This window comes from Arvicanthis niloticus, chromosome 6 (assembly GCF_011762505.2).
Source record: "Arvicanthis niloticus isolate mArvNil1 chromosome 6, mArvNil1.pat.X, whole genome shotgun sequence".
NCBI lineage: Eukaryota > Metazoa > Chordata > Mammalia > Rodentia > Muridae > Arvicanthis > Arvicanthis niloticus.
This window is the reverse complement of record NC_047663.1, coordinates 38,323,028-38,392,640: the sequence shown is the minus strand read 5'-3', so window position 1 is coordinate 38,392,640 and position 69,613 is coordinate 38,323,028. Positions and strand designations below refer to the sequence as shown.

Below are 69,613 nucleotides of genomic sequence, written 5' to 3'. Positions count from 1 at the left end.
CTTATCCACAAGCCTTTGCTAGCAGGTGTGAACATTGCATCCTTCCTCTCGGGTTCACAACCCCCCTTCCCCGACTCGGTCACTAACTTTGGTGTACCACTTCCCCCTCCAGCAATGCACCCCACTTCTCCCCTGCATCTCCCTCCTTTCTCTTCCGTGATGTCACTGTTGGAGGAAGACAAGTCTGTCAGGAACTCCTCACTTTCGGCCAACTTCAGTTTCTTTCTTGATGCCATGACATCATCTTTACTCATGAAATTCCGTTTTCCTTCCTACAACCCCAACCCATGTCTTAGGCCCCAGAGTCCCCTATAAAGAGGGGTTCCCAACTCAGACCAGCACAGCACTCAGCTAGCTTCTGAAGCTTCTGGGCCCTGCAGTCCCAGCTCTGTGCAATCCTCTCCCCCAGCAACACCATGAAGTTCTGCGTGTCTGCCCTCTCTCTCCTCCTGCTCGTGGCTGCCTTCTGTGCTCCAGTGCTCTCAGCACCAAGTAAGTCAACTCTTGAAGCTGCTTCCAGCCCCTACTGGGTCCAGTCTTCCAGCTGGGGTCAGCCCAATAGTGGGGAACCAAAGGGAGCTTCGAAGATTCCCAAGTCTGTTGCTAAATATGGAGTCTACTAGACAGTCATTAATCCTTAAGCTCCTTGAGAATTAACAGCCAATAGAGGGAAAATGGTGGGCTGTAAGTCAGATATTGAATTAGGTTTGTCTCGGTTTAAACTTGTTTGCCTTTATGCCTTGATTTCCTCACCTTTAATATGAACCAATTGAGAAGTGTTCTGAGTTTTGATCTAGTTTCAATCTTCTAGATATTTTCCCCTCTTCTTCTTTGAGAACTATGTTGTTAGAGTAGAAGTTTCATTCTGGGTGGATGACCATGGATTCAAGGGACCATGTTTTGGGTTCTAGTCACCCATAGGAATGCTCAGTGAAGATCTATAATGAGCAGTACCTGGCACAATTTGGACCTTACTCTTACTTTTCCTTCCAGTGGGCTCTGACCCTCCAACTTCCTGCTGTTTCTCTTATACCTCCCGGAAGCTTCATCGAGCCTTTGTGACAGATTACTACGAGACTAGCAGCCTTTGCTCCAAGCCAGCTGTGGTGTAAGTACACACTGGGATGAGGGCAAGACTCAAAAAGGGCCAGGTTCAGGTGACAATGACAGGGGTCAGTTCTAAGGGTTGAATCTCTGCCAAAGAACAGTGAGGTCATGAGGTTCTGGTAGTTGCTGGATGGTCAGTAAAGTGTGGAGCAGGGGATGGTATTTGGGGAGGAAGTTGCCACACACTATGAAACTAGAAACAGAAGATGATGCATACTATTTAGATAGATTGCTTAAACTGTGTTAGAAAAGCATGTAGAAAGGTCACTTTAAAAATTGGGAGACATATTCATATTGATTATCAAACCCATTGTTTTCTAATAAAGGGAACCCATGAGGCTGCAGCTATACCTATGGGTCAGAGTTACAGGAAGTCTAATGTAGGGTCATCCAGGAAGGATGCTCTACCATGGCTACTCATACAAGCAGTGGTCAAGCAGAAGAAGATTCCCAAGTCTGCTATAAAATAGAGTCTATCAGACAGTCATTAGTCCTTAAGCTCCTGTTTCCTTAAGAATTAACAGCCAATAGAGGGAAATGGTGGGCTGGAAGTCAGATAATGAGTCAACTTTCTCTCTGGTATAAACTTGTCTCTATGCCTTGATTTCAAGGGCATAGACATATGCCTTGAGGCGAAGGACAATGGCAGATGTCCTCTAAGGTCCCATGGGGTTCTCATCTGTCCTCTCTTCCTTCTACAGATTCCTGACCATAAAAGGCAGGCAAGTCTGCGCTGACCCCAGCGAACCCTGGGTCAATGAGTACGTGAATGACCTGGAGTTGAACTGAGCAGCTTCAGACGGACAGGAGGAGCCACTTCAGGAAAGGCCCCTCCGTCCTGACACCTCTCACTGAGATCTACCTTGCTCCTGACGTTCAGACTTCCTGTCCCTCTTCTTAATTTAAATCTTTGTGTAGATTTTGTTGTTTTGTGTGGTATTATTTCTATTATTTATGTTTCATTAAAGGACATATGTCTCCCATGGAGATGGTCCACCATTGCTGTTTCTCTGCTATTGTGGATATATGACTGTGCAATTGATTTCATGCATTTTCATAATAAATCTTTCTTTAAGATATAGTTGTGATTTTTACCTTGATTCTGATTTGGGTTGAAACTGCCTGGTGCTATTAGGTGTAAGCCCCAGTTTTCAAAGACAACGAGACAGAGTAAACGCTGGGACCTTAACAAGAGCTCTTGGCTTGTGCTCTCAAAAATTCTGCCAATATTTCTAATGAGAACTTTATTTTATTTTTATTAATCATTTTATTCATTTACATATCAAATGATATCCCCCTTCCCGGTAACTTCTCCACAAACCCCCCATCCCATCCCTCCTCTTTCCCCTCCCTTTGTCTCTATGAGGGTGCTCATGTATCCACTCACCCACTCCCGCCTCACCACTCTAGCATCCCCCTATGCTGGGGCATTAAACCTCCACAGGATCAAGGGCCTCCCCTCCCACTGATGCCAGATAAGGCCATCTTCTGCTACATATGTAGCTGGAGCTATAGATCCCTCCAAGTATACTCTTCAGGCCTTCACAGGTACCAGGCAATATATATATATATACACACACACACACATATATACAAGCAAACACAAATTTTTTTCTATTAAAAAAAACGTAGTTCTAGAAGCTGGAAATGGTAAGGAAATGGTTTCTCCTCCAGAGCCCCTAAAGGAAAGTAGCCTGGTGAAACTAATTTTGGACCTTTGACCCCCAGAAGTTTAAGGAACTCAGTCTTTTGTTTCAAGACACCAGACTTATCATGATTTGTTATAGCAGCAATAGAAAATTGGTACAATTGATAGTTGAAGAGTCACTGACAGTGGTCTCTACAGGTGCAGAAGAGAATGGAACATTCTAAAAAGTAAGTCAAACATCCCTAAAGGGTACCCCAAAGTGAGGTGAATGTACTTCAGAGAGGTAGACTCAGAGAGGGTATCTCAAGACAAGGCTCTGTTTCAACAGTTGAAGATGAGGGCGGTCTTTCCCGAAGGCACCTGACCCTCAGAAATTACAGCTCTTCTTAAGATTCCTGTGGCATCTGGGAGTCTTAAATTCTTAGGTGGAGAAGAATCAATCCATCATCTCATTTATCAGATGAGGCCTAGAGTAAACAGGCCCTGTTTGTGTCTGCATTGTTGCTGAGAGAGCAAGGTTAGGGCTGGAATCAGGATCTCCTCCTTCATAATTAGTTCTTGTCCCATTAAGGCCCTGCCCTGGACAATCTGGAGGTAGTTAGTTCCACAGAGGTGGGACCACTTCACTGAGGAACAACAAAGGACTTCATGGAGCCTTCCCTGTGAGAATCCACCTGCTGCATCATGTAAAACTCAGGGATCTCCCTTCTCTTGGCTTGTGACCTCCTTTTTTAGTCTATTATGAGAAAACGTATCTACTTGCTTAGCTTTGCACATGGACTTTCTCTAGGTTACTGGTCTTACGGGAGGCAGAGCAAGGGAAGTTTCCTATGACTTCTAGAGTAACATTTGAGTGCCAGCCAGGATACTCTCCTCCCTCAGAGCCTCCCTCCCACATTCTCTTTCCAGTAAGCATAGGGGTGCAGGTATCCCTATGGTTTCATATGGCATGGAATCCTCTGGGTATTATTGTCCAGGGATAAAATATCTGGGTCATACAGTAGTACTATTTTTATCTTTTCAAAGAAATCTCAAACTGGTTTTTGCTAATCTATATTAATTTGCAACTTCACCAACGATGAATAAAGGTACCTTTCTTTCCACATTCTTTCTTGCCTGTGTGTGTGTGTGTGTGCATTCACACACACACATGTGCACATCCACCCATATATATATCTTGCCACTTTATTGTGGTTTTTGGGTCCAGGAGTTTTCTAGTCGACTCAGTACAATTGCGAATAGGATGGTTTGACCTCTTCCTCTCTTACTGTTATCTTTTTAAAGTATTTTTCTTGCCTAATTTTTGTAGCTAAGACTTAAGAGATATATTGAGTAAGAGCAAGGAGAGCTGACATCCTTGTCATATTCCTGATTTTAGAGAAAATGCTCTCAGTCTGTCTCTTCCTAATATAAAGTTGTCTATAGGCTTGTTGTATATAGCCTTATTCTTTTTTTTAGATTTTTTTATTCAATTTATGTATATGAGTACACTGTAGCTGTCTTCAGACACACTAGAAGAGGGCATCTGATCCCATTACAGATGGTTGTGAGCCACCATGTGGTTGCTGGGAATTGAACTCAGGACCTCTGGAAGAGCAGTCAGTGCTCTTAACCACTGAGCCATCTCTCCAGCCCAGCCTTATTCTTTTGAGGTATGTTTGATCTATTCCTAAAGTCTCTGGAACTTTTATCATGAAGGCATGTTGAACTCTGCCAAATGACTTTGAAATAATTATGTCCTTGGCTTTACTTATATGTCCATCAAAGATGTTGGTTTGCAGAGTTGTTTGTTTGTTTGTTTGTTTTTGTAATATCTTGACCTGGTTTTGGTATCAGGATGATATTGGCTTCATAGAATGAATTTGATAGTTTTCCTTAACTTATATATACCTAGTGGGAAAATTAAGAGGAATTTGTCTGAGTCCTTCTGTTAAAGTTGGCTAAAATTCAGCAGTACATCTGTGTGGTCCTAGGGCCTTTCTTTGAGTGGAGTCTTTTAAGAACAGCTCCAATCTCAATGCTTATAAAGGGTCTGTTTAAGTTATGTATATCTCTTTTTTTGGTAAAATTAGTGTTTTATTTTATTTACACTAGTCCAGCCTACTAGTCAAATATAAACATCTCTTTACAGATATTAACAGAAGTTTCTCTTGACAGAACTCCAGATATGGAGGAAATCCAAGCACCTTCATAGGTGAAATCTTTTAATCTTTTATTTTGTTGAGTTGCTGTCTTACTATTTAAACATAGTCTTGAACTGATTGTATATCTGAGCTACCCTCAAACTGGTGATCTGTCTCATACTTGAGAGTAGCCACCATTATTTGAATGAATCTTTATACTTTGTATATACTTTTAAATCTCACCCAAATGACACACAGTGTACATGTGCACCAAGACCCAAGCTTCTAAAACAGAGACTAGCATGTGTTGGTGTGGGTAAGGGTGGATGAGTATACGGGCAAGAAGAGGGTAGAGTTCACGTCTCCAAAGCCCATAGTTAACGCTACAAAAGACAAGTTCAGAACTAAAACAAATACACCAACACACAGTTGTAAATAGAGCTCAGTGCTTGAGTTGGTGCCCAGTTCAAAGTCCTAGGTTAACTCTCTGGCACCAAAAGAATAAGAATAAAAACAATATGCCGGGTGGTGGCGGTGGTATGCCACCTTTAGTCCCAGCATTCAGGAGGCAAAGGTAGGCTGATCTGAGGCCAGCCTGATCTACAGAGACAGTAGTTCCAGGACAACCAGAGCTACAGAGAAAACCTGCCTTGATTTAAAAAACAAAAAAACAAAACAAAACAAAAAACGGAAAAAACCAAATAATTAAAAAAAACAATATAAAAATCTTTGGAAAATCTTTAATCCCGTCACTCAAGAGGAAAAGGTAGGCAGATCTCTGAGTTTGAGGCCGACCTGGTCTACTGAGGTAGTAGTTCCAGGACAACCAGATCTACACAGAGAGACCTAGTCTTGATAAACAACAACAACAACAACAACAACAACAAATAATAATAATAATAATAATAATAATAATAATAATAATAATAATAAACAATCTTTGGAAGAAGAAAAAAAAAAAACCTGGCCCTGCCCTAACTTTAAGCCCAGTTGTTGTGTAAGCCTCGTATTTCTCCTGGTGGATTCTCAGAGTAGTTCAGGAATAATTCCAAGGCTTGTGAGGTGCTAAAATGTGCATGACTTTCCCTAGTGGCTTCCAAATTTGCCTCCAAATCACTGGCGGAGAAGTTTTGCTGCAACTGCACATAAGGCTGCAGAGAGTCCTCCCCAAAGTTATGGAGGGGAGCAGCATTCCAAGTCTGGCTGCCCCAAGACTGAGTAGTCCAGACCTGGCTGCTCCAAGTTGGGTTGGTCCAGGTCTGGCTGCTCCAAGTTGGGTTGGTCCAGGTCTGGCTGCTCCAAGTTGGGTTGGTCCAGGTCTGGCTGCTCCAAGTTGGGTTGGTCTAGGTCTGGCTGCTCCAAGTTGGGTTGGTCCAAGTCTGGCTGCCCCACATTGGAAGGCTTCCAGATGTGTTCACCAGATAGCCCTGGGGATAGCTGCAATGGATGCTGGGATACTCCACTGGTGCTGAGCCCTTCTGAGTCAGACCGTAGCTAGTCTTCAACCATTGGTTATTCTGCCAACGCTTGCACTTCATCCTTTGGTTTTGAAACCAGGTCTTAACCTGCTTATAGCTAAGGTTCAGAATAGCAGAGAGTTCTTGCACCTGCTGAAGGCTGAGGTATTTCTGCCTCTGAAACCTGTCCTTGAGTGCACACAACTGGGCCTGAGAGAACACAGTCCGCATCTCCTGCTTCCTTGGGAGGACTTTGTTCTCTTCCTTCTTCTCAGGGCCCTCATCAGCCTCAGGACTAGACAGCTTTAGTTCGGGATTGCTAGAAGAGTCAGGGCTGTCTTGAAGAGGTAGGTCCACACAGAAAGGGCGAGGAGAAGCAGTCTCTTCTCGGAGCATCTTAGTAGCAGACATTTGTAAGCAAGAATAGTTTTCCTCAGGATGAAGAACCGCAGGTACTGGTTCCAAGGAGTCCCCAGAACTGGATGCTTCCCCAGAACTCGGCAGACTGTAGAGACCAGAAAGACTTACACTCATGTCAGTGTGATGGTGAGGGACTTTTAAAAAAGGTTTTTAGGAACAAAAAAAAAAGTTAAGACGTTAAAACTCAGTGTCTAGAGGGAGAAAGATCTTAGAAATAAGAGTTAAATCAACAAGCCAGAATGAAGTGAGCCCGTCTTCCCGAAAAAGAGCAGGACGCCAAATCAGCCTCTCTCAAGTTATGTATATCTTCAGGGCTTAACTTTGGTACATGATATGAATTTAGAAATTCTCCTATTTCTTCTGGCTGGGCAATCCAGCTTTTCCTTAGTATAAATTTTCATAGTCATTTCTAATGATGTTTTAAATTTCGCATGGGTCAGTTACAATGATACTCCTTTGATCTCTAATTTTGTTAATTTGTATCTCTCTCTCTCTCTCTCTCTCTCTCTCTCTCTGACAATTTAGCTAAGGGTTTGTCAATTTTATTAACTTCTTCAAAGAACCAACTTGTTATTTAATTGGTGTTGTGTATTGATTTTTTAGATCTCTATTTCATTAACGTCTCCCTTAATTTTTACTATTTCTTGCTGTCTACTGTGGTTTGGACTAATTGCTTAATGTTTTTCAACATTAAGATGTATTGAGATGCATCATTAAGGTGTTTCTTTGAAACTCTCATATGTTTTAATATGCACATCATACTATAACTGTCCACTTAAGGCTACCTTGACTGCATCTCAAGGGTTCTGAGAGAATATGATTTCATTTTTATTTGTCTCTAGAAAATTTTCATTTCTTCTCTAATGTCTTAAATTACTCACTGTTCCATTTAAAATGTATTATTTAGTCTTCACATATTTTTATGGTTTCTGTAGTTTCTTTTAGTGTTGATTTCTAATTTTATTGCATTGTGGTCTAATAGGAGACAAAGATTTATCTCAATTTTTCTTATTGTTAAGACTTAACTTCTTTCTTGTGATATAATTGATGTTAGAAAAGGTTCCATGTGCTACTAAGAAAAATTGTATTCCATCTCTGTTAAGTGAATATATATATATATATATATATATATATATATATATTCCATATATATATTCCATATATATTCCAGTTCACTCCTAGAGTATTTTAGCTCAGGAGTTTCTTTGTTTTAGCTTAGACTACCTTTCTAAGAATGAAATACTAAAGTATCCACCATTATTGTGTCAGGACTTATGTGCCCCATTCATGTCTTCTACTGTATGTTTTATGAAATTCAAGGCCCCAATATTTGCTGCATAGAATTTACAGATGTTATATTGTTGGGAGCTGACTTTAGTAGAAAGCGGCTAGATCAACTTTGCAGCCATCTGGAACCATATACCCTGATGAAAGACTTGGTTGTCAAAAGCCTATAACAGCTGAAGCACACTCTGATAAATATATTGTTTATCCCACATAGCTTGTTTTTGCTGTTTAGTGACCTCAGCTGTATGGTGCACGTGGTAAAATGTTTTCACCTGTGTTCTCCTACTTGTGTATATAAATACCTCAGAATTCCCTTCAATAAGGGAGACATGAGAAAATAGAAGAGACTGAATCACACCCTGTCTTGTCTCCATTCTTCGAGTCTCTTGCCCCAAGAGCCACACTCTCTCTTGACCAGAGCACTTAGCACCAAAGTGTTGAGGCAGAGTGTGGGGCTCAACATTAGTGGCGCCCGAACAGGGACTCCAGTAAGCGGGATACAGTGGAAGACACCCTGCGCTGGAGAACCAGTGGACTGACAGAGTCTCAATGTTAGAGCTCCAGTAAGCGGGATACAGTGGAAGACACCCTGCGCTGGAGAACCAGTCGACTGACGGAGCTGGCTGAATTCCGAAGTGAAACAAAGGTGATTGCATAGTAACAAAAACGGGGCAAGAAATAAGTAAATAGAAACAGATGAAAAAGGATTTAAAGATGCAAGGAGTAAATTGCAGGCTGCTCTGAGTCAAGAGAGCCAAACAGATAGATAAAGGTTATAGTAACAAAAACGGGGCAAGAAATAAGTGAGTAAAAACAGATGAAAAAGGCTTTAAAGACGTGAGGAATAAATAGAAGGCTGCTCTAAACAGAGAGCTAAGCAGAATGATAATGTTAATTGATTTAACTTTCAAAATGGGTGTGATTCTGAGTTGTATAATATTTTTCTGGATAAAAACTCAATGTAAAGGTTTTTCTGGTTACTGGCTTAAGGAAAGGCTAATTTGGAAAAAAAGGTTTTTCTGTGAGTTTTCTGATGAGGTCATTAAGGTAGTAGTTATGTCTTCCAGAATTATATGGATCAGACATGACAGAGGTAGGCCTCCAGAACACTAGATTTCAGAGAATCAAAATAATTATCTTGATACTAAACCTTGTTTTGAGATTTGTATATTGCAGAATACACAGCTTTGGAGAATGAATCCTACCACCTGCATGTTCACTGATGCCCTGGACTTCCAGCTGGATGCAGTTAAGACAGACTTCAGATGCTTATCAATTTACCCTTCCCCTCATTCCTCTTCTAAAAGTCAATGCCCATGTTCAGCTTGAAGAAGTTAATGAGGAGTCGGCACCCCAATTCCCTGGACTTGGGGACTGAGGTGGTTAATATTAGGCTGTCTTTATCTGTATAATTGTTACTAAGCTGATGCAAAATTCAAGGATTTCATTGGTATAAATTTGAGGGTACAAGGCTTAGACCTTTCACTTCTCCAACAGGGGAAGTTGTGTGTTGCCTTAAAGAGTGTTGCTTTTATATCAACGGTTTAGATATTAAGTCTCTTGTCTTTCGGGTTCATGCTGTTCAAACTGATGGCTTTGGTACGGCAACAGATAACAAATTAAACCCATACAGGTCCGCTATTACAGGCTGGAAGTAGGGGACTCTGAAACCTCTGTCATCAAGACTGATGAGGATTAACCCCTAACTTGCGTGCTAAGCCAGTTAGCCAATGACGGGTAAGAGAGCATATCGAGACCCTTGCCCCTAAAATAAGGGAGGCCTCATCATCTTAAGTGAGGCTGGGGTCCTTTGTTCCAACCTAGGACAGGCACGGTTTCCATAAGTTTTCCCAGCCTTCCCTTTTGAAAAAAATTTAAAAAGGGGAACCTGTTGGGAGCTGACTTTAGTAGAAAGCGGCTAGATCAACTTTGCAGCCATCTGGAACCATATACCCTGATGAAAGACTTGGTTGTCAAAAGCCTATAACAGCTGAAGCACACTCTGATAAATATATTGTTTATCCCACATAGCTTGTTTTGCTGTTTAGTGACCTCAGCTGTATGGTGCACGTGGTAAAATGTTTTCACCTGTGTTCTCCTACTTGTGTATATAAATACCTCAGAATTCCCTTCAATAAGGGAGACATGAGAAAATAGAAGAGACTGAATCACACCCTGTCTTGTCTCCATTCTTCGCGTCTCTTGCCCCAAGAGCCCCACACTCTCTCTTGACCAGAGCACTTAGCCCCAAAAGCGTTGAGGCAAAGCGTTGAGGCTGAGTGTGAGCCTCAACATAATATCTTCTTGATGAATTATTCTTTTAACTAATGTGGAGTGTCCTCTTTAAAAAATATCTTTTAATTAGTTTGATGTTTACTTTGATAAAAGTAAACTGCTTTTTTTTGTTTTTCATTTGCTTGATAGTTGGTTTTCCATCCTTTGATAGTAAATTTTGGTATGATTTTTTTTATAAGTGTGTTTCATGGAGATCACATAGAATTGTATCTTTTTAGTGTTAAGTTAAGGTCATTGTGATTCAGGTTTGTATATGCTTGGCCTAGGGAGTGGCACTTTTAGGAGGTGTGGGCCCTCTTGTAGTATGTGTGTCACTGTGGGCGTGAGCTTAAAATCGGCACCCTATCTGCCTGGAAGTGAGTCTTCTCTTAGAGGCCTGCAGAGCTCTCAGCTCTTCCTGAACCATGCCTGCTTGGATGCTGCCAAGTTCTTGCCTTGATGATAATTGACTGAACCTCTGAACCTGTAGACCAGTCCCAATTAAATGTTGTCCTTATAAGAGTTGCCTTGGTCATGGTGTCTGTTCACAGCAGTAAAACCCTAAGATAGTCAATTACTACTAATTACAGAACAGGATTTTTTGTTTCCTATAGATATATTAGATGATGTTTTGTTTTGCTGGCTTATTGCTATTTCTTTTCCTTCTCCTGTGTTAATTTTGAGGGTTAGCTAAGTTACTGTGTTGGGCATGGTTGTTTCTTTCCAGAATCTAGTATGTTTATCTGTAGTTCTGATGAAGTGTTCATTTTCATGTGTTTGCATAAAGAAGGCTGTCTTTCACCTTTCTCCCTGTAAAGCAGCTCACCAAGAACTTTCTGCAGTGCTGGGGTGGTTGTCATGAATTGCCTTCCTTTGTATTTGTCTCAAAACATCTTTATTTATTCATAGATATTGAAAGAGAGCTTGGGAAACCATTGGTAATAATAGACATTATATGAAACCCAACAGAATTTAAATATATCCAACAAAAAGTAAGTGTTCCTCCTAGCTCCATTCCCCCATACTTCTCATTCCCTTCTGGAGAGTGACAGCTGTCACTCTTAGGAGTGCATTCAGACATTTGTCAGCCTTCAGAAAATGTCAGGAACCAGGACAACATAAGCAACAAGAAACGAGCACTCACCCAGGCCTTGGCTTTGCTTCCTTGAATTTATCCTGAAGAGCAGGAGGCTTCACACAAGCCTCTATGACAAAATTTAATTCACGCATAAGTTTTGAGAATGTCACCCTTTCTTCTCTTTATTTAGTTCCCTAAATAGGAGTTGTTAGAAACAACTTTGGTAAACTTTACAAGACTGGGCTGCTTCATGAGATGCTTGTGCATTCTCTACTCACCAACAATGATAAATAAAAGCTAACATTATTCTTTCCATAAATGAACCCAGCTCTCCAATCTCCATTTCTTCAGGTGGCAAAAAATTTCCTCTCACTGACAAAATAAACATAATATCTTCCTGGCATTTTTCTCCCATTGAGAACAATCTGATGCCCTACTTTCTTCCCTGCCTTCTCTGATGCTTCCCACACATACTTTGCCTCTGCTGGCATCTGATTAGGTTCATCTTAGCCAGTGGGAATTAGCCCTGATGCTGTGCCAAGTATTTCACAATGTTCTCCTAGGTCATGTTGGAGCTCTGTCCCTCTTGTCCCACTCAAAGCCCTTTTGAACAAGCATGGTCCCAGCTATGACAGGAGGTACAAGGAAAGGGTTAAACAAACCACCATCCACCAGTGATAATAAATAATAAGCAAGGGCTATAATAAGAGTGAGATAGAAGGCTCTTATAAGCTACCCAACAAACAACTGACACTTCAGAAGGTGTTGAGAACAGGCTGTGATCTATCCTAAATTCTTCATAGTGTGTAAGACAATTGGTTTTTCAAATTGGCACAACAACCTCCTAGATTGCAGCATTTGATTCGATTTTTGAGAACGAAGAATAACTGTGAGCTTGGGTAGACACGTGAATGGTGGCATCTGTCTGACACCACCCATACCACATTGGCAAACAAATGATTCATTCTTAGGAGTAGGAAGTGGAGCACTCTGTACATTTATTTGGGTGAAATAAGGTTATAGAAGGGGAACATGGAAGTACATTGTATCAGAAAAGCCAGGCTGGAAGCCTACTGGACACATGAGGCCGAGGAAATGGCATAATTCATCACTTGGAGCCTATAAAAGGCATTGTGAAGGCCCCATAACTAACTTTTGTCTTACGTCTTGGTATATGTGTCAAGGATCAACAGGACAAAAATGGATGACTTTCCCAGGAGTTCCAGTTTGGTCCCTATGATATCCATCTTCTATGGATAAAGGCAACTCTACCGTCATCTGTATCTCATCTTGTTCACCCATCTGGACCTGCCATTTCTCTCTCCTCCAGTTCCTTCATCCAGGTCTGGTCCAGCTCTTTGCTTCTGCAGCTAAACTCAACACTACAGCTTTGCTTTTAAGCCGGTGACATGGAGTGGTCTCATCAATCTGATTTGTTATCTCATCAATCTAGATTCTTTTTACCTTTCTCGGTTTCTCTGCTTCTCAGGACTTGTGAAACCTCTTAAATCCTTTGACAGCCAGAACGTATTACAGCCATTTCTGTAACACATGTATATATGTACATATGTGTGTATAGAAAGAGAGATGTATTTACAGTGTGTTGTGTAATATGTAATCTGAGAGTTCATATTAGTAATTTAGTTGAGAATAAAAACCCTGTATGCTTGGCTAGGGTTCCCAGGGAAAGCAGAACTGTTTAGCCACTTGCTTTCATTACACCTGCCATGTCTTAAGCAAAGTGGCGATAGTACAATTCTGGAATCCCAGAGCTGGGGAGGCAGAGGTAAGTGGAGCAACTGAGTTTGAAGTCTGTCAGATCTACAGAGCAACATCCAGGACAGCCAGAGCTACACAGAGAAGCCCTGTGTAGGAAAAATAACACAACACAGCTATATGTTGTGAATATAGGGTTATGGCATAAATTATGACATTAAACAACAACTACAAATGAATTTGCCTGTTTCTGACATAACATTCACACATTAGAAGGGGAAAGTTCCCGACACCCAAGAATGTCTCCTCAATCAGAAGGAAGAACCGGACACACATGGAACAAAGCATGTGACCAAACAAAACCCTTCAAACCCTGAGAAGGACCCTGAAGAAAGAAGAGACACTGCAAATCCAGATACACGGTGTCTGGAGCATTCCTATTGCTCTTGGACTGTGCAGCTACAGCTTTGTCTCTGGCAGCCTACTGTAAGGACAGCAAAAGAGGCAGGGTCACTGCTTGGGGACAAAGAACATTGCATCTTGGACACTGCATGTTCTCCTAGGGCTCCCATCCCTCCACTGCTTACATATGCAGCCTTCTCTATAAAGATCTGACGTATAGAAAAACATCGGTCAAAGACAACCAACCACCATCATGGAGCCTGCCTCTTGACTTTCAACTGACCCGAGTCAGTTTGAAGTCTGAGCATCCATCTCTTCCAGGAGTGACTTCATTTCCTACCTCTGCACACAAGAGTGGCCCAGATTCCACAGTGTTTAGGATTCTCATCTGTAGAGCTCCAAAGGACACAATTACCATTTCTGCCAGAATCATGTTACATCTTTATGTAACTGGATGTCCAAGAAACCCAGATGGTCCCCAACAATCCACAGTAGGCTTCTCTGCTTCAGCTCTCACTCTGCTTGTGCTAGAATGGAGATTCAAAGGTCACTATAACAGACTACAGAAACAGGCTGCCTGTCAGCATGCACACTGCACCCATTTCTAGCAGTTTCTAAGAGTGGTGACTAGTTTTGCCAGGGTGGAGATCAACTAGAAGGACACCTAAATCCCAGCAGACAAGGAAGGCAGGATCAAATGGTAGGAGAAATATGGGCCCCTGTTTGAGAAGGGAATTGATAGTGGGATAGCTGTGGTGTTTGGGTGAGGGACACTACAAGAAGTTCACATCAGATCAGCAATGAGATAACCAAAAGAGAGTGAGGGCTGAACTAGAGGTTTCTAAGCAGAGGAAATGTCACAATCAAATCTGTATTTTAGACAGCTGACAGCTCTGTGGAAGATGAATTCGGTTTTTATAAGCATGACTGATGTCCAGCCCCAGAAGATTTCTTCTGAATCTATAGAGCCCATGCTTGGCTCCTCCATAGCCCTAGAATTGCATCTTTAGAGAATGAAGATCTATAATGTAGTAACAGCTTCCTATTGTGTTTGTGCCCCAAATAAACTATCCTTAGTATTACTTTTTGTTCAGGACTCTTTTTTGTGCATCATATTGACTCTTCTAAGTAGCAAGCTATCCCTTTAGAGTCCCTTGAACACTGAGCCCTCAGGATGCCAGCAGATGGAGGATAAGGTCTTCCCAATAATTCATCTCCTTCTGTCACATCTGTATTATAGACAAGGCCAGGGACATGAGGACATTTTCTATGGTCACTCTGTGAACATAAGTCTAGTCAAACAAATGAAATGAACTGGGCATGTTGCACTGAGCAGGCAGGCTAGAGCTGCATTTACAGGGTGGTGACACAGAAGGAACAGGAAGGACTCAACAATTCCCCATTCTAAGGCCATACATGCTGCAGCACTGGATATCTAACTCAAGAAGTACAACATGACCTTTGGGATATGGGGTCTCCTTAGTATAGTCAAAAACTGGGGAGCTGGCTCAGTAGCTAATAGGACATAATGCTCTTCCAGAGGTACCCAAGCTCACTGTCCAGTATCTGCACCAAGTGGCTCAGAACTTCCTACAATTCTAGCTCTAGAGGGATCTGACACCTCTGACCTCCTCAAATTCCTGCATTTGGTGTACATATACCCTCCTAAAATGATGCACATAACTTAAATTAATTTTAATATCTCTAAAAAGCACAGATTAGAAGTACAAATTCCCCTCTATGTAGGGAGTTAGAACCTAAGTGAAATACCTCTAGGAATGTGGGGATCATTCCAGTCCTTCAAGGTGAACTGTGTTATCTGGAAGGGGCTTCAGCCTTCATCTGGTCATAACTGGATGGGGTACAAGCATGTCCTGGTTTGATTGCTGGTTCTCTCAGTATTGCTGGGGATTATGGAGGATGCTGCAAAGGCTCGGTGATAAAAAGGCAAACCCGTACTGTTCAGGGGAGAATCTCATGGGGAAACATATAGACTCTATTATCTTTTCTAAGTCCCTAAACTTGATGTGATAAAGTTAAGTGTGTCATGTCTGTCTGTATCACAGTACTGCTCCTGAGCCTCTTATGGCTTACCTTGTTACTTGATGGCCCATGTCTCCTTTTCTATGTGGTACTGTCGTCTGTCTATCTTCTTGTTCACCCATCTGGACCTGCCATCCATCTGTCCTCCAGTCCCTTCATCCAGGCCTGATCCTGCTTTTCGCTTCTACAGTTAAACTCAACTCTACACCTTTGCTTTTAAGCTAGTGACATGAAGTGGCCTCACTTGCAGCTACCACAGTTTCTTCAGCTTCTCCCCCTATACTCTGGTTCATTATCTCATCAATCTAGATTCTTCTTACATTTCTCTGTTTCTCTGCTTCTCAGGACTCTGAAAGCTCTTGAATGCTGCTGTGGCCAACTAAGCCTTACAACCCTTTCTGTAAGGTGTGTGTGTGTGTGTGTGTGTGTGTGTGTGTGTGTGTGTACACACACACACACATATATATATATACATATACACATATACACACATATATACATATATGTATATATATGTGTGCATGTGTTCATGTGTGTGTGTAGATAAAGTATTTAGTATATGTTGTATAACATGTAATCTGAAAATTATTATTAGCAAGTAAGTTTAGAATAAAAGAACCAGTGTTTACTTATCCAAAGATACCACTGAAATTCAAAACATCTGGCCAATTCTTTCCATTAAAACTGGTATGTCTTAAGGCAATGGTTAATGGCACATGCCTTTAATCCTTGAGCTGGGAAGACACACATAAGAAAATCGCTGAGTGGTCTACAGAGCAAGTTCCAAGACAGCCAGTGTTGCAGGGAGAATCCTGGTTACAACAACCAAAAACAGTAAAAAATAAATAAACAAATAAATAAACAAACAGATAAATAAATTCAAATAAGCAAACTTACAAAAAACCTAACTGCTGTATGTTGAGAATTTATGGTTATCCCATAAATTATGTCATTATAAACAGATTCAAATGAATTTGCCTCTGTTTTTGACATAGCAGGCACACAACGGAGAAGGAAAGTGACAGAAACCTAGGAATGTCTGCTCATTTTGAAGGAAAGACTGAAACACATGCACCAACACATGTGATCCAACCCCTCAAACCCTGAGAAAGAACCCTACAGAGAGAAGACACTGCCAAGCAAGCCACATAATGTCTGGGCCATTCCCACTGTTCTTGGACTGTCTTGCTCAAGTCTGTCTCTGAGATTCTATAGTAGGGATAGCAAAAGAGGTAGCCTCTGCTCAGGTACAAGGGACACTGCATGCTCTTCTAGGGCTCCCATTTCTCCACTGCTAACACATGCAATCTTCTGTATGAAGACCTGACTTTCAGAAGAGTATTGGTCAAAAACAACCAACCATCACAGTGGAGCCTGACTCTTTATTCTTACCTGACACTAGCAAATTTGATGTTTTTGAGTATTCATCTCTTTCAGGATGGGTTTCATTACTTTTTCTGCAAGTAAGGGAAGCCCCAGATTCCACACCTATTTAGGAACCTCATCTATAGAGCTGGAGAAGACAAAGTCTCAATCTCTCCCAGAAGCATGTCACATTCTTATGCAACTGGATGTCCAGGAATCCACAGATGGGCCCTGACACTCCTCACTGGGTGTGTCAGCTTCAGCTCTCACTCTGGGACACTGTGCTACACAGAAATAAATATTTCTCTTGCTCATCATTAACACAAGGGCCAAGCTGTGGTGTAACGAATAACACAGTGGTGAATTGTATTCTTGCCTCTTTCATTGTTATCATTTGGATCTAACAAAGGACAATTAGAGATAAGTCAGGTATGAAAGAGAAAATGGAGCCAGTGGTTGGCAGACATTTGTGGAAAGCTCTTGTTTTTATAGAATTCTTATTGGTTCTCTACTCCCGCCCCCATACTTCTAGCTTTACTGAGAGTATAAATTGCTTTGTGAGTTCAGCCCAGCCAGAGGCAACATGAAGACAGCCACAATCTTGGTTCTTGGTGGCTTTAATTGCCATGAAGATGAATATTGCCTGTGTTTTGTCTGATCCCAAAAGTAAGTGTGTTAAGGGCATCTAAGCTGAAAACACAGAGGGCTCAAAGCCCACTAGGACCTGGGGATGAGCTACCACAGAGGAAATCTATCTGCCAAGTTGTGGGATCAAACTCATTCCTTTGGCCTATGAAGTGATTACTCTGCATTTCTTTTCTTTCTAGAGACAGAGACAGAGACAGAGAGAGAGAGAGAGAGAGAGAGAGAGAGAGAGAGAGAGAGAGATCTGAACTTATGGGACCACTTGGTCAGAGATTAACCATGGGTCTGGTGAGATGAGGGAGGGAGGTCTGGCTATCATTATAGATTTTTCTGGCATCTTTTAAGTTGCAAAAAGGGACTATGGTTGTAGACGTTTCTTTCTCTTGAGACTATATAGGTTGTAGGGAGAGAGAATGATCTCCTAAGGGCCAGCATCAATAGCTGGGCTTAAGATCAAAACTGGAGCTGGTGAATCTGAAGGAAGAGCCCTGGGGTGCAAAGGGGGATATAGAGTAGGCTGGATTCCTGCAGGTGATGAGTTTTCAGACTTCTAGCATCCATCCTCAACCTTGTCTTTGTGACATCTTCAGGTTCCATAAACAACGTTGTATATTTCAGCATTCGAAAAACCATGAGCTTGTCCTGAGCCTCTCTCAGATGTTGGATATTGTCTTAAATTATGCTCAGAAGATGAATTATGCCCCAGGACAATGAAGTGCTGCCCCAATGGCTGTGGTTACAAATGCACAACTCCTATTTTTTAAGTGAGTATAGTCTTGTGTTTTACTTTTTTATTGTCGTGATAGGACACAATGCCCTAGGAAACTTATAGAAGAAAGTTTATTGGGGGATTGCACTTTGAGAGAGTGAGTCCATGACCATCATGGTGGGGTGCATAGCAGCAGGGAGGTAGGCATGACACTGGAGCATTGCCTGCAAGCTTACATCTTGAGAAGCAATCTTGAGGCAGCAACAGAGTGAGATATCTGGGAATGGTATGGGCCCTTGAGACTTCCAAGGCTGTCCCCAGCAATACAGTTCCATCAACAAGGCCATAGTTTCTAATTCTTTCCCTTAAAGTTCCAAAAACTGTGAATGAAATATTCAAACGTATAAGCCTATGGGAGCCAATGTATGTCCAAGGAAGTGAACCAGTTTCTGTGTGACTTTCTTTGGACAGTCCCATGTTACTTTGTCCACTACCTGCACACAAGAGTCCTTTCCACGACAAAGGAGCTGCAAGTGAAAGGCAAGACACTGAGTTACATGTTCGGTGTACTCTATTCTGCAGACAATCCCAGAGTGGCAAGAAGGACACAAGCCATCTCCACCTACATTGGCATTACCATAAACTGGCATATCATCCTCTTCTCCTCTTCAACCAGAGGTTTGCCCTCTCAGGAAAACATCTGTTCCTGGGAGGGAGAAGACAATGTAGTTATTGGGATCATTTATTTATTGACTATCGTATAGTCGGGTTGGCATGTGCTAGAATGGAGATTCAAAGGTCAATGTAAATAGACTGCAGAAAAATCCAGTATGTTAGCGTGACCTCAGCACCAGTTCACAGTCATTTCTAGCCATGGTGACTAGCTTTGCCTAGGATGATTTCAGAGTGAAGATCAACTAGGAAAAGCTTAAGGTAGGACACACAAAGTCTAGCTGACAAGGGAGGCAGGATCAATGGTGGGAGAAATGTGGGCCCTGCCTGGGTGTTGGGGAATTCATTGTTCCAGATAAATGTGCTATCTGGGTGGGGGCTCTACAACAAGCCCACAGCCAGTCAGCAATAAACTGCCAAGCACAGGGTGAGGGATGAACACCTACATGTTTTTTAAGCAGAGGAAATATCTTGATCAAATTTGTATTGTAGACAGCTGACAGCCCTGTGGAAGGATTCGGTCCTCATAAACATGACTGATGTCCAGCCACAGAAGATTTCTTCTGAATCCACAGAGCCCATGCTTGGCTCCTCCCTAGCCCTAGAATGGCAAACTTGGAAGAGGAAGATCTATCCTGTGGTAACAACATCCTAATATGTCCGTGTCCAAAAAATAGATCCTTAGTATTCTTTTCATATAGTTCTTATTCTCACACCGTATTGACTTCTGATTAACAGAGCCATTCCTGCAGCCTCCCATGAACACTGAGCCCTCAGGATCCCTGCAATCCCAGGACAAGGTCCTCCTAGGTACTTCCTCTCCCTCTGCCTTGTTCAGATGTAGAAACAAGGCAGAGAACATAAGAATATTTTCTGGGAGAATTCTTGAACATAAGTCTACTTAAGCACCAAATGAACTGAGCAGGTCTCATAGAGAATCCTACCAAAGCTACATTTATTTACTGGGCTATGGTACAGGAGGGGAAAGAAAAGCTCAGAAATTCCCTTTTCTAAAGCAATCTAACATCCTATAGCAATGGATATCAAGCTTCTGAGGCACAAGCATGACCTTTGTTGTGGCCTTCCTAGCAGGCCCTTCCCAACCTTGAGAAGGCTAAGCAGACCTTGAACATTTGCCACGACAGGTCTTATCAACCTGGGCAGAGACATCTGCCTTGGCTGCAGTTACAGGTTTCCATGGAAACTTAGCTGTTTTGGCTGACACACTGACCTTGCTCTACAACATACTCAAGCCGAATCAGAGGATGGGTTTTGTGGTTTTTCCCTTTATATACTCTGTGCTTATTATTAAACTTGGAGTCTTGATCAGAACCTTGTCTTGGCTTCATTCTTCTCTTGCCCCCCCCACCTTTTTTCATTTCCAGTCCCCTTTTAGGTAAACTCAGTTTGTCCATGGCCACTGGACAGCTATACTTTGGTGTATAAGTTCTTCTTAGCATGGGTTAAGAGGTTGAGGAGCTGGCTCAGTGGTAAATAGCACATACTATTCTCTTCCAGAGAACCTGAGCTCTGTTCCAAAAGTCAACATAAGGTGACTTAGAACTTCCAATTACTCCAGGTCCAGGTGGGATCTAACAGCTCTGACCTCCTCAGAAATCTGCATTCAGTGCAAGTGTACCAACACACCTCACCACACATGAACATAATTTAACACATCAGTTTATGTCTACATTGGGATTTATAACTGAACCAAAATACCGTCAGGAGTTTGGGACCCATTCCTATCATTCAAGTTCACCAACTTCAAAGTGCTTTTCTTCTTCCCATGGATTCCTGAATGAGGTGTAAGCCATGTCCAGGCTTATTCGGTGCCTATCTCCAAATTGTTGTGATTCATGGAGGATGCTGCAAGGGCTCAGTGAATAACGGGCAAACCATTCTGTTCAGAGGAGAATCTCACCAGCAAACAATGAGCCTTCATTATCTTTCCTACGTCCCTCAATTTCATCTGCAAAGTTAGGTGTCCAAGGTCTGTCTCTATCACAGCTCTGCTCCTGATCCTCTCATGGCTTACCTTGGTACTTGATGACCTATGTCTCCTTCTTTGTGGTTCCCTCATCTGCCTTTCTTCTTGTTCACTCATCTGGACCTCCAGTTCCTTCATCCAGGCCTGGTTCTGCTCTTTGCTTATGTAGTTAAACTCATCTCTACAGCTCTGCTTTCAAGCTGGTGACATGAAGTGGCCTCACTTGCAGCCACCACAGTTTCTGCAGCTTCTCCACTACACCCTGGTTCATTATCTCATCAATCTAGATTCTACTTACAATTCTTTGTTTCTCTGTTTCTCAGGACTCTGAAACTACTTGAACTCTGCTGTGGCCAGTGAACCATTCATAGTCCTTTCTCTAACACATGTGTATATGTTCATATGTAAATATAGATAGATGTGTTTATTGTGTGTTGTGTGGTATGTTATCTGAGTTAATATTAGGGATTAAAGTTAGAACAAATGAACTTGTGTTTGCCTCAGCCAAGGTTACCAAAGAGAACAAAACTGTATGGCCCCTTTCTTCCCTCACAACTGCTGTATCTTAAGCCAAGTAGTGGTGGTGAGCTCCTTAATTCCAGCGGTAGGGAGGGAGAGGCAGGTGCATCTCTGAGTTTCACGCCATCCTGGTCTACAGAGCAAATTCCGAAACAGCCAGGGCTACATAGAAAAAAAACCCACTCACAAAAATAAAAAACAAACAGCAAAAAAACACAAAATGAACAAACTAACTTTAAAAAACCACTGCTATATATTGGGATTTAGTAGGTATTACATAAATTATGACTTTACAAAAATACAAATCAATTTGCTCATGTTTCTGACAAGGCAGGCACACAACAAAGGAAGAATGTTACACACAACAAGGAATGTCTCCACAATCTGAAGGAAGGACTGGCAACACGTGGAGCAAAGGATGGGATGAAACAAAGCCCTTAAACTCTGAGAAGAAACCCTACAAAGAGAAGACTCTGCAGAGCCAGCCACATGATGTCTGGGCCATTCCCACAGCTCTTGGACTGTCCAGCTACAGTCTTGTCTCTGAGAGTCTATCGCCTAGATAGCAGAAGAGACAGGCTCTCTGCTCAGGGACAGAAGACACTGCATGCTCTCCTAGGGCTCCCATCCCTCCACTGCTCACATATGCAGCCTTCTGTATAAAGACCTGACTTACAGAAAAGCATTGGTGAAAGACAACCAACCATCATCATGGAACCTGCCTCTTGACTTTTAACTAACCCTAGTCAGTTTGAAGTCTCTGAGTATCCAGCTCTTCCAGGAATGACTTTATTGCCTAAATCTACAGGTAAGAGGGGCCCAGATTCCTCACTGTTTAGAAATTTTATCTATACAGGTCAAAGACAGAAGCCCCATCTGTCCAAGAAGCATGCCACATCCTTGTGTTATTGCATGTTCAGGAAGCCACAGATGGGCCTGACAAACCTCAGTGGGTGTTTCTGCTTTAGTGCTCACTCAGAGACACTGAGCTACACAGAAGTAAGTACTCCCCTTGCTCATAATTCATGCAACGGCCAAGATGTGGTGTAACAGGTAACACAGTACTGAAATGTGTTTGTGACTCTTATGTAGTTATCATTTGCACATGCCAAAGAAGTATTAGTGAGAAGTTATGAATCAGAAAAAGAGGCCAGGTGATGGGCAGGACCTTTCTGGAAAGTTATTGTTTTCGTATATTTCACCATTGACTGCAGCCACCCACACCCATACTTCTAGCTTTACTGAGGCTATAAATTATTTTGTGAGTTCAGCGCAGTCAGAGCCAACATGAAGACAGCTACAGTCTTGCTTCTGGTGGCTTTGATTGATACAAACATGAATATTGCTCTGTCTTCTCCCAAAAGTTAGAGTGTTAAGGGGACCAAAGCTGAAATCAGAGAGGTCTCAAACCCCACTACGACGCTGGGCTAAGAACCAGAGAGTAAAGCCATGTGGCAAATGCTTGGATCAAACTCATTCCCTTTGGACTATAGGAGTGATCACTATACCTATCTTGTATGCTTAAGAGTGGAGAGAGAGAGAGAGGAGAGGCAGGGGAGAGGAAGAGAAGGGAGGGGAAATACAGGGAGAGAGGGAGTGTTCCATGTGACAGAAGCTGTGATATATATCAGGACAGCTATCTTGGTTTGTAGATGTGCCTTAAATATGGGATGCAAAGGAGCACTTGCTCCCAAATGGAGCATGGGTCTGTTGAGATGAGAGAAGTGTGGCTGTCATTAGAGATTCCATGGCATTTTCTGAGGTGTAAAGACAGGCTGTGATGGTGGAGGAAGTTTCCTTCTACTGAGACTGTATAGGTTGTGGAGAAGGAGAACACTCTCCCAAGGGCCAGAATCAATACTTGGGCTTAAGTCAAGACTGGAGCTGGTGAGGCTGGGGGAAGAGCCCTGGGGTGTAAAGGAGGATGTAGAGCAGGCTGGTCTCCTGCAGGAGATGAGCCTTCAGATCTCTAGCATCAATTCCCAACCTTGTTTTCTGTCTGCCTCAGGCTCTATAACCACCATTGTGTATTTCAGAATTAGAAAAACCTGGAGCTTGTCCCAAGACTTCCCCAATAGGAGTTAGCATTTGTGTTGATAAATGCTCAGGAGATCAATCGTGTCCTGGCAAATTGAAGTGCTGTCCCAGTAACTGTGGTCATATCTGCATACCTCCTGTTTTTAAAGTGAGTATATTCCTGTGTTTTACCTTTCTATTGTTGTAATAGGACACCATGACAAAGGCAACTTACAGAAGAAAGTTTTTTGGGGGCTTACAAGTTCGGAGAGTGAGTCCATGTTCCTGGTGGTGGGGAACATGGCAGCAGGCAGGTACACATGGCACCGGAGCATTGCATGCAGGCTTACAACTTGAGTAGCAATCCTGAGACAGCAGGGAGTGAGTTAACTGGGAAGGATACTGGCCTCTGAAACCTCTTAGCCTGTCCCCTGTGATACAAGTCCTCCAACACATCCATACCTCCCAACATATTTAACAAAGTTCCAAAAACTGTGAACTGATTATTCAACTAGATAAGGCTAGAAGGGCCATTATCATCCATACTACAACACCCTGTCAAGGTATGTCCAAGGGACTGAGTCAGTTTCCAGGGGACTTTCCTTGGACAGTCCTATGTTCTTTGTCCACTGACTGCACACAAGTGGCTGGATGTGTGCAAGAGAAAGGATATGGAAGAAAACGAAAGAAGGACACCAGGTTACATGATCTGTGTCCTCTACACTGCAAAGACAGGTCCACCATGACTAACATGACACAAGCCATCACAACTTAGATCCACATGATTGTAAACTGAAATATCTCACTCTTCTTGCCCTCAGCCAAGGAGGTTTGACTCTCTCAGGACAAGTGCTCCTGGGAGGGAGAAGACAGTGAAGTTAATGGGAACATTCATTTACTGAACACCTTAAAGTCAGGCAGGCATGTGTTACAATGGAGATACAAAAGTCAATGTAACTAGACTGTAGAAACAGTCTGTGTGTCAGCATGAGCTCTGCATCAGTTTCTAGTATGTTCTAACAGCAGTGACTATCTTTGCCTGGGAAGATATCAGAGTAGATACCATCTGGGAGTAGCTTAAGTTAGGAAGCACAAAGCCAACCAGACAAGGGAGTATGGATCAGACGTAGGAGATTTGTACACACTCCTTGGGAGTTGGGGAATTGCTTCTTCCAGATAGCAGTGGTGTCTGGGTGGGGAACTGGACAATAAGCCCATATTCAATCAGCAATGAGCTGCCAAGCAGAGACTAAGGGTTGAACAACATGGGGTTTCTAAGATGAGGAAATGTCATGACCAAATCTGTATTGCAGATGACTTAGAGCTATGTGGAAGATGGATTCGATCTTCATAAGCATGACTGATGTCCAGCCCCAGAAGATTTTTTTTTCTGAATTCACAGAGCCCATGTTTGGCTACTTCCTTGTCCTAGAATAGCATCCTTAGAAGACAAAGATATATAATATGGTGACCATGTACTAGTGTATTTGTGTCAAAATATACTATACTCAGAATCTTTTTGGTTGTTTACTTCTTAAGTCTCGCATCCCATTACTATTCTGATCTGCAGAGCCATTCCGGCAGCCTCCTATGTACAGTGAGTTCTCAGCATCCCAGTAGTCCCAGGACGAAGTCTTCCTACATAATTTCTCTCCTTGTGCCACATTTATAACTAGAGACAAGGCAAGAGACATAAATATATTTTCTGAGGACAGTCCTGAACATAAGTCCAGACAAGCAAGCAAAATGACCTGAGTATGCTTGTCTCATATGACAGGTCTCCTGGAGCTGCATTTATTTAGTGGATGATGATGGAGAAGCAGGTATGGTTCAGGAGTTCCCCATTGTAAAGCAATACAACATCCTGCAGCAGTGGATGTCAAAGCCCTGAGACACAAGCGTGATCTTTGGGGAATGGGTTCTTAGCATGATTTAAGAGACTGAGGAGCTCACTCAGTGGTTAATAGCACATGCTGCTCTTCCAGAGAACCTCAGCAGAGATGCCAGTATCCACTTGAGATGGCTCAGAACTTCCAATTGCTCCAGGTCCAGGTGGGATCTAACAGTTCTGACCTCCTCAGAATCCTGCATTCAGTGCAGGTATAACAACCCACCTCACCACACATGAACATAATCTGAAAGAATGTGAAACATTTAAGAGGCATACATTAGAAACTCCAACTTCTGTCTATATTGAGAGTGAGAACTCAACTGAAAGAGCTCCAGGAATTTGGGGCCCATTCTTGTCCTCTAAGGTCAGCGCTGACATCTGTACATTGCTTTTTTCTTCCCTGGTCTTCCTGGATGAGGTGTAAGCCATGTCCAGGTTTGATGACTGCTTCTTTCCAAATTTTTGGCTTTGATGGAGGATGCTGCAGAGGATCAGTGAAGAAAAGGCAAACCCTTTCTGTTTACAGGAAAATGGCAGCAGAAAACATTTAGTGTCACTTCTAACTTCTAACATGAAGGGTGGGATCTCCTCCCACCACTTTATGTGCCAATATAAGGTGTCCCATGTCTGTCTGTTACACAGCACTGCTCCTGTCCCTCTCTTGGCTTATCTTACTATGTCATGACCTATGTCTCCTTCTATGTAGTTCCCATGTCTGTCTTTCTTCTTCTTCACCCATCTGAACCTGCCATCCATCTGTCCTCCAGTTCCTTCATCCAGGCCTGGTTCTGCTCTTACCTCTGTAGTTAAACTCATCTCTACAACTCTGCTTTCAAGCTGGTGACATGAAGTGGCCTCACTTGCAGCCACCACAGTTTGTACAGCTTCTCCCCTACACCCTGGTTCATTATCTCATCAATCTAGATTCTTCTTACATTTCTCTGTTTCTCTGCTTCTCGGGATTTCTGAAAGTTCTTGAATTCTGTTGTGGGCAGTTGGGCTTTCGAGTCCTTTTTGTAACACACAGACATGTGCACACAGGTGGCTATAGATAGATGTATTTATTTTCTGTTGTATAATATATAATCTGAGAGTTAGTATTAGTGATTAAATTAAATGAATCAACCTGTGTTTGCCTTGTTCAGAGTTGCCAATGAAAGCAGAATTGTCTGACCAGTTGAATCCATTTCAACTGCTGGGTCTGAGCAAAGTGGTGGTGTGCTCCTTTAGGTCCAGTAGTGGGGAGGAAGACACAGGTGGATGTCTGGGTTTGAGGATTACCTTGTCTATAGCACAAACTCCAGAATAATCAGGACTGAATGGAAAAAACCCTCTCACAGTATATAAATGAACTAATAAACAAATACATAAATAAATAATCCAAAAAACAAAAGAAACATAAAATCCACTGCAATATATTATGATTTAATAAAAATTTCGTCAATTATGACCTTAAAATTGCACATGATTTGCTGTTTCTGACACGGCACACACAAAACAAAGAAGGAAAGTTATAGGCACCCAGGAATGTATCCTAAATCTGAAGGAAGGACTGGAAACACATGGAGCAAAGTGTGAGACCATACAAACCCTGAAAAGAACCATACAGGGAGGTGGGAGAAGATAACTGCAAAGCAAGCCACACTACATCTGGGCCATTCCCAAAGCTCTTGGACAATCCAGCTATAGTTCTTTCTTTATTTTTCTCTCTTCTCCTCTCTTCTCTCTTCTCTCTTCTTCTCTCTTCTCTCTTCTCTCTTCTCTCCTCTCTCCTCTCTCCTCTCTCCTCTCTCTTCTCTCCTCTCTCCTCTCTCCTCTCTCCTCTCTCCTCTCTCCTCTCTCTCTCTCCTCTCTCTCTCTCTCTCTCTCTCTCTCTCTCTCTCTCTCCAGAATTAGGTATAGCAAAAAAGGCAGGCTCTCTGCTCAGGGACAAGGGTCTCTGCATGTTCTCCTAGGGCTCCCACCCCTCCACTGCTCACATATGCAGCCTTCTGTATGAAGACCTGACTTACAGAAAAGCATTGGCCAAAGACAACCACCCATCATCATGGAGCCTGCCTTTTGACTATAACTAGAAGTGCTGCAACATTGAACATGCTCACATGTGTATACCTCCTGAGTCCACATGACTTTAAAGTTAGTATACTCTTTGTTTTGCTTTTCTATTGTTTTGATAAAACCATGACCAAGGGAGCTAACAGAAGAAACAGTATATTAAAGCCGTACAGGTTCAGTGAGTGAGTCCTTGACCATCATGGTGGGAAGTATGGCAGCAGAACATTGGGGTTACCTCTCAATAGCCCTCTACTATGTAAAAACAATCTCACAGTGAATATAAGGAACACAAGTCAACATGACTTAGGGTCATAGGATCATAGCCTGGAACATCTCACTCTCCTTTCTCCTCAGCCAAAGATGTTTGACTCTCTCAGGAAAACATGTGTGCCTGGGAGGGTGAAGACAATGACATTAAAGGAAACATTCATTGATTGAATGCCTTATATGTCGGGCAGGCATGTGCTCAAAAGGAGATTCAAAAGTCAATGTAAATAAACTGCAGAAACATACTGTGTGTTAGTGTAAGCTCTGCACCAGTTTCTAACAATGGTGACTAGCTTTACCTGGGAAGAATTTACGGTGAACTTCAACTAGGAGAAGCTGAAGTTAGGATACAGAAAGCCTAGCAGACAAGTAAGGCAAGATCAGCAATGAGCTAACCCACAGAGTGAGGGCTGAACAACTAGAGGTTTATAAGCAGAGGAACTCTCATGATCAAATCTGTATTTCAGATGGCTAACAATCCTATGGAAGGTGAATCTGGTCTTCATAAGCATAACTGGTCACATTTCTTCTGAATCCACAGAGTCCATGTGTGGCTACTGCCTACACCTAGAATTGAACTTAATGGATGGGCTACAAGCCATGTTCAGATTTGATAGTGGCTTCTTTCTGAATTATTGGGGTTTTTTGGATGATCGCTGTAAAGGCTCACTGAAGAAAATGCAAACCCTTCCTGTATAGAAGAGAATCTTACCAGCAAACAGTGAGCCTCCACTATCTTTATCAAATCCCTCAACTTAGGTGCAAAGTTAGGTGTCCGAAGCCTGTTTCTATCACGGCTCTTCTCCTGTACCTCTATGGCTTACCTTGTTACTAGAACTGTATCTCCTTCTATGTAGTTTCCAGGTCTACCTTGCTTCTTGTTCACCCTTCTAGACCCGAGCTCCTTAATTCCATCAGTGGGGCGGGAGAGGCAGGACATTTCTGTGTTTGAGGCCTGTAACTATATTTTTTTCAAAACCTCTTTTTAATGATTGTTCTTAAATTCTTTGACCTCCCTTTTATTCCACTGCCCACCAGAGGTAGTGGGGAAAAAAGGATACCAAAAAAGTGGACCTGTTTAGAAAGGGTTCTTTGAAGAAACTCTCATCTGTATTGTTTGGAAATTGGCAGTTTAGCTCACAGCTTAGCAGTGGCAGCTGGATCCACTGGCAAACAGTTTATGGATACACCAGCAGTCCAATTAAGTATAGTTGAGCTAGCCACAGAGGTGACAAGACCAAGCAGAGACAGGCAGGCCTCAGACTCAGATCGAATCAGCAGGAGAGACCTGGAGGGACACCAGGAGCCATTCTCAGCTGTGCTCTCTCAAGGAAGCAAAGATCAGCAAAGACTCAAGACACACAAGCATTACACACCTAGCTCTATAAGCAAGCCAAACTTCACTCCTGTCTGCCGATAAGTCCTATTTATACTCTTCAAACATTATGTGTCCTCCAGGTGTCTTGCCTAAGCATGTTCTTGGATCTGCACATGTGTCTGTCTCAGATGACACCACTTTGCCAATCAGGCCAAGTCTGAAGAATCAGCAAAAATGCTGAGGCACATGACCAGAAGGTTTTTTTTTAGGACATTTCTCTCTATGAAGTACCAACAAATACATCTCAACTATAAAAATGTAATGTGGACCAAATCATGAACATTGTAAGCAAAGAATCCTTCATCACACATCCTTTCCCATGCTTGCTTTAGCATAATATCTTTCTCCTGTGTCTGCTTCAGGTAATGCTTCTTCATGAGTCTATCTGAATCTTTCACCTCTGTCCACATTAAGTATAGTTGGGTTAGCCACAGAGGTGACAAGACCAAGCAGAGACAGGCAGGCCTCAGCCTCAGATCAAATCAGCAGGAGAGCTGATTTTTGCCCCAGACAAATATCATTCAACACAACTGACTCTCCAAAGAACTCTTAAGTTTCCACTTCAGAGCCCTCCCCATGCCACCTGTGTACATAACAATTTCCAGGATATCCAGGGCTACTCAAAGAATCCCTGTCCAAAAAACAAAACAAAACAAAAAACTCAAGCAAGCAAACAAACAAACAAAAAAAACCAGGGCAATATGTTGTGATTTTATAGCTATTCAAAAAATTATGACATAATAAAGAAAAACAAGTTAATTTGCAGGTGTTTCTGACACAGTATGCACATACACACAGGGGGAAAGTAAGAGACACCCAGGAATGTATCCTCCATCTGATGAAAGGACTAGAAACACATGGAACAAACCAAGTGAACAAATAAACACCCTTAAACTCTGAGAAGGTACACTACAGAGAGAAGACAATCCAAAGTCAGCCACACTATGTCTGAGACATTCCCAAAACATTTGGACAGCTCTGTCTCTGACAGTCTATCATCTGGATAGCAAAACAGGCAGGGTATCTGATCAGGGACAAGGGACACTGCGTGTTCTCCTAGGGCTCCCATCCCTCCACTGCTCACATATGCAGCCTTGTATATGAAGACCTGACTTACAGAAAAGCATTGGTCAAAGACAACCCACCATCCTCATGGAACCTGCCTACACAGTTTCAAACCTAGCCAGTTGGAAGTCATTGAGTATCTATTTTTTTTAACAAGGGTGACTTTATACCTACATCTGCAGGTAGCAGGTACCCAGATTCCACAGTGTTTCTGAATCTCATCTGTGGAGCTCTAAAGACACAAGCCCCATCTCTTCCAGAAGAATGCTACATCATTATGTAGCTGGACATCAAGGAAGCCCCAGATGGGCCCTGACACTCCTCACTCAGCATCTCTGCTCCAGCCCTCACTTTGAGATGCTGAGCTACACAAATAAATATTTCCTTTCCTCATCATTTATGCAAGGCCAAAGATGTTGTGTAACATCTTTGGTGTAACAACAAGATGTGGTGTAACAAGTCACACAGTACTGAAATGTGTTAGTGACTCCTTCGTAGTTATCATTTGCATCTACCAAAGAACGATTAAAGATAAATTATGAATCAGAGAAAAAGAGCCAGGTGATGGGCAGGCCCTTTCTGGAAAGCTCTTGTTTTCATACATATCCCCATTGACTGCTTCCTCCCACACCCATACTTCTAACTTTACTGAGGCTATAAATTATTTTGTGTGTTCGGTCGATCAAGAGCCAACATGAAGACAGTCACAGTCTTGTTTCTGGTGGCGTTGATTACTGTGGAAATGAACATTTCCTGTGCTCTCTCTTCAACCAAAAGTAAGTGTGTTAAGGGCACCCAAGCTACGAAGAGATGAGACTCTACAAAGCTCACTAAAAACTAGAGATGTACTATTTAGATGGAAAGCCATGTGACATATGCTTGGATCAAACTCACTCTCTTTGTCCTATGAGAGTGATGACTCTTCAGTCCTTATCTTTATTAGAGTCAGAGGCTGGAGCATAGTCTGAGAGAAGCTGACATAGAGATCAGGGCAGATAAACTAGTCTGTAGATGTGCCTTGCATTTGGGACCTGTGGGAGCACTTGCTCAGAGATCAAACATGAATGTTGGGATAAGACAGGTGTGGCTGTCATTAGAGATTCCATGGCATCGTCTGTGGAGTAAAAATGGGCCATGATGGTGAAAGTTTCCTTCTACTGAGTCTACATAGTCTGTGGAGGGGGAGGACATTCACCCAAGGGATAGAGTCAACAGTTGGGCTTAAGGCAAGACTGGAGCTGGTGAGGCTGGGGGAAGAGCCCTGGGGTGTAAAGGAGGATGTAGAGCAGGCTGGTCTCCTGCAGGAGATGAGCCTTCAGATCTCTAGCATCAATTCCCAACCTTGCTTTCTGTCTGCCTCAGGCTCTATAACCACCATTGTGTATTTCAGAATTAGAAAAACCTGGAGCTTGTCCCAAGACTTCCCCAGGAAGTATTGGCATTTGTGTTGAACAATGCTCAGGAGATGAAACATGCCCTGGCAAAATGAAGTGCTGTAGCAATGGCTGTGGTCATGTCTGCAAAATTCCTGTCTTTAAAGTGAGTACAGTCCTGTGTTTTACTTTTCTATTGTAATAGGACTGCATGACCAAGGCAACTGATAGAAGAAAGTTTATTGGGTCTTACAATTTCAGAAAGTGAGTCCATGTCCCTGGTGGTGGGGAGCATGGAGGCAGGCAGGCAGGCATGGCACCTGAGCATTATTGCCTGCTGCCTTACATCTTGAGAAGCAATCCTGAGACAGCAGAGGGTAAGCTAACCGGAAAGGATACTGGACTCTGAAACCTCTTAGCCTGTCCCCTGTGATACAAGTCCTCCAACACATCCATACCTCCCAATATATTTCCCCAAAGTTCAAAAAACTGTGAACTGATTATTCAGATATATAAAGCTAGAAGAACCATTATCATCCATACTACAACACCCTGTCAAGGTATGTCCAAGGGACTGAGTCAGTTTCCATGGGACTTTCTTTGGACAGTCCTATGTTCTTTGTCCACTGGCTGCACACAAGTGGCTGGATGTGTGCAAGAGAAAAGGACTGGAAGATGAAAGAAGGACAGCAGGTTACATGACCTGTACACTCTATGCTGCAAAGACAGGTCCACCATGACTAAAGTTACAAAAGCATCTGGAACTTAGTCCCGTGTGGTCATAAACTGGGACATCTCATTCTACTCCATCTCAGCCAAAGAGGTATGAATCTCTCAGGACAAGAAGTGCTCCTGGGAGGAAGAAGACAATGAAGTTAATGGGAACATTCACTTACTGAACACCTTAAAGTCAGGCAGGCATATACTAGAAAGGAGATTCAAAGGTCAATATAACTAGACTGTAGAAACAGTCTGAGTGTCAGTGTGAGCTCTGCATCAGTTTCTAGTACATTCTAACAGTGGTGACTATAGTTGCCTGGGAAAGTATCTGAGTAGAGATCAACTAGGTGTAACTTAAGTTAAGACTCACAAATACAGCCAGACAAGGGACTATGGATCAGACACAGGAGAAGTGTGGGTACTCTTTGGGAGTTGGGGAATTGCTTGTACCAGAGAGCAGTGGTGTCTGGGTGAGGGACTGGACAATAAGCCCACATCCAGTCAGCAATGAGCAGCCAAGCAGAGAATAAGGGTTGAACAACAAATGGTTTCTAAGCCGAGGAAATGCCATGAACAAATCTGTATTGCAGATGACTTAGAGCCATGTGGAAGATGGACTCGGTCTTCATGAGTATGACTGATGGCCAGCCCAGAAGATTTTTTCTGAATCCACAAAGCCCATCCTTGGCTACTTCTTTTTCCCAGAATAGCATCCTTAGAAGACAGAGATATATAATGTGGTGACAATGTATTCATGTATTTGTGTCCAAAATAAACTATCCTCAGCATCTTATTCATTGTTCACATCTTATTTTCACATCCATTGACTTTTCTGATCTGCAGAGCCATCTCTGCAGCCTCCTGTGTACACTGAACCCTCAGCATCCCTCAGTCCCAAAACCAAGTGCTCTTATATAATATCTCTTCCCGTGTCACATTTATAATGAGAGACAAGGCAGGAGACATAAGTATATTTTTCTGGAAACTTTCTTGAACATGAGTCCAGACAAGCAACCAAAATAACCTGAGCATGTCTGTCTCATATGACAGGTCTCCTGGAGCTGCATTTATTTAGTGGATGATGATGCAGAAGCAGGTATGGCTCAAGAGTTCCCTGTTGTAAAGCAATACAACATCCTGCAGCAGTGGATCTCAAAGTCCTGAGACACAAGCATGATCTTTGGGGAATGGGTTCTTCTTAGCATGAGTTAGAAGGCTGAGGAGCTCACTCAGTGGTTAATGGCACATACTGCTCTTCCAGAGAACCTCAGCAGAGATGCCAGTATCCACTTGAGATGGCTCAGAACTTCCAATTGCTCCAGGTCCAGGTGTGATCTAACAGCTCTGACCTTCTCAGAATCCTGCATTCAGTGCAGGTATAACAACCCACCTCACCACACATGAACATAATCTGAAAGAATGTGAAACATTTAAGAGGCATACATTAGAAACTCCAACTTCTGTCTATATTGAGAGTGAGAACTCAACTGAAAGAGCTCCAGGAATTTGGGGCCCATTCCTGTCCTCCAAGGTCAGCACTGGCACCTGCATGTTGCTTTTGTTCTTCCCTGGTCTTCCTGGATGGGGTGTAAACCATGTCCAGGTTTCATGACTGATTCTTTCCAAATTGTTGGCATTGATGGAGGATGCTGCAGAGGATCAGTGAAGAAAAGGAAAACCCTTCCTGTTCACAGGAAAAATGGCAGCAGGAAATATTTAGTGTCACTTCTGTTTTCTAAATCCCCCCACTTCATCTGCCCATGTCTGTCTGTTACACAGCACTGCTCCTGTCCCTCTCTTGGCTTAGCTTGCTACATGATGACCTATGTCTCCTTCTATGTAGTTCCCATGTCTGTCTATCTTCTTGTTCACCCATCTGGACCTGCCATCCATCTGTCCTCCAGTTCCTTCATCCAGGCCTGGTTCTGCTTTTTGCTTCTGTAGTAAAACTCATCTCTACAGCTCTGCTTTCAAGCTGGTGACATGAAGTGGCCTCACTTGCAGCCACCACAGTTTCTGCAGCTTCTCCACTACACCCTGGTTCATTATCTCATCAATCTAGATTCTTCTTACATTTCTCTCTTCCAGGACTCTGAAACCTCTTGAATTCTACTGTGGACATTTGGGCTTTGGCTGTCCTTTTTGTAACACATGTATTCATGTACACAGGTGGTTGAAGATAGAGGTATTTATTTTATGCTGTGGAATATATGATCTGAGAGTTAATATGAGTAATTAAAGTTGAAAAATGAACCTATGTTTGCCTTAGTCAGAGTTGAAATGACAGCTGAATTGTTCTCCAGTTGCTTCTGTTACAACTGCTGGACCTGCAACAAAGTGGTGGTGCACTTCTTTAATTCCAGCACTGGGGAGCAAGAGACTGGTGGATGTCTGAGTTCAAGGCCTCATTGATCTACAGAACAAACTCCAGAATAGCCAGGAGTACATAGAAACACCCCTCACAATAAATGAACAAATAATTAAATCCAACAAAAACAAAACAAACATAAAAGCCACTGCAATATATTGTGATTTAATAGGAATTTGATCAATTATGACCTTAAAATTATACATGATATTCTATTTTGACACATCACACACAGAACAAAGGAGGAAAGTTATAGACAGCCAGCCTTGTCTCCTTGTAAGGCCCCCACAAAGGAAGGACCTCACCCAAGCCTCAGGAATTTGCAGCCACCCATTAACTCACAAGACACCAAACTGGATGCAATCAGCAAGAGGTATATTTCTATCAGTATACTGAAGTTAAGATCCATGACCCACGAAGGGGCAGTGGGGTCTGACCCTGGGGCTTTGGAGACAGAGAGAATTTAAAGCCAAAAAACACAACTGGGGGGGGGCTGGGAAACCACAACCCAGGGGGTGCAAAGGAGGGCTATTGGAGAGCACCTGTGGAAAGTCCCAGCCCATTATTCAGTTTGTGACAAGGTACAAGGAACAGTCATGGGGAACATGTTGTATAGGCTATTCTCAAAGAGCCTATTCATAACCAACCATCTATCTTATGGTCAGCCAAGTTCCTGAAATACATAGCTCATGAACAAGCTGACCTGCACTCTTGGTTCTGTTCAGTCTGCTAGGAGGTTTTGAAATTTTTTAACCCTTTCATCCTAAATATGAATGGAGGACTGGAAATACATGGAACAAAATGTGAGACCATACAACGCTTGCAAATCAACCATATGAGGAGAAGTGAGAAGAAAATTGCAAAGCAAGCCACACTACATCTGGGTCATAACCAAAACTCTTGGAATGTCCAAAGATAGCTCTCTCTTGTTCTTTCTCTCTTGTTCTCTCTCTCTCCCTCTCCCTCTTCCACCTCTTTTCCCTCTCCCTATCCCTATCCCTCTCTCTCTCTGTCTCCCTCTTCCTCTGTCTCACAGCCTCTCTCTGTCTCTCACTCTGTCTCTCTCTGTTTCTTTGTCTCTATTTTTCTCTCAGAGTTTATATTAGGTATAGAAAACCAGTCAGGTTCTCTGCAATGGGACAAGGGACACTGCATGTTCTCCTAGGGCTCTTATCCCTCCACTGCTCACATATGCAGCCTTCTGTATGAAGACCTGATTTACAAAAAACCATTGGTAAAGGACAACCATCCATTATCATGGAACCTGCCTCTTGACTTTTAACTGGCCCTAGCCAGTTTGAAGTCTATAAGTATCAATTTTGTTCAGCTATGACTTCATAACAATACCTGCAGGTAACAAGGGCCTAGATTTCACACCTGTTTAGGAATCTCATCTATAGAGCTCAAAAAGACTCAAACATCATCTTCCCCAGAAGCAGGCCACATTCTTAAAGATAGGGAGGTCCAGGAAGTCCCAGAAAGGCCCTGATATTCCTCACTGAGAGTCTCTGCTTCTGCTCTCACTTCAACATGCTGATCTAGACAGAACCAAATTGTTCCTTTGCTTCTCACTCATACAAGGGCCAAGCTGTGATGTAACAACTAACACAGTTGGAAAATGTGTTGTGACTCTTTCATGGTTATCATTTGCATCTAAATGACAATCAAATAACAATGAAAAATAGCCAGTTGTGAAACAAATAAATGAGGCTGTTGAATGAAAGGTGTCTTCTTGAAAGCTTTATCTATATATTCACCATGGGGATGACCACTGCCTATGCTACTTCTTCTGGAAAAAGTAAGTGTGTGCAGGGGATCAAACAGAAAAGAGAGAAGATTCAAAGACCACTAGGACCTGGGCATGAGCTAGCACAGGGAAAACCATGTGCCAACTGCTTGGATCAAACTCACAACCTTTGGCCTAAGAGTGATCACTCTGCAGTCCTTATCTTTCTCAGAGTCAGAGACTGGAGAGTAGTCTGAGAGAAGCTGGCATAGATCAGGGAAGCTGCCCTAGTTTGTAGATGTGCCTTGCATTTGAGCCGTGTGTGAACACTAGATCAGAGATAAACCATGGATGTTGGGATGAGAGAGGTGTGGCAGTCATTAGAGATTTTATGGAATCTTCTAAGGAGTAAAGCATGGTTTATGATGGAGGAAGTTTCTTTCTACTGCATCTGCATAGGGTGTGGAGGGGGAGAACCCTCTCCCAAAGACCAGAATCAACAGGTAAGCTTAAGAGCAGAACTGGTGCTGGTGAAGCTGAGGGAAGAGCCCTAGTGTGCAAAGGGGGATATAGAGGCTAGACTCCCACAGATGATGAGTCTTCAGACTTCTAGCATCAATTTAAGCCCTTGTCTTTCTGACTTCTTCAGGCTCCATAAATATATTGTATATTTCAGCATTTGAAAAAAACTGGAACATGTCCCAAATTGCCAACAGGAGGTTTTGGAAATTGTGGGGTTCAATGCACAGAAGATGAATTATGCCCCTATGACCAAAAGTGCTGCAACAGTGGATGCAGTTACAGACGAGAATCTCCTGAGTCAACATAACATTAATAAAGTTTGTATACTCCTTGTTTTGCTTATCTATTGTTGTGATAAGACCATGACCAAGGGAGCTTACAGAAGAAACAGTATATTAAAGCCTTACAGTTTCAGTGAGTGAGTCCATGATCATCCTGGTGGGGAGTATGGCTGCAGGACATTGGGTTACACTCCCCATATCCTCTACTGTGTAAATATAATCTCCCAGTTACTAAAGGGCACAAACCTCATCATGACTTAGAGTCCTACAGTCATAACATGGGACATCCTACTCTTTTCTCCTTCAGCCAAAGAAGTTCAACTCTCTCGGAAAAATACATGTTCATGGGAGGGTGAATTAATGACGTTGAAAGTAACATTTATTCATTTATTGAATGCCTTATGCACCAGGCAGGCATGAGCTAGAAAGGAGATTAAACTTCAATGTAACTACACTGTGGAAATGTGTGTTAGAGTAAGCTCTGCATCAGTTTCTAGTAAGTTCTAACATTGGTTACTAGCTTTGCCTGGGAAGAATTCAGAGTGGAATTCAACTAGGACAAGTTGAAGTTAGGACACACAAAGACAACCAGACAAGGGAGGCAGGATCCAACAGTGGGAGAAATGTGGGCCCTCCTTAGGAGATGTGAGAAGGTTCTGTGTGATAGCTGTGGTGTCTGGGTGAGGGACACCACAAGAAGTCCTCATCCAATCAGCAATGAGCTATGAGCAGAGAATGAGGGCTGAACAACTAGAGGTGGATAAGCAGAGGAACTGTCATGATCAAATCTGTATTTCAGATGACAGACAGACCTGTGGAAGATGGATCTGGTCATCATAAGCATAACTGGTCACATTTCTTTTGACTCCAGAGAGCCCATGCTTGGCTACTGCCTAGATCTAGAATTGCATCCTTAGAAGATGAAGATCTATAATCTGGTGACAGCTTCCTAATGTGTTCATGTATAAAATAAACTATCCTTAGCACTCATTTTGTTGGAGATTCATTTTGTTTGTGTGTGTGTGTCTGTCTCTGTGTGTGTGCATCATATTGACTCTTCTATTTTATTGATAATGACTATATTTAATATTTTTCACTTTTATTGGATATTTTCTTTATTTACATTTCAAATGTTATCCCCTTTCCTCATTCAATCATCACTGAAACCCCTAACCAATTCCTCCTCACCTGATTCTATAAGGGTGTTCCTCCACCCACCCACCCACTTCTGCCTCCCTGGCCTCGAATTCCCCTACACTGGTCCATCCAGCCTTCACAGGACCATGAGCCACTCCTTCCACTGATGCTGGAAAAGCAATGCTCTGTACATGTATATGCATCGGGAGGCATGGGCCCCTCCGTGTGTACTCGCTGGTTGGTAGTTTAGTCCCTGGGAGCACTGGGACATCTGGTTTTTTTGATACTATTGTTCTTCTTATGGGGCTGAAAACCCCTTCAGCTCCATCAGTCCTTTCTCTAACTCCTTCTCTGACTTTGAGGCCACTCTGGTTTACAGGGCAAATTCTAAGGCAACCAAGATTACACAGAAAAGTCCTGTCATAAAAACAAACAACAACAAAACTCCCAAAGTCCAAATAAAAAGAAAGAAACAAACAAGAACCCCACTACTATACATTGTGATTTTATACATATTATATAAATTATAATATTAGAAAAAATACAAATGAATTTGCCTGGGTTTCTGAAAAAGCATGCAAGCAACAAAGAAGAAAGGTTGCACACACCCTGGAATGTCTCCTCAATTTGAAGGCAGAACTGTGGAAACAAATGGAGCAAAACATGTGAACAAACAAACCCCCACAAACCATGAGAAGAAATCCTACAGAGAGAAGACACTGCAGAGCCAGCCAGACAGTGTGAGTCCTTCCCACAGCTCTTGGACTGTCCAGCTACAGCTCTGCCTCTGAGACTCTATAATCTGGAGAGCAAAAGAGGCTGGCTATCTGCTCAGGGACAAGGGGCATTTCTGGTTCTCCTAGGGCTCCCATCCTTCTACTGCTCATATATGCAATCTTCTGTATGAAGACCTGACTTAGAGAAAAGCATTGGTCAAAGATAACCCACCATCATCAGGGAGCCTGCCTACATAATTAAAACCTTAGCTGGTTGGAAGTCATTGAGTATTTTTTTTTCCAAGGATGACTTCATTACCTACATCTGCTAGAATGTAGGTAGAAGGAGCCCAGATTTCAAGTGTTTATGAATCTCATCAGTAAAGCTCTAAAGACAGAGGTGCCATCTCTTCCAGAAGAATGCTACATCATTACGTAGCTGGACATCAAGGAATCCCCAGATGGGCCCTGACACTCCTCACTGGGCATCTCTGCTTCAGCTCTCACTCTGAGATGCTGAACTACACAAATATTTCCTTTCCTCATCATTCATGTAATCAGGCAAGGCCCAATATGTGGTGTAACAAGTCACACAGTACTGAAATGTGTTTATTTGCATCTACCAAAGAACAATTAGAGAGAGATTATGAATCAGAGAAAGAAGCCAGGTGATGGGCAGGCCCTTTCTGGAAAGCTTCTGTTTTCATAAAATTTCCCATTGACTACTTACTCCCACACCCATACTTCTAACTTTACTGAGGCTATAAAATGTTTTGTGATTTCAGCCCAGCCAGAGCCAACATGAAGACAGCCACAGTCTTGTTTCTGGTGGCGCTGATCGCTGTGGGGATGAACATTACCTGTGCTCTCTCTTCTCCCAAAAGTAAGTGTGTGTTAAGGGCATCCAAGCTACAAAGGAAGGGGAATCTTCAAAGACCCCTGGACCTGAGCATAAACTATTACAGGGAAAGTCATGTAACATCGGCTTAGATCAAACTCACTCTCTTTGGCCTATAAGAGTGATCACTCTGCATTCCTTATCTTTCTCGGAGTCAGAGGCTGGAGAGTAGTCTGAGAGAAGATGACATAGAGATCAGGGCAGCTGCCCTAGTCTGTAGATGCACCTTGCATTTGGGACTTGTGGGAGCACTTGCTCAGAGATGAGCCATGGGTCTAGTGTGATGAGAGAGGTTTGGCTGCCATCAGAGATTTCATTGCATCCTCTGAGGTGTAAAGAAGAAGCTGTCATGGTTGATGTTTGCTTCTACTGAGACTGCATAGCCTGTTTGGGGTGTGGGGAACACTCTCCCAAGGGCCAGAATCAATACTTGGGCTTAAGGCAAGACTGGAGCTGGTGAGGCTGGGGGAAGAGCCCTGGGGTGTAAAGGAGGATGTAGAGCAGGCTGGTCTCCTGCAGGAGATGAGCCTTCAGATCTCTAGCATCAATTCCCAACCTTGCTTTCTGTCTGCCTCAGGCTCTATAACCACCATTGTGTATTTCAGAATTAGAAAAACCTGGAGCTTGTCCCAAGATTTCCCCAATAGGTGTTAGCAATTGTGTTGATAAATGCTCAGGAGATCAATCGTGTCCTGGCAAAATGAAGTGCTGCCCCAGTAACTGTGGTCATATCTGCGTGCCTCCTGTTTTTAAAGTGAGTATATTTTTGTGTTTTACCTTTCTATTGTTGTAATAGGACACCATGACAAAGGCAACTTACAGAAGAAAGTTTTTGGGGGGGCTTACAAGTTCAGAGAGTGAGTTCATGTCCCTGGTGGTGGGGAACATGGCAGCAGTCAGGTACACATGGCACCGGAGCATTGCTTGCAGGCTTACAACTTGAATAGAAATCCTGAGACAGCAGAGGGTAAGCTAACTGGGAAGGATACTGGCCTCTGAAACCTCTTAGCCTGTCCCCTGTGATACAAGTCCTCCAACACATCCATACCTCCCAACATATTTAACAAAATTCCAAAAACTGTGAACTGATCATTCAAATATACAAAGCTAGAAGGGCCGATTACCATCCATACTAAACACCCTGTCAAGGTATGTCCAAGGGACTGAGAAAGTTTCCGGGGTGCTTTCCTTGGACAGTCCTATGTTCTTTGTCCACTGACTGCAAACAAGTGGCTGGATGTGTGCAAGAGAAAGGAACTGAAAGAAGACGGAAGAAGGACAGCAGGTTACATGACCTGTGTCCTCTACTTTGCAAAGACAGGTCCACCATGACTAAAGTTTCAAAAGCAACTGTAATTTAGTCCCACATTGTCATAAATTAGGACATAAAACTTTTCTTCACCTCAGCAAAAGACCTATGACTCTCTCAGGACAACAAGTGCTCCTGGGAGGGAGAAGACAATGAAGTTAATGGGAACATTCACTTACTGAACACCTTAAAGTCAGGCAGGCATATACTAGAATGGGAGATTCAAAGGTCAATGTAACTAGCCTGTAGAAACAGTCTGAGTGTCAACATGAGCTCTGCAACAGTTTCTAGTACATTCTAACAGTGGTGACTATAGTTGCCTGGGAAGGAGTCTGAGTAGAGATCAACTAAGTGTAACTTAAGTTAAGACTCACAAATACAACCAGACAAGGGACTATGGATCAGACACAGGAGAAGTGTGGGTACTCTTTGGGAGTTTTAAATTGCTTGTTCCAGATAGCAGTGATATCTGGGTGGGGAACTGGACAATAAGCAAATATCCAATCAGCAATGAGCTGCCAAGCAGACAGTAAGTGCTGAACAACAAAAGGTTTCTAAGATGAGGAAATGTCATTAACAAATCTGTATTGCAGATGACTTAGAGCCATGTGGAAGATGGATTCGGTCTTCATGAGTATGACTGATGGCCAGCCCAGAAGATGTTTTCTGAATCCACAAAGCCCATCCTTGGCTACTTCCTTGTCCCAGAATAGCATCCTTAGAAGATAGAGATATATAATGTGGTAACAATGTACGCATGTATTTGTGTCCAAAATAAACTATCCTCAGCATCTTACTCATTGTTCACATCTTATTTTCACATCCATTGACTATTCTGATCTGCAGAGCCATCTCTGCAGCCTCCTGTGTACACTGAACCCTCAGCATCCCTCACTTCCAGGACCAAGTGCTCTTATGTAATATCTCTTCCCATGTCAAATTTATAACTAGAGACAAGGCAGAAGACATAAGTATGTCTTCTGGGGACTTTCTTGAACGTGAGTCCAGACAAGCAACCAAAATTACCTGAGCATGTCTGTCTCATATGGTAGGTCTCGTGGAGCTGCATTTATTTAGTGTATGGTGATGCAGAAGCAGGTATGGCTCAGGAGTTCCCTGTTGTAAAGCAATACAACATCCTGCAGCAGTGGATGTCAAACTCCTGAGGCACAAGCATGATCTTTGGGGAATGGGTTCTTCTTAGCATGAGTTAGAAGGCTGGGGAGCTGCTCAGTCATAAATAGCACATACTGCTCTTCCAGAGAACCTCAGCAGAGTTGTCAGTATCCACTTGAGATGGCTCAGAACCTCCAATTGCTCCAGGTCCAGGTGGGATCTAACAGCTCTGACCTCCTCAGAATCCTGCATTCAGTGCAGGTATAACAACCCACCTCACCACACATGAACATAATCTGAAAAGAATGTAAAACATTTAAGAGGCATACATTAGGAACTCCAACTTTGGTCTGTATTGAGAGTGAGAAATCAACTGAAAGAGCTCCAGGAATTTTGGGCCCATTCCTGTCCTCCAAGGTTAGCACTGACATCTGTGAGTTGCTTTTGTTCTTCCCTCCTTAGGAGATGTAAAAAGGTTCCATGTGATAGCTGTGGTGTCTGGGTGGGGGACACCACAAGAAGTCCTCATCCAATCAGCAATGAGCTATGAGCAGAGAGTGAGGGCTGAACAACTAGAGGTGGATAAGCAGAGGGACTGTCATGATCAAATCTGTATTTCAGATGACAGACAGACCTGTGGAAGATGGATCTGGTCTTCATAAGCATAACTGGTCGCATTTCTTTTGACTCCAGAGAGCCCATGCTTAGCTACTGCCTAGATCTAGAATTGCATCCTTAGAAGATGAAGAGTTATTATCTGGTTACAGCTTTCTAATGTGCTCATGTATGAAATAAACTATCCTTAGCATTTTGTTGTAGATTCATTTTGTTGAGGATTTGTTTTGTGTGTTCATGTGTGTGTTTGTTTGTGTGCGTGCACATTATATTGATCCTTCTATTTTATTTATAATGACTATATTTAATATTTTCCCTTTATATTTGATATTTTCTTTATTTACAGTTCAAATGTTATTCCCTTTCCTGGTTCCCCCACCCTTGAAACCTCCTATTCCATCTCACCTCCCCTGCTTCTATGAGGGTGTTCCCCCACCCACCTACCTACCCACTTCTGCCTTTCTGCCCTCAACTTCCCCTACACTGGGGCATCCAGCCTTCACAGGACCACGAGCCAATCCTTCCATTGATGCTGAAAAAGGCAATGCTCTGCTACATGTATATGCATCGGGAGGCATGGGCCCCTCCGTGTGTACTCGCTGATTGGTAGTTTAGTCCCTGGGAGCACTGGGTGTCTGGTTTTATGATATTCTTGTTCTTCCTATGGGACTGAAAACTTCTTCAGCTCCATCAGTCCTTTCTGTAACTCTTTCATTGGGGACCCCATTGGGGACCTGGTGCTCAGTCCAATGGTTGGCTTTGAGCATCTGCCTCTGTATTTTGTCAGGCTCTAGCAGAGCCTCTTAGGGGTCACTTATATCCACCTCCGGTCAACACTTCTTGGCATTCACAGCAGTGTCTGCATTTGGTGACTCTATATGGAGTTGATTCCCAGGTAGGGCAGTCTTTAGATAACCTTTCCTTCAGTCTCTGCTCCACACTTGGTCTCCATATTTGCTCTCGGGATTATTTTTTTCTAAAAAAAAAAAAAAGAAAAAGAAAAAAAAAAAAAACCAAAGGACCCACACATTGGTCTTCCTTCTTCTTGAGCTTCATGTGGTCTGTAAATGGTATCTTGGGTATTCCAAGCATTTGGGCAAATATCCACTTATCAGTGAGTGAATACCATGTGTATTCTTTTGTGATTGGGTTACCTCACTCAGGATGATATTTGCTAGTTCCATCCATTTGCCTAAGAATTTCATAAAGTCATTGTTTTTAATAGCTGAGTAGTACTGCATTGTGGAAATGTACCACATTTTCTGTATCCATTCCTCTGTTGAAGACCATCTGGGTTCTTTCCAGTTTCTGGCTATTGTATATAAGGCTGCTATGAACATAGTGGAGCATGTGTCCTGGTTACATGTTGGAGAATGTTTTGGGTATATGTCCAGGACTACTATAGCTGGATCCTCAGGTAACACTATGTCCAATTTTCTGAGGAACAGCCAGACTGATTTCCAGAGTGGTTGTACCAGCTTGCAATCCCTCCAACAATCGAGGAGTGTTCCTCTTTCTCCACATCCTCACCAGCATCTGCTATCACCTGAGTTTTTGATCTTAGCCATTCTGACTGATGTGAGGTGGAATCTCAGGGTTGTTTTGATTTGCATTTCCCTGATGACTAAGGATGTTGAAGATTTCTTTAGCGGCTTCTAGGCCATTCTATAATCTTCAGTTGAGAATTTTTTATTTAGCTCTGTACCCCATTTTTAATAGGGTTATTTGATTCTCTGGAGTCTGACTTCTTGAGTTCTTTGTATATATTGGATATTAGCCTTCTATTAGATGTAGGATTTGTAAAGATCTCTTCCCAATCGATGGTTGCCATTTATCCTGTTGACAGTGTCCTTTGCCTTACAGAAGCTTTGCAATTTTATGAGGTCCCACTTGTTGATTCTTGACCTCAGCGCATAAACCATAGGTGTTTTGTTCAGGAAATTTTCCCATGTTCCCATGTGTTTGAGGCTCTTCCCCACTTTATCCTCTACTAGTTTCAGTATATCTGGTTTTAGGTGGAGGTCCTTGATCCACTTGGACTTGAGTTTTTTTACACGGAGCTAAGTATGGATAAATTTGAATTCTTCTACATGCTGACCTCCAGTTGAACCAGCACCATTTGTTGAAAATGCTATCCTTTTTCTACTGGATGGTTTTAGCTCCTCTGTCAAAAATCAAATGACCATGCTCACTTTGGCAGCACATATACTAAAATTGGAATGATACAGAGAAGATTAGCATGGCCCCTGTGCAAGGATGACACACACATTCGTGAAGCGTTCCATATTTTTCCTCAACATCCTTAGTCATCAGGGAAATGCAAATCAAAACAACCCTGAGATTCCACCTCACACCAGTCAGAATGGCTAAGATCAAAAACTCAGGTAATAGCAGATGCTGGTGAGGATGTGGAGAAAGAGGAACACTCCTCGATTGTTGGAGGGATTGCAAGCTGGTACAACCACTCTGGAAATCAGTCTGGCTGTTCCTCAGAAAATTAGACATAGTATTTATTACCTGAGGACCCAGCTATACCACTCCTGGGCATATACCCAGAAGATGTTCCAACATATAACAAGGACATATGCTCCACTATGTTTATAGCAGCCTTATTTGTGATACACAGATGCTGGAAAGAACCCAGATGTCCTTCAACAGAGGAATGGATACAAAAAATGTGGTACATTTACACAATGGAGTATTACTCAGCTATTAAAAACAATGAATTTGAGAAATTCTTAGGTAAATGGATGGAACTAGAAAATATCATCCTGAGTGAGGCAACCCAATCACAAAAGAACATTCATGGTATTTACTCACTGATAAGTGGATATCAGCCCAAAAGGTTGAAAAAGCCAAGATTCAACTCACAGACCACATGAAGCTCATGAAGAAGGAAGACCAAGTGTGGGTGCTTCGGTCCTTCTTAGAAGGAATAACAAAATGCTCAAGGGAGCAAATATGGAGACAAAGTGTGGAACAGAAACTGAAGGAGGGGCCTTCTGGAGACCATTCCACCTGTGTATCCATCCCATGTGCAGTCACCAAAGGTAGACACTGATGTAGATGTCAGGAAGTGCATGCTGACAAGAGCCTGATATAGCTGTCTCCTTAGAGGTCTGCCAGAGTCTGACATATTCAGAGGCAGATGCTCACAGATAACCATTGATCTGATCAAGGGGTTCCCAATGGAGGAGTTAGAGAGAAGACTGAAGGAGCTGAAAGGGTTTCTGGCCCCATGATGAGAACAACAATACCAACCAACCAGAGCTCCCCAGGGTCTAAACCACCATCCTGGGAGCACATAGGGAGGGACCCGTGACTCCATCTGTATATGTAGGGGAGAATGGCCTTGTCAGGCATAGGTGGGAGAGGAGATCCTTGGTCCCATGTAGGCTGAGCACAGAGTGGGGGGGGGGATTCGAGGGTGGGAAGGTGGGAGTGGGGGAGGTAGGTGGGGGTACATCCTCATGGAAGCAGGAGGAGGGGGAATAGGATAAAAGGTTTCTGGATTATGGGGGGAATGGTGAAGGGATAAAATATGAAATGTAAATATAATATCCAATAGAAAAAGGAAAAAAAAACAACTAGGATTTAAAAAAAATCAAATGACCATAGGTGTGTCAGTTCATTTCTGGGTCTTTAATTCTATTCCATTGATCTACCTTCCTTTCTCTGTACCAGTTTCATGCAGTTTTTTTTAATCACTATTGCTCTGTAGTACAGCTTGAGGTCAGGGATGGTGATTCCCCCAGAAGTTCTTTTATTGTTGACTTCTTCCTTTCCAAATTTAAGTGTGGAAAGAGGATCCAAGCCCCTTGTTTGGTCCTTTTGGCTGGGGCAGACACCTAGCAGGTCTGCTCCATGAAGATACCTTATCCTGAACCTTCTTAGAGCAGCAGGTAAGAACCCTCCCCCACAACCCTATGCCCCAGAACTGCAACCCACCAAATCCCGCCCCTCCGGAATACAACTCCCATTCCACCACTTGCTTGGTCCTTTTGGCTGGGGCAGACACCTGGCTGGTCTGCTCCTTGAAGACACCTTATCCTGAACCTTTCCTAGTGCAACTGGTAAGAACCCTACCCCCACAACCCTATGCCCCAGAACTGCAACTAAGAGCCTGGGGCACTTTGGGCCCATCACCCACCCAAACCTCACCCCTCCAGAATACCACTCCCCTTCTCCCCCTTGCTTGGTCGTTTTGGCTGGGACAGACACCTAGCAGGTCTGCTCCTGTAAAGACACCATATCTTGAACCATCCTAGAGGAACCAGAGTACTCAGAGAAGAGAAGGAACCACTGCACTTGGAGCAGCAGGATTTCAGGATCCCAGAGGAAGCCTGAGTCCCAGGAGCTCTTCCACCCAGGAGCTCAGGATCACAGGATCATAGAGACATCTGGACTCTGAGGAGTTTTGACACAAGCAAGATAACTGGAAAGACAGTCTCCAGTCAGAGACAGTGAGTGCAGACAGCACTAGAGTTAACCAGATGGTAAAAGGCAAGCACAAGAATATAAACAACAGAAACCAAAGTTACCTGGCATCAGAACACAGTTCTACCATCATAGCAAGCCCTGGACATCCCATCACACCGGAAACACAAGATTCAGATTTAAAATCACCTCTTATGAGGATGATAGAGGACTTTAAGAAGGACATAAACAAATCCCTTAAAGAATACAGGAGAACACAAGTAAACAGGTAGAAGCCCTTAAAGAGGAAACACAAAGATCCCTTAAAGAATTGCAAGAAAACAAAACCAAACAGGTAAAGGAATTAAACAAAACCATACAGGATCTAAAAATGGAAGTAGAAACAATAAAGAAATCTCAAAGGGAGAATACCCTGGAGATAGAAAACTTACGAAAGAAATCAGGAGTCGTAGATGCAAGCATTACCAACAAAATACAAGAGAAGAGAGAATCTCATGTGCAGAAGATACCATGGAAAACATTGACACAACTGTCAAAAAAGTGTAAAATGCAAAATGCAAAAAGCTCCTAACCCAAAAAATGCAGGAAATCCAGGACATAATGAGAAGACCAAACCTAAGGATAATAGGTATAGATGAGAGTGAAGATTCCCAACTTAAAGGGCCAGTAAATATCTTCAACAAAATTGTAGAAGAAAACTTTCCTAACCTAAAGAAAGAGATGCCAATGGACATACAAGAAGCCTACAGAACTCCAAATAGACTAGACCAGAAAAGAAATACCTCCCATCACATAATAATCAAAACATCAAATGCACAAAACAAAGAAAAATACTAAAAACAGTAAGGGAAAAAAGGGCAAGTAACATATAAAGGCAGACCTATGAGAATTATACCAGTCTTCTTACCGGAGACTATAAAAGCCTGGAGTGATATCATACAGACCCTAAGAGAATGCAAATGCCAGCCCAGACTACTATACCCAGGAAAACTCTCAATCATTATAGATAGAGAAACCAAGATATTCCATGACAAAACCAAATTTATACAATATCATCCCACAAATCCAGTCCTACAAAGGATAATAAATAGATGGAAAACTCCAACACAAGGAGAGAAATTACAACATAGACATGGGAAATCATTGCAGGTGATAGCTGTGGTCCACAGAGCAAATATTGTCGACACCCTAGATGTAGAATTGCATCCTTGGATGTCAAAGATCTAAACTGTGGTGACAACTTCCTAATGTGTTTGTGTCCAAAATAAACTGTTTGTAGCTTTCTTCTTGTTGAAGAGTTCTTCTTTGTGCATCCTATTGACTCTTCTGATCAGCAGAGCCATCCCTGCAGCCTCCCATAAACACTGCTCAGGATCCCAGCAGACGTAAGACAACATCCTCCTATGTAATTCCTCTCCCTCTGCTATGTCTGTATCTACAGACAATACAGGTCACATGAGAATTTTCTCTATACTGTGAGTATAACTCAGTCAAACAATCCAAAGGAGTTTAGCAGGCTCCAATACATCTTAATGATGTATTTACTGGGTGATGACTCAGGAAGAGCAGGAAGGGATGGAATTCTTGTGCTAGGCAATACAACATTCTGCAGGCCTGAATATGGAACTCCAGGAGCATAGCCATGACCTTCAGAATATGGGTTCTTCTCACTGAGGGTTAGGAGCATATGGAGCTGGCTCCGTGGTTAAGAGCGCATACTGTTCTTTTAGAGATCAGTGCACAACATCGCACCAGGTGGTTCAGAATGTCTTACAACTCCATCTCCAGAGGGATCTGACACCTGTGATCTACTCGGAATCCTGCATGCAGTGCAAAACGCCCTACCTCAAAGAAACACACAGATGAATTCAAATAATTTTTGAACTATTTAAGAAGCATCGATCACAATACGACTTTTTGTCTACATTGGGAGTTAAAATTAACTGAAATACAACCAAGAATTTGGGGCCATTCCTGTCCTTCAGGGTCAGCACTTGACATTTGCAAGTTGCATTTGGTCTTTCCTCTTCTTCCTGAATGAGGTACAATGTCCAAGTTTGGTTGCTGGTTCTCCCAGCATTGTTGGGGTATATGAGGATCACTGCAAAGGCGCAGTGAAGAAAAGGCAAACCCTTCCTAATCAGAGGAGAATCTCACCAGAAAACTGTGGGCCTCCATTATCCTTACTTGAACCCTCAACTTCATTGCAAAGTTAGGTGTCCCTTGTCTCTGTCTATCACGACTCTGCTCCTGGTCCTCTCATGGTTTACCTTGTTAATTGATGACCTGCATCCCCTTCTATGCTGTTCCTATGTCTGTGTTTATTCATGTTCACCTATGTGTACCTGACATCCATCAGTCCTCCAGTTCCTTCATCCACACTTGGTCTTGCTCTTTGATTCTGCAGTTACACTCACCCTGGAAAACTGGTTTTCAAGTTGGTGACATGAAGTGACCTCACTTGCAGCCACCACAGGTTCTGCAGCTTCTGTCCCATACATTATCCTATTCATTATCTCACCAGTCTAGATTCTTCTTACATTTCTCTGATTCTGTGCTTCTCAGGACTCTGAAAGCTCTTGAGATCTGCTGTGGAGAGTTAGCCTTTTGCAGTCTTTTCTGTAACACATGTTTATATGAACATAAAAGGATTTAGATAGATGTATTTTGTGGGTTATATTGTAGGTGATATGAGAGTTAATATTAATGATTAAAGTTGGAATAAATGAACCTCTGTTTTCCAGTGCCAGGGCTGCCAAGGAAAGCAGAACTGTCTGGCCAGTTGCTTTTATTACAACTGCTATATTTTAAGCCAAATGGTGGTGGTGAGCTACTTTCATTCCAGCAGTAGAAAGGCAGATGCAGGTGCATCTCTGACTTTGAGGCCACTCTGGTTTACAGGGCAAATTCCAAGACAACCAAAGATACACAAAAAAAATCCTGTCATAAAAACACACAACAACAACAAATCCAAATAAAAACCCCAAATCCAAATAAAAAGAAAGAAACAAACAAGAACCCCACTGCTACATATTGTGATTTTATATATATTATATAAATTAATATTGCAAAAAATATAAATGAAATTGGCTGTGTTTCTGAAAAAGCATGCACGCAACAAAGAAGGAAGGTTGCATACACCCTGGAATGTCTCCTCAATCTGAAGGAAGAACTGGGGAAGTAAATGGAGCAAAACATGTAACCAAACAAACCCCCTTAAATCTTGAGAAGAAACCCGACAGAGAGAAGACAATGCATAGCCAGCCACACAGTGTCTGAGCCTTTCCCACAACTCTTGGACTGTCAACCTACAACTCTGCCTCTGAGAGTCTATGATATGGAGAGCAAAAGAGGTAGGCTATCTGCTTAGGGACAAGGGACACTGTGTGTTCTCCTCGGGCTCCCATCTCTCCACTACTCACATATGCAGCCTTCTGTATGAAGACCTGACTTACAGAAAAGTATTGGTCAAAGACAACCCACCATCATCAGGGAGTCTGCCTACATAGTTTCAACTGAGCCTAGCCAATTGGAAGTCACTGAGTATCTATTTTTTTCCAAAGGTGACTCCATTACCTACATCTGCTGGTAGAAGGGGCGCAGATTCCGCAGTGTTTATGAATCTCATCTGTAGAGCTCTAAAGACACACACCCCATCTCTTCCAGAAGACTGCTACATCATTATGTAGCTGTACGTCAAGGAAGCCCCAGATGGGTTGTGAGACTCCTCACTCGGCATCTCTGCTCCAGCTCTCACTCTGAGATGCTGAACTACACAAATACATATTTCCTTTCCTCATCATTCATGCAAGGCCAAAGATGTATGTTACAAGTCACGCGATACTGAAATGTGTTCGTGACTCCTTCGTAGTAATCTTTTGCATCTACCAAAAACTATCAGAGATAAATTATGAATCAGAAACGAGCCAGGTGATGGGCGGGCCCTTTCTGGAAATTTCTTGTTTTCATACATATCCCCATTGACTGCTTCCTCCCACACCCATACTTCTAACTTCACTGAGGCTATAAATTATTTTGTGTGTTCAGTCGAGCCAAAGCCAACATGAAGACAGCCACAGTCTTGTTTCTGGTGGCGTTGATCAGTGTGGAGATGAACATTTCCTGTGCTCTCTCTTCAACCAAAAGCAAGTGTGTTAAGGACATCTAAGCTACAAAGAGAGGGGAATCTTCAAAGCTCACTAAAACCGGGATATGTATTATTACATGGAAAGCCATATGACATGTGCTTGGATCAAACTCACTCTCTTTGGCCTATAAGAGCAATCACTCTGCAGTCCATATCTTTATTAGATCAGAGGCTGGAGAGTAGTCTGAGAGAAGTTGACATAGAGATCAGGGCAGCTGCCCTAGTCTGTAGATGTGCATTTGGGACTTGTGGGAGAACTTACTCAGAGATGAACCATGGATGTTGGGATAAGGCAGGTGTGGCTATCATTAGAGATTCCATGGCATCCTCTGTGGGATAAAAACGGGCCGTGATGGTGAGAGTTTCCTTCTACTGAGTCTGCATAGTCTGGGGAGTGGGAGGACATTTACCCAAGGGATAGAGTCAACAGTTGGGCTTAAGAGCAAGACTGGAGCTGGTGAAGCTGCAGAAAGAGCCCTATGGTTCAAAGGAGGATATAAAGCAGGCTGTTCTCCTACAGGTGATGAGCTGTCAGGTCATTAGCATCAATTACCATCCTTGTTTTCTGTCTGCTTCAGGTTATATAACCACCATTGTGTATTTCAGAATTACTCAAACCTGGACTATGTCCCAAGACTTCCCCAGGATCTGGAGGCCTTTGTATTGACCAATGCTTAGTAGATAGATCGTGCCCTGGCAAAATGAAATGCTGTAGAAATGGCTGTGCTAATGTCTGCAAAGTTCCTGTCTTTAAAGTGAGTATAGTCCTGTGTTTTACTTTTCTATTATAATAGGACACCATGACCAAGGCAACTTATAGAAGAAAGTTTATTGGGTCTTACAATTTCAGAAAGTGAGTCCATGTCCCTGGTGGTGGGGAGCATGGAGGCAGGCAGGCAGGCATGGCACCTGAGCATAATTGCCTGCTGGCTTACATCTTGAGAAGCAATCCTGAGACAGCAGAGGGTAAGCTAACCGGGAAGGATACTGGTCTCTGAAACCTCTTAGCCTGTCCCCAGCGATACAAGTCTTCCAACAAATCCATACCTCCCAATCTATTTCCCCAAAGTTTGAAAAACTGTAAACTGATCATTGAAATATATAAGGCTAGAAGGGCCATTATCATCCATACTACAACACCCTGTCAAGGTATGTCCAAGGGACTGAGTCAGTTTCCAGGGGACTTTCTTTGGACAGTCCTATGTTCTTTGTCCACTGACTGCACACAAGTGGCTGGATGTGTGCAAGAGAAAGGAACTGAAAGAAGACAGAAGAAGGACACCAGGTTACATGATCTGTGTCCTCTACTCTGCAAAGACAGGTCCACCATGACTAAAGTTACAAAAGCAACTGCAACTTAGTACCGTGTGGTCATAAACTGAGACATCTCACTCTTCTCTACCTCAGCCAAAGGGGTGTGACTCTCTCAGTACAGCAAGTGTTCCTGGGAGGGAGAAGACAATGAAGTTAATGGGAACAGTCACTTACTGAACACCTTAAAGTCATGCAGGCATATACTAGCATGGGAGATTAAAAGTCAATGTAACTAAACTGTAGAAACAGTCTGAGCTCTACATCAGTTTCTAGTACATTCTAACAGAGGTGACTATAGTTGCCTGGGAAGGTGTCAGAGTAGAAATCAACTAGGAGTAACCTAAATTAGGACACACAAAGCCAACCAAACAAGGGAGTATGGGTCAGACTCAGAAAATTTGTAGGCACTCCTTGGGAGTTGGGTAATTGTTTGCTTAAGATAGCAGTGGTGTCTGGATGAGGGACTGGACAATAAGCCCACATCCAACCAGCAATGAGCTGCCAAGCAGACAGTAAGTGCTGAACAACAAGGGGTTTCTAAGATGAGGAAATGTCATGAACAAATCTGTATTGCAGATGACTTAGAGCCATGTGGAAGATGGATTCGGTCTTCATGAGTATGACTGATGGCCAGCCCAGAAGATGTTTTCTGAATCCACAAAGCCCATGCTTGGCTACCTCCTTGTCCCAGAATAGTAACCTTAGAAGACAGAGATATATAATGTGGTGACAATGCACTCATGTATTCGTGTCCAAAATAAACTATCCTCAGCATCTTATTCATTGTTCACATATTATTTTCACATCCATTGACTATTCTGATCTGCAGTCATCTCTGCAGCCTTCTCTGTACACTTAGCCCTCAACATCCCTCACTTCCAGGACCAAGTGCTCTTATGTAATATCTCTTCCCATGTCAAATTTATAACTAGAGACAAGGCAGAAGACATATGTATATTTTCTGGCGACTTTCTTGAACATGAGTCCAGACAAGCAACCAAAATTACCTGAGCATGTCTGTCTCATATGACAGGTCTCCTGGAGCTGCATTTATTTAGTGGATGATGATGCAGAAGCAGGTATGGCTCAGGAGTTCCCTGTTGTAAAGCAATACAACATCCTGCAGCAGTGGATGTCAAAGTCCTGAGGCACAAGCATGATCTTTGGGGAATGGGTTCTTCTTAGCATGAGTTAGAAGGCTGGGGAGCTGCTCAGTCATAAATAGCACATACTGCTCTTCCAGAGAACCTCAGCAGAGATACCAGTATCCCCTTGAGATGGCTCAGAACTTCCAATTGCTCCAGGTCCAAGTGGGATCTAACAGTTCTGACCTCCTCAGAATCCTGCATTCAGTGCAGGTATAACAACCCACCTCACCACACATGAACATAATCTGAAAAGAATGTAAAACATTTAAGAGGCATACATTAGGAACTCCAACTTTGGTCTGTATTGAGAGTGAGAAATCAACTGAAAGAGCTCCAGGAATTTTGGGCCCATTCCTGTCCTCCAAGGTTAGCACTGACATCTGTGAGTTGCTTTTGTTCTTCCCTGGTCTTCCTGGATGAGGTGTAAGCCATGTCCAGGTTTGATGACTGCTTCTTTCCAAATTGTTGGCATTGATGGAGGATGCTGCAGAGGATCAGTGAAGAAAAGGAAAATCCTTCCTGTTCACAGAAAAATGGCAGCAGGAAATATTTAGTGTCACTTCTGTTTTCTGAATCCCTCAACTTCATCTGCCCATGTCTGTCTGTTACACAGCACTGCTCCTGTCCCTCTCTTGGCTTAGCTTGCTACATGATATTCTATTTTTGACACATCACACAGAGAACAAAGAAGGAAAGTTATATAGGCAGCCAGGAATGTCTTCTAAATATGAAGGGAGGACTGGGAATACATGGAACAAAGGGTCAGACAACACAACCCTTGGGAAACAATCATACGTGGAGAAGCGAGAAGAAAACTGCAAAGCAAGCCACACTACACCTGGGTCCTAACCAAAGCTCTTGGACTGTCCAACTACAGCTCTCTCTTGGGCTCTCTCTCTCTCTCTCTCTCTCTCTCTCTCTCTCTCTCTCTCTCTCCTGTTCCTTCTCCCTCACTCTCTTTCTGTCTCTCTCCCATTCTGTCTGTGTCTCTGTCTCTCTTGTTTCTATGTCTCTATCTTTCAGAGTTTACATTAGGTATAGTAAAGGAGTCAGGTTCTCTGCAACGGGACAAGGGACACAGCATGCTCTCCTAGGGCTCCCGTCCCTCCACTTCTCACATATGCAGCCTTCTGTATAAAGACCTGATTTACAGAAAACCATTGGTGAAAGACAACCACCCATCATCATGGAATCTGCCTCTTGACATTTAACTGGCCCTAGTTTATATATATATATATATAGTTTGAAGTCTATAAGTATCAATTTTGTTCAGCTGTGACTTCATACCTATAACTCCAGGTAACTGAGACCTAGATTCCACACCTGTTTAAGAATCTCATCTATAGAGCTCAAAAGGACTCAAGCACCAACTTTCACAGAAGCAGGCCACATTATTATAGATAGAGGTGTCCAGGAAGCCACAGAAAGGCCCTGATATTCCTCACTGAGAGTCTCTGCTTCTGCTTTCACTTCAACATGCTGATCTAGACAGAAACAAACTGTTCCTTTGCTCCTCACTCATACAAGTGCCAAGCTGTGATGTAACAAGTAACAAAGTTGGAAAATGTGTTGTGACTCTTTCATTGTTATCATTTGCATCTGAATGACAATCAAATGACATTTTAAAAGTAGTCAGTTATGAACAAAATAAATGAGGCTGTTGAATGAAAGGTGTCTTCTTGAAAGCTTTATCTATATATTCACCATGGGGATGACCACTGCCTGTGCTACTTCTTCTCCCAAAAGTAAGTGTGTGGAGGGGATCAAACAGAAAAGAGAGAAGATTCAAAGACCACTAGGACCTGGGCATGAGCTAGCACAGGGAAAACCATGTGCCAACTGCTTGGATCAAACTCACTCCCTTTGGCCTAAGAGTGATCACTCTGCAGTCCTTATCTTTCTCAGAGTCAGAGACTGGAGAGTAGTCTGAGAGAAGCTGGCATAGATCAGGGCAGCTGCCCTAGTCTGCAGATGTGCCTTGCATTTGGGACTTGTGTGAGCACTTGCTCAGAGATAAACCATGGATATTTAGATGAAAGAGGTGTGGATGTCATTAGAGATTTTATGCCTTCTTCTAAGGAGTAAAGCATCAGTTATGATGGGGGAAGTTTCTTTCTACTGAGACTGCATAGGCTGTGGAGGGGGAGAACCCTCTCCCAAGGGCCAGAATCAACAGCTGGACTTAAGAGCAGGACTGGAGCTGGTGAAGCTGAGGGAAGAGCCCTGTTGTGCAAAGGGGGATATAGAGGTTATACTCCTACAGGTGATGAGTCTTCAGACTTCTAGCATCAGTTTAAACCCTTGTCTTTCTGACTTCTTCAGGCTCCATAAATATATTGTATATTTTAGCATCTGAAAAGCCTGGAGCATGTCCCAAATTGCCAACAGGAGGTTTTGGAAATTGTGGTGTTCAATGCACAGAAGATGAATCATGCCCCTATGACCAGAAGTGCTGCAACACTGGATGTGGTTACAGACAAGAATCTCCTGAGTCAACATCAAGTTAATAAAGTTTGTATACTCTTTGTTTTGCTTATCTATTGTTGTGATAAATCCATGACCAAGGGAGCTTACAGAAGGAACAGTATATTAAAGCCTTACAGTTTCAGTGAGTGAGTCCATGATCATCCTGGTGGGGAGTATGGCTGCAGGACATTGGGTTACACTCCCCATATCCTCTACTGTGTAAAAACAATCTCCCAGTTACTAAAGGGCACAAAAGTCACCATTACTTTGGGCCATAAGGCCATAACATAAAACATCATACTCTTCTCTCCCTCAGCCAAAGAGGTTCAACTCTCTCAGAAAAACACGTGATCCTGGGAGGGTCCAGACAATGATGTTAAAAGAAACATTTATTCATTTATTGAATCCCTTATGCATCAGGCAGGCATGAGCTAGAAAGTAGATTAAACTTCAATGTAACTACACTGTGGAAATGTGTGTTAGAGTAAGCTCTGCATCAGTTTCTAGTAAGTTCTAACATTGGTTACTAGCTTTGCCTGGGAAGAATTCAGAGTGGAGTTCAACTAGGACAAGCTGAAGTTAGGACACACAAAGCCAACCAACAAGGGAGGCAGGATCCAACAGTGGGAGAAATGTTGGCCCTCCTTAGGAGATGTGAGAAGGTTCTGTATGATAGCTGTGGTGTCTGGGTGAGGGACACCACAAGAAGTCCTCATCCAATCAGCAATGAGCTATGAGCAGAGAGTGAGGGCTGAACAACTAGAGGTGGATAAGCAGAGGGACTGTCATGATCAAATCTGTATTTCAGATGACAGACAGACCTGTGGAAGATGGATCTGGTCATCATAAGCATAATTGGTCCCATTTCTTTTGACTCCACAGAGCCCATGCTTGGCTACTGCCTAGATCTAGAATTGCATCCTTAGAAGATGAAGATCTATAATCTGGTGACAGCTTCCTAATGAGTTCATGTATAAAATAAACTATCCTTAGCACTCATTTTGTTGAAGATTCATTTTGTTGAAGACTTGTTTTTATGTGTGTATGTATGTGTGTGTGCATCATATTGACTCTTCTATTTTATTTATAATGACTATATTTAATATTTTTCACTTTTTATTGGATATATTCTTTACTTACATTTCAAATGTCATCACCTTTCCTCATTCAGCCACCACTGAAACCTCTAACCAATTGCTCCTCCCCTGCTTCTATAAGGGTGTTCCCCCACCCACCCACCCACCCACCCACTTCTGACTTGTGGGCCTCAAATTCCCCTACACTGGGGCATCCAGCCTTCACAGAACCATGAGTCTCTCCTTCCTCTGATGCTGAAAAAGGCAATGTTCTGTACATCTATATGCCTCTGGAGGCTTGGGCCCCTCCATGTGTACTCGCTGATTGGTAGTTTATTCCCCGGGAGCTCTGGGGCATCTGGTTTTTTTATATTGTTTTTCTTATGAGGCTGAAAACCCCTTCAGTTGTGTCAAAGTCCTTTCCATAACTCATTCTCTGACTTTGAGGCTACTCTGGTTTACAGGGCAAATTCCAACACAACCAAGACCACACAGAAAAATCTTGTCATTAAAAACAAACAACAACAAAAAAACCAAAGTCCAAATAAAAAGAAAGAAACAAACAAGAACCCCACTGCTACATATTGTGATTTTATATGTATTACATAAATTGCAATATTTTTAAAAATACAAAAGAATTTGCCTGTGTTTCTGAAAAAGCATGCATGCAACAAAGAAGAAAGGTTGCACCCACCCTGGAATGTCTCCTCAATCTGAAGGAAGAACTGGGGAAACAAATGAAGCAAAGCATGTAAACAAACAAACTCCCTCAAATCCTGAGAAGAAACTCTACAGAGAGAAGACAGTGCACAGCAGCCACACAGTGTCTGAGCCTTTCCCACAGCTCTTGGAATGTCCAGCTACAACTCTGCCTCTGAGAGTTTATGATCTGGATAGCTAAAGGGGCAGGCTGTATGCTCAGGGACAAGGGACACGGCATATTCTTCTAAGGCTCCCATCTCTCCACTGTTCACATATGCAGCCTTCTGTATGAAGACCTGACTTACAGAAAAGCATTGGTCAAAGACAACCAACCACCATCAAGGAGCCTACCTACATAGTTTCAACCATAGGCAGTTGGAAGTCATTGAGTATTTTTTTTTCCAAGGGTGACTCCATTACCTACATCTGCTGTTTGAAGGGGCCCAGATTCTGCAGTGTTTATGAATCTCGTCAGTAAAGCTCTAAAGACACAAGCCCCATCTCTTCCAGAAGAATACTACATAATTATGTAGCTGAATGTCAAGGAAGCTCCAGATGGGTCTGACACTCTTCACGCGGTATCTCTGCTCCAGCTCTTACTCTTAGATGCTGAACTACACAAATATTTCCTTTCCTCATCATTCATGTAATCAGGCAAGGCCCAATATGTGGTGTAACAAGTCACACGGTACTGAAATGTGTTTATTTGCATCTACCAAAGAACAATTAGAGAGAGATTATGAATCAGAAAAAGGAGCCAGGTGATGGGCAGGCCCTTTCTGGAAAGCTTCTGTTTTCATAAAATTTCCCATTGACTACTTACTCCCACACCCATACTTCTAACTTTACTGAGGCTATAAAATGTTTTGTGATTTCAGCCCAGCCAGAGCCAACATGAAGACAGCCACAGTCTTGTTTCTGGTGGCGCTGATCACTGTTGGGATGAACATTACCTGTGCTCTCTCTTCTCCCAAAAGTAAGTGTGTGTTAAGGGCATCCAAGCTGCAAAGGAAGGGGAATCTTCAAAGACCCCTGGACCTGAGCATGAAGTATTACAGGGAAAGTCATGTAACATCGGCTTAGATCAAACTCACTCTCTTTGGCCTATAAGAGTGATCACTTTGCAGTCCTTATCTTTCTCAGAGTCAGAGGCTGGAGAGTAGTCTGAGAGAGGCTGACATAGAGATCAGGGCAGCTGCCCTAGTCTGTAGATGGGCCTTGCATTTGGGACTTGTGGGAGCACTTGCTCAGAGATGAGCCATGGGTCTAGTGTGATGAGAGAGGTTTGGCTGCCATCAGAGATTTCATTGCATCTTCTGAGGTGTAAAGAAGAAGCTGTCATGGTTGATGTTTGCTTCTACTGAGACTGCATAGCCTGTTTGGGGTGTGGGGAACACTCTCCCAAGGGCCAGAATCAACAGTTGGGCTTAAGGCAAGACTGGAGCTGGTGAGGCTGGGGGAAGAGCCCTGGGGTGTAAAGGAGGATGTAGAGCAGGCTGGTCTCCTGCAGGAGATGAGCCTTCAGATCTCTAGCATCAATTCCCAACCTTGTTTTCTGTCTGCCTCAGGCTCTATAACCACCATTGTGTATTTCAGAATTAGAAAAACCTGGAGCATGTCCCAAGACTTCCCCAAGAATTAGTGGCATTTGTATTGAAATGTGTTCAGGAGATGAATCATGCCCTGGCAAAATGAAATGTTGTAGCTATGGCTGTCGTCATATCTGCATAGTTCCTGTCTTTAAAGTGAGTGTAGTCCTGTGTTTTACTTTTCTATTGTAATAGGACTCCATGACCAAGGCAACTTATAGAAGAAAGTTTATTGGGTCTTACAATTTCAGAAAGTGAGTCCATGTCCCTGGTGGTGGGGAGCATGGAGGCAGGCAGGCAGGCATGGCACCTGAGCATTATTGCCTGCTGCCTTACATCTTGAGAAGCAATCCTGAGACAGCAGAGGGTAAGCTAACCGGGAAGGATACTGGCCTCTGAAACCTCTTAGCCTGTCCCCTGTGATACAAGTCCTCCAACACATCCATACCTCCCAATATATTTCCCCAAAGTTTGAAAAACTGTGAACTGACTATTCAGATATATAAAGCTAGAAGAACCATTATCACCCATACTACAACACCCTGTCAAGGTATGTCCAAGGGACTGAGTCAGTTTCCATGGCACTTTCTTTGGACAGTCCTATGTTCTTTATACACTGGCTGCACACAAGTGGCTGGATGTGTGCAAGAGAAAAGGACTGGAAGATGAAAGAAGGACAGCAGGTTACATGACCTGTACACTCTACACTGCAAAGACAGGTCCACCATGACTAAAGTTACAAAAGCAACCACAACATAGTCCCACATCATCATAAACTGGGCTATCTCACTCTTCTCTCCCTCAGCCAAAGAGGTATGACTCTCTCGGGACAAAAAGTGTTCCTGGGAAGGAGAAGACAATGAAGTTAATGGGAACATTCATTTACTGAACACCTTAAAGTCAGGCAGGCATGTGTTTCAATGAAGATTCAAAGGTCAATGTTACTAGACTGTAGAAACAGTCTGAGTGAAACAAACTGAGCTCTGCATCAGTTTCTACTATGTTCTAATAGTGATGACTAGCTGTTTCAGGGAAGATGTCAGTATGGAGAACAGAAGGAGAAGCTAAATTTGGGACACACAAAGCCAACCAGACAAGGGAGTCAGGTTCAGAAATGGGGAAAGTGTGCATCCTAGTTGGGAGTTGAGGGATTTATTGTTCCAAATAAATGTGGTATCTGGGTCAGAGATTTTAAAACAAGCTGTCATCCAATCAGTAATGAGTTGTCAAGCAAAGAGTGAGGGCTGAACAACAGGAGGTTTCTTAGCAGAGGAAATGTCACGATCAAATCTGTATTGCAGATGTCTGACAACCATGTGGAAGATGGATTCGATCTTCATCAGCATGACTGATAGCCAACCCCAGAAGATTTCTTCTCAATCCACAGAGCCCATTCTTGTCTCGTCCCTTGCCCCAGAATTGCATCCTTGGAAAAGGAAGATCTATCTTGTGGTGACAACTTCCTAATGTATTTGTGTCCGAAATAAACTATCCTTAACATTCTTCTTGTACAATTCTTATTTTTCACATCCTATTGACACTTCTGATTAACAGAGCCATCCCTGCAGCCTCCCATGAACACTGAGCCCTCAGGATCCCAGCATTCCCAGGACAAGGTCCTCCTGGGTAATTCCTCTTCTCCTGCTTTGTTCATATGTAGCAACAAGACAATGGACATAGGAATATTTACTGGGAACATTCTTGTATATAAGTCTAGTCAAGCAAACAAAATGAACTGATTATGTCTCATAAAGCAAGTCTCCTGGAGCTGCATTTATTTAGTGGATGATGATGCAGAAGCAGGTATGGCTCAGGAGTTCCCCATTGTAAAGCAATACAACATCCTGCAACAGTGGATGTCAAACTCCTGAGGCACAAGCATGATCTTTGGGGAATGGGTTCTTCTTAGCATGAGTTAGAAGGCTGGGGAGCTGCCTCAGTGGTTAATAGCACATACTGCTCTTCCAGAGAACCTCAGCAGAGATGCCAGTATCCACTTGAGATGGCTCAGAACTTCCAATTGCTCCAGGTCCAGGTGTGATCTAACAGCTCTGATCTTCTCAGAATCCTGCATTCAGTGCAGGTATAACAACCCACCTCACCACACACAAACATAATCTGAAAGAATGTAAACATTTAAGAGGCATACATTAGAATCTCCAACTTCTGTCTATATTGAGAGTGAGAACTCAACTGAAAGAACTCCAGAAACTTTGGTCCATTCTTGTCCTCCAAGGTCAGCAGTGACATCTGTGAGTTGCTTTTGTTCTTCCCTGGTCTTCCTGGATGAGGTGTAAGCCATGTTCAGGTTTCATGTCTGCTTCTTTCCAAATTGTTGGCGTTTATAAAGGATGCTGCAGAGGATCAGCGAAAAAAGGCAAACTCTTCCTGTTCAGAGCAAAAGAGGCAGGCTCTCTGCTGGGGACAAGAGACTCTGCATGTTCTCCTAGGGCTCCTATCCCTCCACCGCTCACATATGCAGCCTTCTGTATGAAGACCTGACTTACAGAAAAACATTGGTCAAAGACAACCCACCATCATATTAGAGTCTGACTCTTTATTTTCTTTTTTTTTCCTTTTTTTATTGGATATTTTATTTACATTTCAGATGCCATCCCCTTTCCCCATTTCCCCTCCCTAGAAAACCCCTATCCCATGCCCCCTTTTCCTTTTTGCTTTTATACAATTTTTTAAATGTTAATCAAAGGCTTTATAAGTTTGGTATTGCTCAATCAGAAGTGTAACCCAACTGACTCTAATCAGTTTGAAGTCTCTGAGTATCCACCTCTTCCCCGAGTGACTACATTGCCTATTTTGCATGTAAGAGGGGCTCAGATTCCACAGTGTTTAGGTATCATCTATAAAGCCCCAAAAGATACAACCACCATCTCTCTCAGAAACATGCTACATCTTTATGTAACTGGATGTCCAGGAAGCTGCAGATGCACCCTGACTCTCTTTACTGAGAGTCTCTGCTTCAGCTCATACCCTGAGATGCTGATATACACAGAAATAGATACTTCCCTGTTTAAGTATGAGATCATAACTCATACAAGAGCCAAGCAGTGATGTAAGGAGGAACACAGTGCTAAACTGTGTTCTTGACTTTTTCCTGGTTATTATTTGAACCAACTAAGGAACAATACTCTAATTGTAACGAGAGACAAGTCAGATATAAAATATAAAAAGAGCCAAGTTCTCAGCATGCACCACTGGAAAGCTCTTTTTTCTATATTTCCTACTTGACTGCCCCCTCCCACACCCATGCTTCTACTTTTACTGAGGGTATAAATTGCTTTGTGAGTTCAGCCCAGCCAGAGCCAACATGAAGACAGCCACAGTCTTGGTTCTGGTAGCTTTGATTTCTATGAAGATGAATATCGCCTGGGCTCTGCCTAATTCCAAAAGTAAGTGTGTTAAGGGGATCCAAGCTGAAAGCAGAGAGGGCTCAAAACCCACTAGAACCTGGGCATGAGCTAGCACAGGGGAATGCCACATGCCAACTGCTTGGATCAAACTCGCTCCCTTTAGGTGATAATAGTGATCACTCTGCATTTCTTGTCGAGAGAGAGAGAGAGAGAGAGGGACAGACGGACAGACAGACAGACGGACAGACAGAGACAGATAGAGACAGATACACAGAGACAAACAGACAGACACAAACAGAGAGAGAAAGAAACAGAGACAGACAGACAGACACAGAGAGAGAAAGAGACAGAAACAGACAGAGACAGAAAGAGGGAGGGAAATGTATCTGACAGAAGCTGGGATAGAGAGATCAGGGCAGTTCCCCTAGTTTGGAGATGTGCTTTGCATATGGGGCTTGTGGAAGCACTTGCTCAGAGATGAATCATGGGCCTAGTGTGATGAGAGAGGTGTGGCTGTCATTAGAGATTTTATGGCATCTTTTAGGTATAAAGACAGGCTGTGATGGTGGAAGGTTCTTTCTCCTGAGACTGCATAGGCTGTGGAGGGAGAACCCTCTTCCAAGGGCCTGAATCAACAGCTGTGCTCAAGAGCAAGACTGGAGCTGGGGAAGCTGAGGGAAGAGCCTCGGGTGGATTAAAGGAACTGAAATAAGCTAGTCTCCAGCAGGTGATGAGCCTTTAGGTCTCTAGGATCAATTCTCAACCTTGTTTTTCTGGCTGCTTCAGGCTCCACAAATACCATTCTATGTTTCAGCGTTAGAAAAACCTGGAGCTTGTCCTAAGCTGCCCCCAAACAGTTTTGGAACTTGTGATGAACGATGCTCAGGAGATGAATCGTGCTCTGGCAAAATGAAGTGCTGTAGCAATGGCTGTGGTCATGCCTGCAAGCCCCCTGTCTTTTAAGTGAGTACAGTCCTATTCTTACTTTTCTATTGTTGTGATAGGACACCCTGACCAAGGCAACTTATAGAAGAAAGTTCATTGGGTCCTTACAGGTTCAGAGAGTGAGTCCATGACCCTCATGTTGGAGAGCATGGCAGCAGGCAGGCAGGCATGGCACCTGAGCATTGCCTGCAGGCTTACATCTTGAGAAATAATCCTGAGACAGCAGAGAGTGAGATAACTGGGAAGGATACTGGACTCTGAAACCTCCTACCCTGTCCCCTGTGATACAAATCCTCCTATAAATCCATACCTCCCAACATATTTCCTCAAAGTTCCAAAAATTGTGAACTAATGATTCAAATAGATAAGGCTAGAAGGAACATTATCATCCATACTACAATACCCTGTCAAGATATGTCCAAGGGACTGAGTCAGTTTCCAGGGGACTTTTCTTGGACAGTCCTATGTTCTTTGTCCCTTGACTGCACACAAGTGGCTGGATGTATGCAAGAGAAAGGAATTGGAAGAAGATTGAAGAGAGACACCAGGTTACATGATCTGTGTCCTCTACACTGCAAAGACAGGTCTACCATAAATAAACTGACACAAGCCACAATGACTTAGACCCACATGGTCATAAACTGGGCTATCTCACTCTTCTCTCCCTCAGCCAAAGAAGTATGACTCTCTCAGGACAACAAGTGTTCCTGGGAGGGAGAAGACAACGAAGTTAATGGGAACATTCACTTACTGAACACCTTAAAGTCAGGCAGGCATGTGTTTCAATGGAGATTCAAAGGTCAATGTTACTAGACTGTAGAAACAGTCTGAGTGTCAGTGTGAGCTCTGCACCAGTTTCTAGTATGTTCTAACAGTGGTGACTAGCTTTGTCTGGGAAGATGTCAGAGTGGAGATCAACTAGGAGAAGCTAGAGTTAGGACACACAAAGCCAACCAGACAAGGGAGGCAGGATCAGATGGTTGGGGAAATGTGGCCCTCCTTGAAAATTTGGAACATGATTAAAACAGAAAACTACAGTGTCTTGGTGGGAGACTCTACAACAAGCCCACGTCTAATCAGCAATGAGCTAACCAGCAGAGATTGAGGGCTGAACCACTAGAGGTTTGTAAACAAAAGAAATGTCATGATCAAATCTGTATTGTAGATGTCTTAAAGCCATGTGGAAGATGGATTCGGTCTTTATAAGCATGACTGATGTCCAGCCCCAGAAGATTTCTTCTGAATCCACAGAGCCCATGCTTGCCTTCTCCCTAGACCTAGAATTGCATCCTCTGGAGAGAAAGATCTATACTGTGGTGACAGTTTCCTAATGTGTTTGTGTCTAAAATAAACTGTTCTTAGCATTCTTTTTGCTGACATGTTCTTCTTATTTGTGTATCTTATTGACTATTCTTTATGAGAACCATCCCTGCAGCCTCCAGAGAATCCATGAACAGAGACAGATCCCTTAGGATCTCAGCACATCAGAGACAAGGTCCTCCTAAGTAATTCCCCTGCCATGTCTGTATCTACAGACAAGACAGAGAACACGACAATTTTCTGGGGGACATTCTTGAACATTGGTCTTATCAAGTAATCAAAACGAACTGAGCATGTCTCAGAGCAGGATTGCTGGAGTGCATTTGTTTACTGGTTTATGACACAGGAGGTACAGGAAGGGCTGAGCAACTCTATAGTCTAAGGCAATACAACATCCTGCATGACTAGATAGTTAATTCAGGAGTGCAGCCATGACCTTTGGTGTATGGGTTCTTCTTAGCATGAGTTAAGAGGCTGGGGAACTGGACATGTGGGTTCTTTTGAGCATGAGGTAAGAGGCTGGAGAGCTGGACCAGTGGTTAATACTTCATGCTGCTCTTCTAGATGACCTGAGTCCAGTTCTTAGCATCCATATAAGATGGCTCAGAACTTCTCTTAACTCCAGCTCCGGGAGGATCTGATAGCTATAACCTTCTGAGTCACCTGTACCTATTCCCACCCCAACACAAAAAACATAATTTAAAATAATTTTTAAAAAGTTTAAGAAGCATGAATTAGAAACAGCAGTTCCTGTATACATTGGGAGTTAGAAGGTAACTAAAATATCTTTAGGAATTTGGGGCCAGTTTCTATGCATCAAGCTCAGCACTGGTGTCTGGAGTGCTTAGGCCTTCCCCTGACCTTACTGAATGGCATGCAAGCCATGTCCAGGTTTGGTTGTCTGGTTCTTTCAGCACTGTTTAGGGAGGATCACTGCAAAGGATCAATGATCAAAAAAGCAACCCTGTTTTCCCAGGGGAGAATCTCACCAGGAAACATTTAGTGTCTGTTGTCTTCCTAGATCCCTTAACTTTGTTGAAGTTTGGTGTCCTCTTTCTGACTCTATCAGAACACTCCTCCTATGTCTCACCAGGCTTACCTTCTGACTTAAAGTCCTGTGTTCCCTTCTATGTAGTTCCCTCTAGAATGTTTGTTCTGTCTCATTCTCTCTGATTCACTAGGCCCATTTCCTCCAGAAGACTTGGTAAATGTAGAGCTAGCTTTTATGTCAGTTCTGATTCCCAAGTGTCTTTCATCCTTCCCGAGTTCATATTTCCTCCTGAGAGCTCACCTCCTATGTGTCTTCATATGCTAAATCCCAGCTCCTTACTTGTGCCTTCCTAGTGATTTTTTTATGGGATCAGGTGGGACATCCCACCCAACAGAGTAGGATAACCCATCATAGGGAGGGCTATTATAATCTCAACTTGTCAACTTCTTTCAGTTTGGCTTCAACCAGACCAGCAAGCTGGATATACATTAAGAAAACTTGGAGTTGGTTCATGTGGTTGGGGCTTGCCTTCCCAGTTGCAAACCTGGACAGACAGACAGCAGGCCAGTTCAGAATCTCCAGGCAAGGACACCTTTACAAGGGGAGCCACGGCTCCACTCCTGAAGCACCCCACTGACTCGGTCTCCCCACCCCAGCTTGTCTAAGCTCGTTTTTCTTAAGGTCATTGGTTTTGAACTCAAATGACAGTTATGAGATATGGTCCCAGAAACATCTAGTTAAGCATTTGAGTACTAGACTGTAAGATAACTGAGTTGGCACACAAAACTGAGTGCATCCTTTCTTCAATAGCAGTCACCCTTGGGTGCTATATTGACTTCAGTGTTGGGTAATGGGGAGGTGAGAACTGGAAGAAGTTCCTTAGAGATGGTAGACCAGCCTCCATCTATCATACGCCTTTCTAGCTAACTGCAATATTTCATCATCCTGACACCATACAAGACTGGTTCTGTTGGTGTCTTCCAGCAGCAATCTCCTTGGGACAAGGTAGGGCAAGAGAGAGCAGAGCACAATCCAAAAGCCTTCCTCCAGTCTAGTGTCTCTCTGTCGTCCCAATCCCCTTCTGCTACAAGTCAAACATCTACTACTCCCTTGCAAACACAATACATCAGAGTTTCTCAAGGGTCTCAGCATCTTTCTATTTGTTGCAAAAGTTTCCAGAGATATGCAAAGAAGCTAAGAGTCACCTCATGGAGCAAAGAAGGACAAGACCATCAATTGGGCTTTCAGTCAGACCTCAAAATGCTCAATACTAGCTTCTGAGAATGAAAAGAGCAGTTCCACGGTAGCCAGAGAGTTTTCCTCTATTATAAAATCCCTCCTATGGGGGGATGTGCTCACTGCTTGGCTTGTGTGTAAGAGGCTTGCCTTGGACATTGATTGAACAGTAAGTGCTCAGTTCAGAGGTGTTGCTTGCCATTTGCTTGGCCCAGCACATGGAGGCTCAAGGATCACAAATCTGGCTATGTAACAAATTCTCATTCCCCAAAATAAAATGTATCTGGGCCATGGTATTTCTGGAATTTCCAACCCCAAGAAGCCCATATTTAAAAAAAACACACACAATCCAGTTATTATAATTATAGGCTACATGTCTAGATTGGGCAAATCTAATACTATACTAACTTACTCCCCAGCTAATTGAAGTTTCTCCTGGCCACGTAGTTCTGGTCCATCATGGCTTCCTCCTCTTTCTCCTCTTCTTTAGTCCTTTCTCTTTCCCCTCTCATCTTTTTCTGCTTTTATATATGTCCACACTCTCAAACCTCAAGCCCCACCTTTCCCTTCCACTGCCCAATCATAGGCTCTAGCCTTTATTGACCAGTTAAAATGGGGAGAAGGTTCACATGAGATTACCTGAATATGTGATGGTCTGCTCATCAGGGGTAACCACTCTTGGGGGAGCAGAATTAACATCAGAATTCAAGCAGCATCAGGACAACCTACACAACACCATGGTGGCACACGTCACTAGTGCCAGCACATGGGAGGCAGTGTCAGACGGATCTCTGTGAGTTCAAAGCCAGCCTGGTCTCCAGAGTGAGTTCTAGGTCAGGCAAGGCTGCACAGAGAAACCCTGTCTACAAAAACAAACAAAAAACAAAAACCCTAAATAAATAAATCAGCATAAACAAATAAATACATAAATATGTCCCTTTGTCCCAGTGGACTAAGGAGAGAATGGGTAGCATTCAGTTTGCTCATACTTTCATCCTGCTGTCAGGAGTTACCATCTCACACTGATGAGTCTACCTCTGTCCTTATCCTAACATGCATATCATGAACATCTCTCAGAATGGTCCAAGAACAAGGCCAGCTCATGTCATTGGCTTCTCAGGTCCATCGGCTCATTACCAAGCAACCTGTGGCTTGAGCCTATCGCTTTCTTTCCAGATGCTGCCAAACATTCAAGACTCTCCAAGGACCACAATGACATTCATTCTCATCAAGCCTTGCTTTGTTTGTCACTGTGCTCTTGGCAGAAAGGGCTTAAGAAAGACAATATTACTGTCTCCAAGAGAGTTCAGAAACCCTGGGGCTGTTGGGCTAAAGAACACAGTGAACTGCTTCCTAAAGTTCTCTTTTGTCTGTCTCTAACCTGGACATGCTGTACTTTTCCCACTGCCTCATCCAGTTCATGCAAATATAGCAGTCAGGTGGCTCTGCCAAGTATGCTGTGGACTTGAGTGAGTTCAGAGCAACAGCGAACAGACTCACCCTGAGAGGAAAGAAAATGCCTTAAAGATGAGCAGAGCCCAGCAATGGAACCTTGTTGCAAAGGGGGAGGAGGCAGATCAGGAGGATTCTGTACCCTGTGTTATCCTGGCCTCCATGGATTAAGTCTGTAAGGCCATGGAATAAAACAGCAACAACAATAACAACAACAACAAACCCTGAAAATAAGTTTTCCTTCAATACTGTAAAAGAGTTCTAGAGATCAAGTTGCCCCTGAATTCTCTGCCCAGCTTCTGGCCCATACTACTCCCAGCCCAAGCATCAAGCTGCGTAATTGGAAACAATAGATGCCTAGCTGGGAATTTTGATTTATTATGAATTATATACACAATCAAAAACCTGTGAATGAAGTTAGGGGAGGAAGAGCATAAGAGACCTCTTTATATTGTCTTCAAGTTACTTTTCTATAAATCTAAAAATTGTTACAGGTAAAAAACCTTTATACAAACGC

General features: G+C 42.9%; 8 protein-coding genes and 1 non-coding gene across 9 annotated transcripts in view; 8 read left to right on the top strand and 1 right to left on the bottom strand.

Moving 5' to 3' along the window:
- The window catches only part of LOC117711540 (C-C motif chemokine 4), a 2,770-nt gene extending 635 nt beyond the window's left edge, over positions 1 to 2,135 (top strand). The window contains exons 1-3 of the mRNA XM_034507274.2: positions 1 to 492; positions 994 to 1,108; positions 1,809 to 2,135. The exon at positions 1 to 492 is cut by the window's left edge and continues 635 nt beyond it. Coding sequence (XP_034363165.1) covers positions 417 to 492; positions 994 to 1,108; positions 1,809 to 1,896 — 279 coding nt within the window. The 5' untranslated portion in view covers positions 1 to 416 and the 3' untranslated portion in view covers positions 1,897 to 2,135. The remainder of the gene's footprint in view (positions 493 to 993; positions 1,109 to 1,808) is intronic.
- A 3,723-nt stretch (positions 2,136 to 5,858) lies between these two features.
- Positions 5,859 to 6,869, bottom strand: LOC117710255 (homeobox protein NANOG-like). The gene is given in 1 exon segment (XM_034505010.1): positions 5,859 to 6,869. A coding segment is annotated over 1 exon segment (1,011 nt).
- A 15,870-nt stretch (positions 6,870 to 22,739) lies between these two features.
- LOC117710254 (WAP four-disulfide core domain protein 18-like) lies at positions 22,740 to 25,359 on the top strand. The gene is made up of 3 exons (XM_034505009.1): positions 22,740 to 22,815; positions 23,489 to 23,637; positions 25,246 to 25,359. The coding sequence occupies exons 1-3, from the start codon at positions 22,740 to 22,742 to the stop codon at positions 25,357 to 25,359; spliced, it is 339 nt and encodes a 112-aa protein (XP_034360900.1).
- Positions 25,360 to 30,818: 5,459 nt separating this feature from the next.
- LOC117710253 (WAP four-disulfide core domain protein 18-like) lies at positions 30,819 to 33,381 on the top strand. The gene is made up of 3 exons (XM_076935260.1): positions 30,819 to 30,900; positions 31,515 to 31,663; positions 33,268 to 33,381. The coding sequence occupies exons 1-3, from the start codon at positions 30,819 to 30,821 to the stop codon at positions 33,379 to 33,381; spliced, it is 345 nt and encodes a 114-aa protein (XP_076791375.1).
- A 6,387-nt stretch (positions 33,382 to 39,768) lies between these two features.
- Positions 39,769 to 41,197, top strand: LOC117710252 (WAP four-disulfide core domain protein 18-like). Its single transcript, XM_076935259.1, has 3 exons — positions 39,769 to 39,850; positions 40,471 to 40,619; positions 41,063 to 41,197. The coding sequence occupies exons 1-3, from the start codon at positions 39,769 to 39,771 to the stop codon at positions 41,195 to 41,197; spliced, it is 366 nt and encodes a 121-aa protein (XP_076791374.1).
- A 3,892-nt stretch (positions 41,198 to 45,089) lies between these two features.
- Positions 45,090 to 45,196, top strand: LOC117712250 (U6 spliceosomal RNA). The gene has a single exon (XR_004607299.1). It is a non-coding gene; the product is annotated as a U6 spliceosomal RNA (small nuclear RNA).
- A 6,209-nt stretch (positions 45,197 to 51,405) lies between these two features.
- LOC117710251 (WAP four-disulfide core domain protein 18-like) lies at positions 51,406 to 56,036 on the top strand. Its single transcript, XM_034505005.1, has 3 exons — positions 51,406 to 51,487; positions 52,096 to 52,244; positions 55,857 to 56,036. The coding sequence occupies exons 1-3, from the start codon at positions 51,406 to 51,408 to the stop codon at positions 56,034 to 56,036; spliced, it is 411 nt and encodes a 136-aa protein (XP_034360896.1).
- Positions 56,037 to 59,089: 3,053 nt separating this feature from the next.
- Positions 59,090 to 61,136, top strand: LOC117710250 (WAP four-disulfide core domain protein 18-like). The gene is made up of 3 exons (XM_034505004.1): positions 59,090 to 59,171; positions 59,792 to 59,940; positions 61,086 to 61,136. The coding sequence occupies exons 1-3, from the start codon at positions 59,090 to 59,092 to the stop codon at positions 61,134 to 61,136; spliced, it is 282 nt and encodes a 93-aa protein (XP_034360895.1).
- A 1,889-nt stretch (positions 61,137 to 63,025) lies between these two features.
- On the top strand, positions 63,026 to 65,464 carry LOC117711777 (WAP four-disulfide core domain protein 18-like). Its single transcript, XM_076936152.1, has 3 exons — positions 63,026 to 63,191; positions 63,967 to 64,115; positions 65,263 to 65,464. Exons 1-2 carry the CDS (start codon positions 63,110 to 63,112, stop codon positions 64,113 to 64,115), a joined length of 231 nt encoding a protein of 76 aa, XP_076792267.1. The 5' UTR covers positions 63,026 to 63,109; the 3' UTR covers positions 65,263 to 65,464.
- The last annotated feature ends 4,149 nt before the right edge of the window (positions 65,465 to 69,613 follow it).

Bases quoted from the DNA above. Each gene is read 5' to 3' on its own strand.
- LOC117711777 (XM_076936152.1), top strand. From the start codon at position 63,110: ATGAAGACAGCCACAGTCTTGGTTCTGGTAGCTTTGATTTCTATGAAG. The intron at 63,192-63,966 runs GTAAGTGTGTTA...TCTATGTTTCAG, and splicing joins GGCTCTGCCTAATTCCAAAA to CGTTAGAAAAACCTGGAGCT.
- LOC117710252 (XM_076935259.1), top strand. From the start codon at position 39,769: ATGAAGACAGCCACAGTCTTGTTTCTGGTGGCGCTGATCGCTGTGGGG. The intron at 39,851-40,470 runs GTAAGTGTGTGT...TGTGTATTTCAG, and splicing joins TGCTCTCTCTTCTCCCAAAA to AATTAGAAAAACCTGGAGCT. The intron at 40,620-41,062 runs GTGAGTATATTT...TTCCTTGGACAG, and splicing joins GCGTGCCTCCTGTTTTTAAA to TCCTATGTTCTTTGTCCACT.
- LOC117710254 (XM_034505009.1), top strand. From the start codon at position 22,740: ATGAAGACAGCTACAGTCTTGCTTCTGGTGGCTTTGATTGATACAAAC. The intron at 22,816-23,488 runs GTTAGAGTGTTA...TGTGTATTTCAG, and splicing joins TGCTCTGTCTTCTCCCAAAA to AATTAGAAAAACCTGGAGCT. The intron at 23,638-25,245 runs GTGAGTATATTC...CTCATATGACAG, and splicing joins GCATACCTCCTGTTTTTAAA to GTCTCCTGGAGCTGCATTTA.
- LOC117710250 (XM_034505004.1), top strand. From the start codon at position 59,090: ATGAAGACAGCCACAGTCTTGTTTCTGGTGGCGCTGATCACTGTTGGG. The intron at 59,172-59,791 runs GTAAGTGTGTGT...TGTGTATTTCAG, and splicing joins TGCTCTCTCTTCTCCCAAAA to AATTAGAAAAACCTGGAGCA. The intron at 59,941-61,085 runs GTGAGTGTAGTC...TCTGTATTGCAG, and splicing joins GCATAGTTCCTGTCTTTAAA to ATGTCTGACAACCATGTGGA.
- LOC117710253 (XM_076935260.1), top strand. From the start codon at position 30,819: ATGAAGACAGTCACAGTCTTGTTTCTGGTGGCGTTGATTACTGTGGAA. The intron at 30,901-31,514 runs GTAAGTGTGTTA...TGTGTATTTCAG, and splicing joins TGCTCTCTCTTCAACCAAAA to AATTAGAAAAACCTGGAGCT. The intron at 31,664-33,267 runs GTGAGTACAGTC...CTCATATGACAG, and splicing joins GCAAAATTCCTGTCTTTAAA to GTCTCCTGGAGCTGCATTTA.
- LOC117710251 (XM_034505005.1), top strand. From the start codon at position 51,406: ATGAAGACAGCCACAGTCTTGTTTCTGGTGGCGTTGATCAGTGTGGAG. The intron at 51,488-52,095 runs GCAAGTGTGTTA...TGTGTATTTCAG, and splicing joins TGCTCTCTCTTCAACCAAAA to AATTACTCAAACCTGGACTA. The intron at 52,245-55,856 runs GTGAGTATAGTC...TATCTTTCTCAG, and splicing joins GCAAAGTTCCTGTCTTTAAA to AGTCAGAGACTGGAGAGTAG.